Genomic DNA, 72,089 nt, shown 5'->3' on the forward strand with positions numbered 1-72,089 from the left:
AATTACAAATTTATAGAGGTGGAACAAGGATCTAGAATACTGTATGTGATTCAGATGGAGATCTAGAATCATGTAGATGGAGATCTGGAATGATCTAGAAACTAAGAGCGGTGTAGAAAGATCTAGAATCCTAGAGAACTAGAAAAATATGATCTAGAAGGATCTAGAATCCTGCTTGAATTTGACTTTACACTTAACATCTCCCAATAGAACAAGCTGGAAGAATTCACTGTCATCATGGACAAGGCCACTGGAAAATCCGTAACCTAGCAAGGGCACTGGAAAATACAAAGGTTACGGATTCGTTACATTTATGCACATGGAAGATGCCGAGAAAGCCCTAAAGGAGCCCAGCAAGAAAATCGATAGCAAGATGATTGCTTGACAGATGGCGTCTGTTGGCCTAATGCCAGTGAACCCCACACCAAGAACACAGGGTGGAAAATCTATGTGAGCAATGTTCTGGCCGATATTCCAGTGGAGAAATTGCTAAACATTTTTTTGAAATATGACGAAGTCGATGAAGGGCTGTTAGGTTTTGATAAACAGATGGGAAAGTCCAAAGGTTTTGCGCTTTTCATTTACAAGACTGTTGAGGGTGCTAAGAAGGCTTTGGAGCAGCCGAACAAAAGTATAGAAGGTCATTCCATGAACTGCAAGCGGGCAGCAGAGGGTAGCATGTAGAGGAACACGCATACCCTTGTTAGCAGCACTCTGCACCCCAATGACCTTTTGCTGACCCACGACGCGGGTTCAATATTGGCATCTGTCGGGGCAGCAAACGGTGTTCTTAGCAGCTCATTGCCTTTTAATCAGGACCATGCTCCCAGGATCAGTCAGGCATTTAATGCTATTTTGGCCAGTCAAAACTAGAAAATTCCTGGGTTGAATCACTTTCTTTTAACGTCCGCTAATCATGCATTGGCAGCTTCACTCAATCCATCTTCAGTGTCACAGGCGCCTGCGTTTTCACCATTTGTTCAGAACTCGCTTAGATCAGTAGGGTCATATGGAGTGCACCCGAGCTTGGGGGGTTATCGGTCTCAGCGTGGCAGTGCTGGCAGTGTTAATCCCAGTGTTCTTCGGGTTTATGGGTCCCAGGCAGCTGCTCTACAAGGATTGAATGCATATCAGAGTTCCCAACTCGGGCAGTCTCCATTGCCTAGAACGTTGCATTCAGGCGCTGGTTCTCTGGGTGGAATGCCTCCATATTTACCTCGTTAGATGTATTTTGAAAGGATGGCACTGATAGAATGTTGAAGATATATTTTGTATGGGCTAATTTGCCTGCGATTCATTGAAATTGGGAAGTGCCATTGATATTGGCCAGTCTTCAGCTTTGTTTATTAGGTTTTTCTTAACAAACTCTTGATTTTTTCAAGTAGCTGGTGGTGAACTTCATCAGAGGTGTTTTCAGTGTTCATCTACGTCTCCTAATAGTAACAAGAATTTTGCCCCTCTTTTTAATATAGCTTCATCGATGAATATATATATAGATAGATATATATAGATATATATTAAAGTGCAATAGACATGGTACATTTTTTTAAATATGTATTCGTATTGAGGTGGGAATTGGAAGTTTCCACGTCTCTTTAGTGTTTTTTTAACACTCTTAGAAGGTTATTACAAAATTCATTTCATTGATTAGACACTAATGGTATTGCAAATGTATCTTTTGGTTTTGTTGTTTTCGTGTTTTACATTAGGTTATAATTTGGGTTATGTATATGGATAGTTTTGTAGTGTTTGAGATGACATTTTATATAGTGTATATTTATTTTAATTTTGGATTTATCAAATTAGAGTGAAAAGAAAAATGATTTCTTTCGGCTACAATGAGGAGTTAAGTGGATTCAAGATGGTACTTTCCAATTTGATTTCGTTTATAATATTTTGTAATCTCCAATTTGAATTCAAATATAACATGTATTATTTTTCTCATGAAAAATCGTAGTTTTATTCAAAAGGAAATGAACAAAATTACATATAGTAGATGCTCAAGGCATTTGCCTAATAGCATATCTTGTTTACTAAGATCAATAAGAACTCATCGAGGAGTTAACCTATTCTTTCACACCTTTCTTTGTTTCAACTTTTCTCCAACCACTAGAGTTGGGTGTGGATGATACAATATACCTTTGTGAGTCATTTATATTTGTTGGTATTTCTTTGTGTGAGTCCGAGCTAGGTAGGAAAAGGTAGGGATCTTGAAAATCAAATTCTTGACACTATTGATGGGTAATAATCAAGATACATGTTTTCTATTTCTCAATATGCGAGATTTTACCAAAAATTATTGATAGGAAAAAACATTGCAAGGGTTAATAAAACCATCTGCCAACCATTGGTTGGACAATCAGATAGGAACACTCTTAACGAGGATAGTGCAAAAAGTGTTAGTTGCATTCTCAACACATTGAACAACACTTCAAACACACACACAAAACATGATGTGGGGAGGTTAGTTAACATCCAATATAACTCGATAATGAATCATGTTTTAATAACATACATGATGAAGATTGAGGAAGACACATTGCACTTCAAATCGGGCTCCCTCATTGAGATTAGAATGGAGTAGGCTAGTGTAAGCAAGTTCATGGAAGACAGTCTAAGCACCAATGAGACAGCTCAAAAATATGACAAGAATAAGGGCTCTCATAGCACAACTCTCAACCACCTAAGAAAGGAAAAACCACCTAGGAACGACCTATGAAAAGGTCAATTACTCACTCTCAATAGCCAAAGAAACAATGAGGGTATTGTTATTCTAAAATTTTAAAAATGAGTAACCACCATTGTGATAAAAAAAGAGGATTATGTCATAGAAATGAGGGACCACTTATACAATAGTGGCAGTTACAAAAAAAATTAAAGACAACCCTATTTCCTGGATTCACAAGGAATTTAAAAGAGCCATCAAGGATTCCAATCTTTACAAAAGGTTCAAGAAGCGCCTTTTACCTAATAATGAGATTGCCCCTAGGATTTATGAAGCTCCCAAAAATCAAAAGAATGGTACTCCTGTAAGATCTATAGTAAACATAATTGGACTTCGCACATATGCATTATAAAAATATGTAGCCAACTCCTTTGCCCCTCTTGGAAAAAATGACTCCTACATTAAAGACTCAAACCACTATATGGAGCTCATCAAAGGAAAAAGGTTGGATCCAAAAGACAAGATTGTGAGCTTTTATTAACTCAACTATTCGTAAAGATACCATTAGAAGAAGCTATTTGAGTAGTTATGGAGGTTACGGACATTGAGACAACTAAAATTACTGAGGATTGTCTTCATTCTACGTTCTTCACCTTGCAAGGTGAGTACTTCGAACATACAATAGGGGTGTCTATGGGGTCTCCATTATCCCCTAGAGTATCCAATATTTTAATGGAGAAATTTGAAAAGAGTCTTGGAAACCTACCCTCTTAAACTCAAATATTGGATAAGGTTCATTTATGACACTAGTGTGAATTGGCTGCATGGGGACTCTGAGCCAAACAACTTCCTAAACCACCTCAACATTATTTTAGGACATTAAATTCACAATGGAGGTGAAGGAAAATATTTTCATTCCATTCCTTGATATTCTTCTAATAAGAAAAAGAGATGGATTGTTGGGTCACAAGGTATACAGAAAGAAGGCTCATGCAAATAGCTACCTCCATTTCGATTCACATCACCATATGGCCCCCTTCATCCAGCTCTTGTAGAGTTAATTTAAATGTTTAAATTCATTAACATAAATGGTCAACCCAGGGGTCCGTGGACTTGAAAGGGACAGAAGCACCATATGTGCTAGAGATCAATTTCCAATTTTGAAAGAGAAATCTTAATATATTAAATGAAAAATTACAATTGACATAAAAATAAATCTATTCTAGAAATAAGTAAATAACACCACACAGTTTCAAAAATAAAAATCATTTGCGAGGATTCAAAGCACACATTTTCATAAATGAAATAACTAATCTAAGCACTCTTGCAGAAATTGAAAACTAAATCACTCTTGCAATAAATTGAAATCATTAATCTATGCACACTTTGCAAAAATTGAAACACACTTTCATGAATTGGAATGCTATGCTAAAAAAACTTGCAGAATGGAAAAGCACACTCTATTGAAAATGAAAGGAACACCAGGACTTATATAAATTCACACATTACATCAAAAAGAAGAATCTACAACTATCGACTCAAACTCTATGTCACAAGACTATAAATAACCTATCTTGCTACATCCTCACATTACATCTCCTTCTATGATTCTAAACCTCTCCAATATTACAAGTTTCACATTACAAATTCTTTCTCCTCCTTACGAAATGACAATGTTCTCTTATTTATACAAAATTAAATAACTACCTCATTAATGGTGATCCATCATTCTCCCCTTAGATCCATACAAGTCTCAACCAATTAGACACATATCCATTATTTTCCTCAATGAAATATGTTTGATTTTTATTCCAAATCTCCTTCCAATCTTGAAGAGAATTCGAAATTGAACTTTGAAGGCCACATAATAGTGTTTTGGAAGCTTCCAAATCTCTTACACATGTCACCAAACTCATTCCACCTTTGGGTATAAGTAAATACATGTTATTTTTCTAACCTTTAATCATAAATTCACTTTAAATACTTGAAATTAATAACTTTGGAAAATACAAATATGAACCCATATGGTAATGAAAATGGAGGCTAATGAAAACATTGGTTTAGGCTTTGATCTCTAGAGAACAAAGGAAGATGGGAGCAAGGGTTTTGAATAGGGAGTAGATGGTGCAAGTTGGTAACAATGGACGGGCAAGGAGGGGGGAGTTCCACTCCCTCCTATAGTCAGGTAGTAGTGGACAGAAACAAGAAAGCAGGTCTGAATCGATTCAAAAAGCCAATGGAGGCAAGAATGGGGAAAATAAGTAAAAAAATGCCGGAAAGCAGCAAACATCATGAATAGGAGGAGGGTAATGAGGAATTCAGAGAAGATAAGAAGATAGGCAATAGTAGCCAGAGAATTAAGCAAAATATTGTGACTAGGCCCTATAAACCTAGGTCAACTATGAAACCCCGGGTTGTCCTAAGTGATCCAGCGCTACAGGCACATAGAGATCACATGGCGACATATGTGGTCATTTGCAAATTGATGGGGTTATGGACAACGAAGAAGGCTTTGTACACTTGGATAAGGAATTATTAGAAGCCAAAGGGATACATAACCCTTCATCTTGGGTCTAAAGGTTTCTTCACAGTGGTTTTCACAAACCTAGTAGATAAAGATAGAGTGTTCGAAGGGGGACCATAGTTCTATGATGTTGCAGGACTTTACATGCGACCATGGGTGATGAGTTTTGTCCCGGAGCGAGAAAAATTCACCTCGGTACTGGTATGGATTAGACCCTACTCCCTACCTTTAGATTATTGGCTACCTGAATCCTTAAAATCCATAGGCAATAAATTAGGTCATTTTTTAAAAATATCAGACGTGACTCTGTGAAGCAAATATACCTCCTTCACAGGCATATGTGTGGAAATGGATCTATTAGGATCACTTCCAGATGAAATTATTCTAGAAGTAGATGATGAAGAATGGGTGCAAGTGGTGGACTATGAAGATGTCCCATTCAGATGCTGCAAATGTCATGAACATGGGCACCTCTTCAAAGACTGCCCACTTAACAAGTTGGAGGAAAATATGAAACCTAACACAGTAAAAGATCCTGAAGGCTTCACAAGGGTGGGAGGCAGAGCGAGAGGAGGGGGAAAAAGTACCAAAAGAAACCTAGTGAAGGTAAGCAACCAAGTCATAACAGTTTTAAGGTTTTAGAAGAAGAAGGTGGGGATAATGGAATGGACATGGCACCAAAGGATAATACCACAAAGAAGGAAAAAGATGAAAGCATGGAGGTCACACATGAGGACAAAAAACTAAGAGAGGATCTGCCAAGCTCTATGGAGCTGGGTAGGGACTAGGAAATGACCCCAAGTGAAGTTGGGATGGAGGACCATGAACTACAGGAGATTCTTGAGAGGGAGAATCTGGATCTAGAGAAGTTCCTGGAGCAGGGAAGCAACAAAGGTGTTGATTCTCTACCACAAGAAGAGTTTGACAGAGTACAACAACTCTTCCTCTGGAGAACTCAGGCAAGGACTGCTAGAATCAAGAGGAACCATGAGAACCAAGAAAATAGAGGGATAAAACCGATGGAGATAACATTAGAACACCCTACCAAGACCCCAGGTTGAAAAAGTGGAAGGAATGGACAGAATGAGCTACTAACAAAGTGTGGGAAACTCATGATTAACTCAGGCAAGATAAAAGATCTCACTAGTTACTCATTTACAAACCTTTCATAATGAAACTCACAACGTAGAACATTAGGGGACTAGGAAGTAAAAGAAAACAAAGAAATCTCAGCAATAGAATAAAAGAAGAAAAACCAAATATGGTGTTTGTACAAGAAAAAAAATGTTCAATAGAAAAAATAAGAGAGATACATAGGAAATGGCTTATTAAGTACTAGTATCTAGAAGTGAAAGCAAGCAACACAATAGGAGGGATTCTCACTCTTTGGAATCCAAAAAAGTTTGGAATCCTGGATGCTGAAGCATCCAAGAATTATCGTTAAATGGTTATCCAACCTTTGGGTGACAAGGAACTCTATATGATCACAAATGTCTATGATCCTCAAAAACTTGAAGACAAACTCAAGCTTCTCAACTCACTGGAAGAGCTAAGAGAGAGACATCTTGTGATGCCCTGGATTCGGGGAGGGGACTTTAGCATGATCAAATCACTTACAGAGGAAAAAGGTGGGACTAGAATACTAGCCAGAGACTCCATTGCCTTCTATAACTTCTTAAACAACATGATGTTAGTGGAGACGGAGACAATAAATGACACCTTCACAAGGAACAATAAGAGGGGAGGGGATTCTCAGGTTGCCTCTAAACTAGACACATTCATTATCTCAGAAGAGCTATTTCTCACTGGCCTTGACTTGACTACTGTAATCCTTCCTTTTGGAGGCCTAGATCACTAGCCTATCCAGCTTGAAGCTACTTTCATAGGCACTCCGAGGAAAAGACTTGTCAGGTTTGAAAATGTCTGGCTCACTCACCCTGACTTCATCACCAACATTGGAAAATGGTGGGTGGAAGACGTACCCATGCAAGGCACAAAGATGCTCCTACTGCAATAGAGACTGAAACACATCAAACTTAGGCTTAAAGAATGGAACAAAAATGAGTTTGGAAATATTTTCAAAGAGAATAGAGAAATTGAACAAAAACTTCAAAGAATGTTAGATTTTAAGCTTCTGTGGTAGTTTTTTGCAGTGGCATGATCCAGATTATCCACAGTTTTGTGTTCATTCTGTCGACGTTTCAAACCCCAAAGGGGGTCCATCATCAGGACTTAAATTAGATAGAATATGAATGAAAGTTCTTTGAGAGAAGAGTCTTTCGGCCTGAGTATAAATAAACCTAGATCCCTAATTTTTATAAAGAAGCCGACACTTATATATGACTTATTGAAAAAGAAATTAACTCAGACAAATATATAAAAAAACACACATAAAAACCAGAGACAAAATATTGGCGGAAAAAGGCTCCAGCCTCAGGTATTTTCTCACATTTTCATTCTACAAATAATTGAATATAGTGTTACAAATAAATAGATGAGACACAGTGTTCTGAAGATAGTGCATGCTATCTTAGACACTTTTGGTTGAGATAATTTCTCCTTTGGTTGAGATAATTTCTCACCAGACACACACCAATATAGGAGTTACCTAAACTAACTCCTATCTTAGAGGAACAACCCAAGAGTTAGGCACAAATTCCTAAATTGTAATATTTAATTAATTTATTTATTTTTGGATTTATTATTGTTTTATGAGAGAGGCTACCATTCCCCCTTCAATGATAAATCCAAAATAATAACGAGGAACCATCTTCCAAGTTCTCATGTTGATCCTCAAAAACATTGCCTGAAAAAAACCGCCAATTCTGGATGCTGAAGAAACTGCAATATGAAGAGACTGAGTCAGCTGCATGACTGATTCATCTCAGAGGGACGCTTGACAACTCCATCATGTGCCAAGCCGCAAAAGGATCCAATTGTCCTTTGCTTGAAAACAGCATCTGGTGTCCACTGACACAATTTGATGAACACCCATTGGCTGAAGATGTCGAAAACCAACTCAATGTTGCTTTTGCTATGATGAAAGCTGCTCACTGCTGCTTTGGCTGTTGATTGCCCACTGGCGAATTTGCTGATGCTCACTGCTGATGACAAATGCCCACTAGATGCTTCGCTGATGTTGTCGAGACTTTCAGTCTGACAACCACTTGTCAATTTCATTGACATTTTTCCCCCTTTGTCAGCTGAAAGGAGAGACAATCTTCTCCAAAATATATTTGAACTCCCCCCCTTAGGTGTAGGAGAGTTTCACTGTTGTACTCCCTCGTTCAACTGCATGAGAGTACCAACATCGGTTCACTGCTGGTTGCACTATGTGTGATTGTAGTCGGTTGTAGAACTGAGATAATCGTTTGACTGTGGATGACCATTCCCAAGGATCGATCCATTCATAATGTATCTTCAATCTAGCTGATTTTTGTTGAGTGCGACATTTTTCTGAGGAATGATTGGGCTTGCCACAATGGCAACAAGGATGGAGATCAAAACACTGATCTTGCATATGACCGGTTCTTTGACAATGAGAACATTTCAGTTGGACTTCAACTTCAGGTTGCGTGCAATTCTGTTTGTCTACAACTTTCTCAGAACCTACTGAGGAGTGTTGTGCAAGAAATCTTGCACGAACGAACTTAATTGGCTTGGAATAATCTGGGATATGTAAGTTGGTGTCATCAGTGACATATCCTAAGCCTCGTTGATTCTTGTTATTTTGAATCTCTTCCCAGGGCTTGATGATGGGTTTGGAAGAAATTTGAATTTTATCATGAACAACTTCGACACTTGAAGTTGTTTGGATGAGTGATTAGGAATCAACATCCTTATCTTCATCTGTATGGTTGAATGACTTGGAAGAAGCACTCTTTTGTTGCATCCCATCTCTTTGTAGTTGCGACTCTAGTTGAAGAAACTCAATGGTTTCACGTGTTTGTTGTAGATGCTGTGAAATATCAGCAAGAGTTTCTTTGCTAATGTGCACCATGTCTTCATCATTGGAGATGATCAAACTGTGAAGAATGTTTAACAACTGAATATGTGAGACACAGTGTTCTCAAGATAGTGCGTGCTATCATAGACACTTTTGGTTGAGATAATTTCTCCTTTGGTTGAGATAATTTCTCACCAGACACACACCAATATAGGAGTTACCTAAACTAACTCCTATCTTAGAGGAACAACCCAAGAGTTAGGCACAAATTCCTAACTTGTAATATTTAATTAATTAATTTATTTTTGCATTTATTATTGTTTTATGAGAGAGGCTAACATGATTTCTTATTTATTTTTATTTTTATTATTTTTATTTTTATTTATTATTATTTTATTTTTATAATAATAATTTTTTTTAATAATTTCTAATTTAGTTTATTAATTATTTAATCCAGATTATTTAGCTTTAATTATTCCAATTGTTTCACCTAGTACCTAAAAATATTTTAATTGATATACTTAATTCATAAATTAGTTTAATTAATTAATTAATTTTATAATTCTTTCTATTGTTTTTATTTTTATTTAATTAATTAATTTAACTTTAATGGATGAAATTTAAAAAATCCATAATTCTTTTTTATTTTATTATTGTTAGTTGCCATTTTTTATTGTTAATCTTATTTAGCCCTAATTGTCAAATTAATCAATCAATTAATAAATTTATAATCTTTATTTTATTTATTTATTTAGTTATTTTTTATCAAATGTTAATTTTTGGTTATTATTAATTATTTTAGTTTAATTAATTGACTAATTTTAATTATTTTTTATTTTATTTAATTGACTAATTTTAATTATTTTTTATTTTTATTTTTAATTACAACTAATTAGAATTAACTAAATTAATATAATTAATTAATTAAATTAAATTAAAATTGAATTAAATCAATTAATTTTTATTTTTTTTAATTTTTAATTTTTTTTTAATTTGATTTAATTAATCTAATTAAATTTAATTAGAATTAATTAATTAATTAATTTTATTAATATGAAAACCTTTGATACTATGCTTCTAAAGGCCTGGAGGGGTTTATTTGTCTGATCAGGGGAAGCCAATTTCCACTAATTTCACTACCATTGTACTTGTTGAGGTTTTGGGGAAATTTCATAATTTCGATGGCCACTCTGATTTTTCTTTTTGATAATTATTCTCTCTTGCAATAACCTTAGCGTCTTCCAAACACACATGATGTTTTGTTTTCAACGAGTTTTCTGCAAGGGCTGATGTACAGGATCTCTCATTCTTTATATCAGCCCCGTGCTCTTTAAGTCTTATTTTCAGAGACCAACCTGTTTCCCCAATATAACTCTTGCCACAAGAGCAATCAATCTTGTACACACCCTTGAGTTGTTGACGATCAATGTTATCCTTTACTGACCTCATCATTTGCCTTATTGTTCCACATGTTGTAAATTGAGTGTTTATGTTATTCTTTCTTAAAAATTTTGCAATCTTATCTGTAATCCCTTGGATGAATGGAAGGTAAACTTTTCCATAATTTTCTTTCTTGTTTTTAGGAGGATGCTTAGAGAGGACCTTATCCTGAGCTCTTCTTATAGCTTTCTTGATACTCAACTCTCTGTATCCTAGGTTTTTGAAGACAGAGGTTAAGTGTTCAATTTCTTCTTTTAGGTGATCAGGGTCAGAAATCCTGAGAGCCCTAACAGCTAGAGTGTTTAAGACGCCAGATTTTTGGGAAGGATGATGGTATGGGTCAGCATGAACATAACTATCAGTATGCGTTTCCTTTCTATAGACCTGGTGTCCCAAAGTACCATCCTTTTTTCTACTGATCAGTACATCTAGAAGGAGGATCTTACTGTTCTCTTCAAGCTCCATAGTAAACTTGATTTCGAAAGATATAGAGTTAAGATGATTGAAAAACTTCTCTAGTTCAGCCTTGCCATGAGTCCATTTCAGTGATGGCTTTACCAAGGAAAGCAAAATTAAAGCTAACTCTCTTCAACAAGAATGGGAGAACAAATGCTAGCAAGAGGAGATCTTTTGGACATAGAAATTGAGAATGTAATGGATTAAATAAGGGGAAAGAAATACAAAGTTTTTTCACAAGTCAACCATGGATCACAGGGCTCATAACAGGATTGTAAAACTCAAAGATACTCAAGGGAAAGAGCTAAGCACCCACAAAGAAATGGAGTTTGTTATGGTACAACATTTTCAAAGTATAGCTAAGGAGACTGTCTTAGACAGATTACAATTTATCAATAGCTTCACTCAGCACATTCCAAAACTAGTAGCTAGGGAAGACAATTACAATCTCAACAGGCCAGTGACTGAAGACGAGGTCAATGAAGTCATCAAAGAGATGTAGAATGGGAAATCCCCAGGCCCGGATGGGTTCAATGTAGACTTCTTCAAAACATGCTGGGAAATAGTCAAACAAGACATCCTCAATGTTGTGGAGGATTCTAGAAACTCCAAAATAGTTTTAAGAGTGCTCAATTCATCTTTCATAGCCTTAATCCCAAAGCAGGAAAAATATATGACACCTGACAGATACAGACCCATATATTTATGCAATGTGATGTACAAAATCATTTCTAAAGTGATTGAAAATAGACTCAAACCCCTTCTTCCAACTCTTGTGTCTGAGGAGCAAACTGGATATGTGGAAGCAAGGAAAATTATCAATAACATCGTTCAATCTCACGAGGTGGTTCATTCTCTCAAGAGTAATAAGCATGTCGGTATGATCATGCAGCTTGACCTAGAGAAAGCTTATGATAAGCTAATTTGGTCGTACATCAGGGAGGTACTAAATGCTTATGGCTTCAACCACAACTGGATAATATGGGTAATGGCCCTTGTTACCACAGCTAGTTTTTCTATTCTTCTGAATAGCTCTCCATCCAAAACTTTCAGGCCTTCAAGAGGCCTTAGATAAGGATATTCACTTCTCCCTTCCTTTTTATTATCATGATGGAAGGTTTGGGTAAAGTGATCAAATCACCCAAAGCAAAAGGTAGAATCCAAGGTCTCAAACTAACCCTGAATGGGGACACCTTGACTCATCAACAATTTGTAGATGACACCATGTTGTAGGGTACACCCACGGTCAAGGAAGCTAAAGCTTTCAAATAGATCCTAAACGATTTTCACTGGTTGCTGGTACAAAGGGAAGCCTCAAAAAATCAAAATTTTTCTTTTTAATACTGATATTTCGATTCATAGAAGTCTCACTAGAATTCTCGGGTTTCAAAGAGATCAATTACCCTCCAAATATCTGGGAATACCTCTTACAAACAAACCTCTGAGCAAGGAAGTTTGGGAGCTAGTGATAAATAAATTGTAGGACAAAATCAGAAAATGGACAAGTAGATCCTTAAACTTAGCTAGAAGGCTAGTGCTGACAAAATCTGTCCTACAAACCATACCCATCTACATGTTTTCTGCTCTACCTGCACCAAAAGGAGTTTTACAACACATCAGGAACATCGAAAGAGATTTTATTTGGGGCAAAGGGAAAGAGAAAAAGAAATGGGCTCTAGTAGCTTGGGAAAAGCTCTGGAAACCCACAAACCATGGTGGTTTGGGACTTCATCACCCGGAAACCCTAAGCAAAGTTTTAGGGGAAAAACTTTGGCGGAGATGGTTAAAGGAAACAAGAACCCCTTGGGCTAAGCTCTAGAAGCATAAGTATGCAAATAACTGGCAAGAAAGGGACGATATCAGAATGATAGGGCTCATCAAGGGCTCCCATATTTGGAACAATGCTGGGAGAACAAAGCTATTGTGCATAAGCATAGTTTTTGGGAGATCACAAATGGTAACCTAGCCTAGTTTTGGGAGGATAACTGGCAGCAGGAGCCTAACCAATGCAGAGAAGGACTAGACTTTCTCAAAAATGACACTGACAATAAAGGGCTTCTTAGGGTTAGTGATTTTTGGGATTGGACTAGGGACAATGGCAAATGGAGAACTTAGGAGGACCTAGTATATAGTGATGAAACCCCTTTGAAACACCAGGCTAAAGCTCTTACAGTGATCCTGAAACAAAGAAATATTTTTATTTCAACTTCATTTGACCAACTAAGATGGGGAAAAAACAGCGAAGGCAACTTCAACCTCAAAGAAGCCAAAAGAATTTCCACTGGACTTGACCTTTCAAACCCTGATAAGATATGGGGAGACCTATGGAAGAGCCTGCAGTGAATAAAAATAAAGCTATTCACGTGGTTGGTACAGCAAAAAAAAGTTCTAACTTGAGAAAATCTAAGAAAAAAGGCTTTGCTAGTCCATCTAGATGTCAATTATGTGGCCTGTAAGAAGAAATGATGGATCACTTACTTAACCTCTGCACTTTCACCTCTACCTTATGGAGTTGGGTAGCTTCAATGTTTAGGCAAAACGATAGGGATGGAAGCAACATCATTGGAACTCTGAAGAATTGGAGGAAAGACTTCTCAGAAAATGAAATAGTTAACAGAGCATGGACTCTGATCCCAGGTTTTTTGGTCTGGGATGTTTGGAAGGAAATAAACAAAATAATTTTCAAGAACAAAATGGGCTCAACCCAGAGCATCATATCTTAGATTTTAAGACAACTCAAAGAAACTGTAAGCACCCTTATAAAGCAACCCCTTGAGAGCCCTCCTTGTAAACATTCTAATCACATTATTTTGAATTTGGGCCTCTAGTCACATGTACCTCAGGGCATAACGAAGATAGTAAAACATACAATAGCGAGGAAAGAATTCTAGCAACCGCCCCACCATGGCTTTTTGAAATTTAATATAGATGGAGCCTCCAAGGGAAACCCTAGGGTTGCTGGGTATGGAAGATTCATAAGAGACGAATAGGGAAGCATAAAAATTTTCTTTCATAGTCATTTGGGGAATGCCACAAACAATATGGCGGAGCTCATGGCCCTAGAGCAATGCCTAGAAATCTTGATTGAGTACAATTTACACAATACAATCATAGAGGCAGACTTTGAATTGATAATCAATTCGGGCAAAAATATAGGCAATGGCTCGGCACCAGAAAAAGTATCCAAACATTGGCGGTTATTACAGGTTTATCAACGCATTCAACTCCACCTGAGGGCCCTAAGAACACTCAGATTTGTACATGTACGCAGAAATGCCAATAGATTAGCAGATCAACTAGTGAATGAGGGTGTGCTGTGTACAAGAGATAACAAGGTGCTATGAGTGGGAGGTGACTCCCTCAGGGAAACTACACAAGGACTGTCACAGACAGGCAACCGCAGATAGGGAATATCTTCAAAGCATGAAAGACAGGCAATAATTCGACCTATGGAGACAACAAATAGTGCACCAATGTTAGGAAAGAGGAAAGGAGTAAAGAGTGAGTAGGTGGATGGGAAAATGACCTTTGATGGCAACGAGCGCCAACATCCAATGGATATCGGGTGGAAAGTTGCATGGAGGATAGCCCAGAAAATGGACCCGAAATTTTATAGAGCGGCGGTTAATGCCACCCATCGGGTCTGTTTGGAATTTTAATGAGTGTGCATGTTGTGGGCCTGAAATTGCTTCAGAATCGTCGGATCGGAGAGGTCCAGATCACATGGGAGTCAGGCAGTTAAACTAATCGAAAGTTAATATAGAAAACGGACCCGAAATTTCATAGAAAGAAATTTTGTTTTCATTTCGGGTCCGATTGAGTTTTAAGTGGTGGGCATGTTGGTGCATCCGAAATAGATCATAGTCGTCAGATCCTCGAGGGCTGACAAGAAACTCTATGCTTTGTGGGCCATTGGTTTTTTGGGTGGGCCCTCCTCATTAAGGAGTGAAGGGCTCTTTGTGGCGCGGGACTTCTGAAGTCTAGCAGACCCGTCAACGCTTTGGAACTTTGCATTTTTCTTTCAGGTTAAGAAGGAAAGAAGGTTTTCTAGTGCAATTGTTGATGTTTAAATAGTGCATTGGTGGTGTATGCACTGGTTTTGTGGTTTTGTTTGTGTCAGATGTTGCTAATTTTTGGCACTATCTCGCAAAATGTACATTATGTAATATTTTTTCTTGATTAATGGAAGGAACTACTCTTATTGGATCAAAAAAGGAAAAGAAAATGGAAGCTAATATAATGACAAGGTGATAAAATGTGGCAATAAAATGGGAATGGAGGTGAAAGTGCATGCCATTGTGAAGGGATTTTGTAGGCCCACTGAAGTTATTGCATGTCCTCATGCAATCTATTACATTGATCATGATATGATCTTTTGAATTGTCTTGCTTCTATATGAACTTTGGCTGATGTTGATTATTATTCCTAATGAAATAGTAGTTGTTTGGAAAAGTATGTTGGCTAGGATGACATGTGATATAAAAGGTGATGAAATATGAATGTGATATGTATCGTGAAATGTGAACATGAGGTATGAACATCAATTGGTATCTCTCACCCTAACTAAAGGTATTTTTAGTTTTTCTGAAATGAGAAAGGAAATATGGTGAAGCATTTTCCAAAAATTATAATTTTAGTATTAAAGGAATTATATGATAAAAATCTAGGAAAGAACATACCTTCACTTAGCTAAGAAGTGGATAAAATGTGCATATGTAGAAACGTTGTGGCTGTTGCTGGATAATGGAATAGAATGTAGAATTTATTCTTCTTCTTGGTTTCATAGATGATGGATAAAGTCATCAAAGTGGAATCTTTATTTCTACTACTAAATCTATTGTATCCACTACAAAATGTTGAAGGGACATAGTCTTCAATTGCTACAAAACCTGATGGTACAATTCTAGTCATGCTAATAGATATGTTGTTGTCGAGCATGAAGAGAAGTCATTGGATTACCATCCATTAATGAATTCCGTTAACCAATGAAAGGAAAACTCACCATAAATGTCAATGATTTCCAGGGTACCTAAGTACATCTCGCAAAATGTGTATAGATGAGCTGATGTCGAGACACTTGCAAGATCCAATGATTAATGGACACTAATGTATTCCCATGATTGTTAGCGAGAGAACTTGTCATTAAGGCATACAAGCCTCAAGGTACTAATAAGGACTCTAGCCTTGAACCTAGATAATATGTTGATGTCGATAGGCCAATACTTGTTAGAAGGGAGGCCTTAAGGAATCCACCATCATCTAACGTGAGCTTAAAACAATAATTTTGAAGGATTATGGATGGAAAAATTTGTAGTGGACCAAGGTTTATTTGAAAAAATGAAAAGGGAAATAGAATCAATCATATTTGTAGGGGATCTTCATGGTTTTATTACTGGGTTATATGCTAATGAAGGGGAGGCAAGAAAGTATAATGACTATTGAAGGAAAATGAGATGAAGATTTTATTGGTTGAATGTGTAGGAATGCGATGGTAAAACTGGTATCTGATAGTTTTTAAAATGGTATGATGGATCTGATTTGAGATTCTTTATCCAAAATCACGTGCTCATGCTTGGATATGTCATCTTTGATGTTACTTTAATCATTTTATCTTTGAAAGAAATGTGGTCTTTAAGAGACATTGTTTTGCTTATGGTCATTTGTTTATCTTCCTCAAACTTAGAAAAAAACTTAGTACCTTTTCTACAATGAAATATAATATTATCACAAGAGAGAGGCAATAAATCTCTCTATTTATGACATTTACACACAAAAACCTTAGAATTAGTACTAATAAAATAGATTCACGAAAGAAAATCGAATGAATTTTTACCTATTTAGAAACTACTGCCTCGGTTTACCTGTCATGTCTTGTTGGAAATTTATTCATCTTTTTACTATTTCATATTCTCATGAAATATTTCTCATTGTGTATATCTCATTGAGATATTTTCATTGACATTTTAATTGGCCAAAACCAATGTTGTATGAGAAAGCTACGATTATTTGAATTTTTTGTCAAATACTGAAAATAGTCACGTGTGAGTGTGACAGGGAAACATGATGCCGATGTGAAAGATGAAGTAGATAGATGACGTGTTGACCATGAGTTTCTGATTAGAATGCATTGTTGACATATAGATCATTGAGTTGAATACAAAGCTACATAATTGTTTTTTAGCTGTAGAATGTGAATAGTTTTTGTAGCTAAAATCATGAATAGACAATTAAGTACACACAACTATGCATTTTCATTATGAACAAAAAATCAGTCCAATCTTCAAATTAAATATTACCTCTTTTAGAAAACTAGAAAATACCCTACTGGTTTTATTGATTATTTATTGGAAAATGAAAAAGAGAAAACTTTTATTAAAATGGAATGGAATTTATGATCTGCTTATTTACCTGTAAAACCTTCAATGGTTGAAAAATGGTAGTGAGATTTGTTTGTTGTACCATTGCTTCATGTATAGATTCTCTATCAACTTCTCTTATACTGGATCACCCACTAAAAATGAGTGAGACTCTCCATGACTCTTTGTTCCAGAAGCATCGTTTTTCTGCGCACCTCTAATCAAAATCAATGCAACTGCAAGCTTTGTTGTGAATAGGCCATGTATTTGTGGTTTGCAAGATTATATTTTTTCCTTCACTAGATTGTCTTTGAAGAGCACCCGAAATTGTTTAAATTGCCCAATTATTTCCTCTAAGATGTCAATTTCTCATTAGTCCTCTTTATGTGATTTGCAAGCAACACATCAAATCATTTTTGTACAAGGATCATCATTTTGCAAAAAAATGTCAGTTATAATAACATCATCACCATCTTTCATAAAATCGACAAGATCATTTTTCAAGCACATAACAGTGTACTGAATCATCAAGAGCTTGTATATTTTCATGGATTTTATATCTTTGATAATCATGACGTTGGTTTCCTTACAATGTTTTCTGTTGCTAATTATGGAAAGGTATGTGCTTGCATTTGATTCTCGTTCTCCTTCAAGCACCAAATCGAATCATAAAGTTCCTTCAAAGCTGAGTATTAGCATGAAGTCTAATTAGATCATTGACATTGAGATGAATTCTCCTTGATGGGTGTGTTCCCACTACATTTTTGTGCTTCAAGCACCACACCCTGAGCCAAGAAAGTTGCATCATAAAAATTTGGCAAGTTGCTACTATCTCGGCTAGCTTCTAGATCCGATTTTGGCCAGCGATGGACATGAACATTTTCCTCTAATGTCCAACTCACTAGTCCCAAGAGCATTGACTTATATTCATGACCTCGTGATATAGATCCCATACTCGACCTGAACAAAGTGATTTACCATTCTTTTATCGAAATCTTCACCTCCAAAGTGAGTATCTCTCGCAATGGCCTTCACTTTAAATATTTCCTCTTTAATCATCAGAACTGCAACATGAAACATTCTTCCTCCCAAATCAAATATGAGCACATTATTTTCTTGAGTTAAAGTGCCTTTCTTATTGAGGCCTTAAGTAGTGGCAACAGTTGTGGGGTCATCAATGATCCTCAACATATTTAAGCTAGCGATGAGACCAACATCCTTGGTCACCTATGAGTCATTGAAATTGTAGAAATTTCTCTATAGATCAACTACCTCTGATACGATGTAGAAATTCTCACTATAGATCACCTGATAATGCAATGTACTAAAGCAAAATAATTGATCTACTTCTACTATCAAACTTTGCCGAAGCTTAATCAATTTGAGCAAGATCAATCGAAACACATATAACAGAGAAGAAGAAATCATACACGTGAAACACAGAAGAATACTCTGGCGAAAGGGTCAGCTAAAAACCTCGCTATCTGTATTATCATACAAGCAGAAATATCTCAGGATTACACAAAGCTTTAGCTCACAAGCTATCCAGCTCTCAGTACAATCCCTCACTACTACTCATACACAGAATAGACAACACCTATGCCTTCCTTCAATCCTCCAACCCTCCTATTTCCTTGCGCAGTTTCTCCTGGGTCCTCCAACTACAACCTGTGCGATTCTCACATCACACACAACACTAACCTTTCAATTAACTGCACAATCCTAAAGAAGTTAATTCCTTTTGGATGGATGAGCTTCCTTTATAGCAAAATTCCTCCAACTGATAGTACAATGTCCCTATCTTTAATCTCAACTGGGTCTTTCTTTGAACTGACATGCATTGGTTATTTATGAGAGAATATTTAGATATCTGGAGAACATTAGTTGCATTCATACATGCATTAACTGACTGAACTCACAATTAGTTCCACAAACTGTTTGGAAGTAATTTAACTTGACTTAACTTAGTTAACTGAGCTAACTAATTACAACTTAAATACAACTCATCCTTATCTCCTTAATTATAGGATAACTTCCTCAATCATAGGGATAATTGTTGCATGTCTTCACAAAGACTTCATGTTTTAATTTCTCCAACTAATTAACTCAAGATGAATTAATTAATTATTTTTCAAATAACTAGTGAGACTAAATTAGAATTTGAGTTCTCCATTTTGATTCAAGGACAAACCAAAATTGGAATATATAACGAAATGTTGTTTATAGCAATGTTATTTTTTAGCATTTTTATTTTTTTCTATTTCCAATGGAGTTGGAGTATATCCTAAAATGCTATTTATAGCAATTTTATTTTTAGCATTCATATCTTTAGCATTTCTTGTTGCTATTTTCAACACTCCCTCTCGACAAGAAAGGAATTCAACTTGATCCTGATCCTGAACCTTTGGAATGTTCTGCATGCAACACTTCTCTCAAGTGTTGCTACTCCAGCAACTCCATAAACAAAAAAAATATACAACGTGAATCAGTATGATGCATTTGTCATCAAATTCTTTGACTACTATTACCTCTGTCGACTGAAAACTCTGCACCTTTTCGCTCTTGAGTATCTAACTGCTCTAGTCTTTGTCACTTTAATCTCTTACTGCATTAATCACACCGATTCCTCCTGCTGCACCCATGCTGTTGTTGGTCTTATCTCCAAACACTGCATCTGCACTGCACCTCCTCTCATCATGTTGCATCATGTTTCCCACTGATGCACTGCAACTCAGTGACTGAGAAGTAAGTAATTGACCTCCCAAATGACCTCCCTATTGGGCTAGAAACACCCTCTGATGTTGAAGCTTGCTCAACCACTCCATCCGCATCTATCTCTACCCCCTCAACGAATCTTGCTACTCCTCATCGGGGCTCCTGTAACAAGGTCTAATCAAAGAGGCTATGTACCTCAAGGATCTTGCCCCTATTTCCACCCTCTTGGGATTATCACTTCACATCGCCCCACCTCCCACCTAGAGGTATCACTGCATGTGATCCCTCTACCCACTTGGCTCAAAATTTCCCAGTACTGGATGTCTTTGCATGAGTGGATGCCTCCACTCGATCTCCTCTCAGCTTCTCCAATTGTGGTTGCTCCACAACCTCCTGAAGTTGCTTCACCAATTGTGGCTCCTACACAATTGTCTGAGACTTCTTCTAACGCTACATGTTGAGAGTTAATGTACTCTCCCTCTCAACCACCAAGTCTCCAAAATTTTCCTTTCTCCTCAAGGCTTTGCATACATCTTGAACCTCAAGAGCATATAGGTTCTTGACTCATGAACCGATCTGCTTCACTTGTCTCATGGTGATGTGTCTAAGGAAAACATTTCCCTTACTGAAGACTACATCATAGCCTTTGTCCTCAATCATCACGATCGATACCAAGTTCTTATTTTTCAATCTAGGCACATACTTTACATCTGTCAAGGCAATGAGAGCTCCATGCTCCCTCTGAAAAGCAACCTTGCCCACTCCTGAAACACTATACTTTTCATCATTACCCATCACTATGTGCATTTGGAGGTCTTTCTCATCCAAGGTACTAAACAAACTCTTATTGCCAGTCATGTGGAATGAGGCTCAAATGTCAAGAAACCAACCACAACCCATCATCGATTAAACCATGCATGCGATGAGGGTAAAATCCAATTCTAACTAAGAGGCTAGGGCCTCACCTTCAGATCCTTCTGAGGATCCCTTCTTGGATTTCTTCAATGAAAAATTAGTTGCATAATGGCCCACCTCATGAAAATTAAAGCATCGCACTTTAGATTTGTCAATGTTCTTCCCACCATGTGAAGAACTCGATTTGGAATGAGAATCCTTCTCCTTCACTTTCCTTGCCTGACTGGCTAAGGCTATATTTTCTTCATCCTCCTTGGATGAAGAACCATCTCTAGTGCTTCTCTTGATCTCCTCCTACATTAGATCTGACCATATTCATTCCCAATCTGGCAGTTTCTCTCTTCCATTCACTGAGTCTTGGTAGCTATGCCAGCTCTTAGGAAGATGGAGGAGAGCAAGACTCACCATGTCATCATCATATTTCAAGACTCCTACACTTCCAATCTCATCTCTTCAGGTGGTGAGATTCTTCAGATATGTAGAGATCGTATCACCCTTTTCACACTTGATTTTTCGAAGCTTGTCCTTTGGTGCCAACTTCCTCTGGTTGTTGTTGTTCTGATATAAATCCTTCAATTTGTTCCACATTGAAAATGGTGTCTACTTCCCATGGAGGCTTGAGACAATATGGTCTCAAACTCCCTCCAGAAGAATCCTCGTCGCTCTCGCCACACATTTCTTCCATTCTGCCAATTCTTGGGCATTAGCTACTGCTGGCTTGGGGACATCTTGATCAATGAAGTCCTTGAAACTGTTGTCTTATAATACCACTTCCATGTGATCCTTCCAGGCTATGTAATTCGAGCTGCCATCCAGGGCATACTTGAGTATCAAGTCATTGAATGCCACTCGCGAACTTTGAGATGTGATAAGAAATCGATTTTGTACCTACAATCAAGAACTCCAAAACTTCGAACTTCAAACTTCTTTGTATATTTTCCTTCACTTTGATCACCTTTGCTCTAATAAACTAGGTTCTGATACCATGTAGAAATTTCTGTATAGATCAACTAGGTCTGGTACCATGTAGAATTTCTCATTGTAGATCACCTGATAATGCAATGCATTAAAGAAAAATACTTGATCTACTTCTACTATCAAACTTTGTGGAAGCTTAATCAATTTGAGCAAGATCAATCAAAACACATATAACAGAGAAGAAGAAATCATACACATGAAACACAAAAGAATACTCTGGGGAAAGCCTCAGCTAAAAACCTCACTATTTGTATTATCATACAAGTTGAAATATCTCAGGATTACACAAAGCTTTAGCTGAGAAGCTATCCAGCTCTCAATACAATCCCTCATTGCTGCTCATAGACATAATAGACAACACATATGCCTTCGTTCAGTCCCCCAAGCCTCCTATTTCCTTGTGCAGTTTCTCCTGGGTCCTCCAGTTGCAACCTGTGTGATTCTCACCTCACACACAACACTGACCTCTGAATTAATTGCGTAATGCTGAAGGAGTTAATTCATTCTACATGGATGAGTTTCCTTTATAGGAAAATTCCTCCAATTGATAGTACGATGGCCCTGTCTTTAATCTCAACTGGGTCTTTCTCTGAACTGACATGAATTAGTTATTTATGAGATAATATTCAGTTTTCTAGAGAACACTAATTGCATGCATGCATGCATTAACTGACTTAACTCACAATTAGTTCCACAAACTTTTTGGAACTAATTTAACTAGACTTAACTCAATTAACTGAGCTAACTAATTACAACTCAAATACAAGTCATCCTTATCTCCTTAATTAAGGGATAAGTTCCTCAATCAAAGAGATAATTGTTGCATGTCTTCACAAAGACTTCATGTTTGAATTTCTCCAACTAATTAACTCAAGATGAATTTATTAATTATTTTTCAAATAGCTAGTGAGACTAAATTCAAAATTTTAATTCTCAATTTTGATTCAAGGACAAATCAAAATTGGAATATATCCCGAAATGCTATTTACAGCAATGCTATTTTTTAGCATTTCTATTTTTTTCTATTTCCAATAGAGTTGGAGTATATCCTGAAATGCTATTTATAGCAATGTTATTTTTAGCATTTCTTGTTGCTATTTTCAACAGAAATAGGCAAGAACAGTAACAACATTATTTACAGTCTGGACAAGAAAAGCTTGTGAATTCTCGTTAGTCTTGGTAATGATCATAGAATAAATTTATTCAGGAGATAATTGCTTCTTCTCATCCTTATAGTTGACCTCAATCATCGGCTTATTCTGAGGGCCAAATAATACCATAAAGGGCCAGAGCTTCAGGGCACTTTTCCTAGAGGCATCGTTGAAGCACCTGGTTATCAATATTATAGCATCAAAGGTCATGTTACGGGGATTCACGGCCACCTGATTCTTGGCGATGTCCCCGATTAGATGATCTGTATCAGTAAAAGAAACATAAGAAGGAGTTGTTTCATTACCTTGGTTATTGAGAATTATTTCTACTATGTCATGATTCTAGATACCCAGGAAACTGTAGGTTGGCCCTGGATCAATTCTAATCGCCTTCCCCTGGGTACTAGTCATTGTTAGAACGTGTGATTGCATCTATGACCGGTATCTGACATTGAGCAGGTATTTCGAATATGGGATTAAAAGGAAGTGATATGTATCTATGATTGGTGCATTCTACTCTATCTCTTGTCTTGCTTCACCACACTCCACCAGTGATATTTTCTCCTCATCCGAAGTAATCTGCTATGAATCAATGGCGCCCGAGACTACAGTTGGGATTACAACGGGAAGAAGCCCTCTCGAAAGTGGCTCAATACAGTGAAATCGGGATTCTGATCTTGATGGAGAATATCTTGGCATGGTCTTTCCAATCTAAAACATGGCATCGATCTCAATTTTCATGATTTTTGAGGATTTTAGAACTCTTTCAATAGTAAGGATCAGGATCACGATTATCTCTTGCATTTAATTCCATGAAAGAATTCTCTGAGAATTTCCTTGTAAATTATTAAAAAATGGGGTGGCACATACAACACCACTGAAAAAGAAAAAATTTGTCAACATTGATTTCTATTTTGTCAAAATCTAATACAAAAATTAATTCTAGGCAACAATTTTTTTTTTAATGAAAAATGAAGGATTAATTATGTATGAAATTGAATTTCAATTGTGCAAAATGAAAACTAAAAATACATGAAAAGGAAATGAAATTTTAGGAAAAGTGAAATTGAATTTGAGAGAGAAAAAAAAATGACATTCTAAATTGAAAACTAATCCCTATGTATACCTCCCTGACAATGACGCCGAAATGCATAGGTAATTTAATTGTTTAAATTACTTAACATAAATTCTCAACCCGGGGTCTGTGAAGCACACATTTGTAGAAATGAAATAATTAATCTAAGCACTCTTGCAAAAATTGAAATCTAAAGCACTCTTGTAGGAAATTGAAATCATTAATCTATGCACAATTTGCGAAAATTGAAACACACTTTCATGAATTGAAATTCTATGCTAAAACAAACTTGCAGAATGGAAAGCCACACTCTATTGAAAATCAAAGGAACATCATGTATCCTATAAATTCACAAATTACATCAAAAATAAGAATCTACAACTATCATCTCAAACTCTATGTTACAAACCTATAAATAACCTATCTCTTTTCATCCTCACATTACATCTCCTTCCATGATTCTAAACCTCTCCAATATTACAAGTTTCACATTACAAATTCTTTCTCCTTCTTATGAGAGAATGTTCTCTTATTTATAAAAAATTAAACAACTACCTCATTAATGGTGATCCACCATTCTCTCCTTGGATCCATAAAAGTCTCAACCAATTAGAGACATATCAATGATTTTCCTCCATGAAATATGTTTGACTCCTATTCCAAATCTCCTTCCAATCTTGAAGAGAATTTGGAATTGAACTTGGAGGCCACATAATAGTGTTTTGGAAGCTTCCAAATCTCCTACACATGTCACCAAACTCAGTCCACCTTTAGGTATAAGTAAATACATGTTATTTTTCTAAATTTTAATCATAAATTCACTTTAAATACTTGAAACTAGTAACTTTGGAAAATACAAATATGAACCCATATGGTAATGAAAATGGAGGCTAATCTAAAGACAAGGCGATGAAATGAGGAAATAAAGTCGGAATGAAGGTGAAGGTGTATGACCTTGTGAAGCATTTTTGAGGCCCAAAAACTCCCAAACCCTAAATGGAAAGGCGTATCTCCCTTACATTTAAGGTGTTACTGATAAATTCACTGGGGTACTAAGAAAGAAAGGCATACTAACCTTGTTCAAACCCTTAAATACTATCCAATAGAAGATGAGATCCGTAAAATATGGCATGGATCAATTCCAACAGAAAGGTGTTTACAAAGTCAAGTTTTCATGGGTAAATGTTACATTGGACGGACATGGAGGTCCTTCAAAATTAGACTTAAGGAACATGGAGCAGACATTAGGAAAGGGAGAAGTAGACACTCATCTATTGCTTATCATTATTCTAAGACTAGTCACCATGTATGCCTAGAAGACATTGAAATAATCTTTAAGGAAAACCATTATACAAAAGAAAGATGCACGGGTTTTGGAAATCATGAAGAATCCCAACAATATCAACAAAGATGAAATGATTGAGGTTAGCATAAGTTGGATCTCCCTACTCACGTAAAGTCGTAATCTCCAAATCAACCATAACTAATCCTCCTTCCTTGACCTTAGCCTACTATGCCTCGCCCTCTTCTATTCCTTAAGTAATATAATTAATTATTAGTGATATTAATTAAGGAATACGATAATTTAAGGAACAATAATTACTTGATTACATTAATTAAATTAATTTAACTTAATTAACTTAAATTAACTTAATTTTCCTTACTATCGCCCTATTATATTCCTTAATTGATAACTTAACTTTTAACAAACCTGAATAAAAATAAAATTATAAAAATTATTTTTAATATATCCATTTGATACAAAAATAATAACTATAAACATTAAAGATGACATTTAAAAATTTATAATAATAAAATATACTAATTATTTATTCAAATTATATTAATATTTATTAATTTTCTCTTAAATAGTCAATCATTTTTCCATGCTCTGTATCTAGTTTATACTATCTGTTATGCAATCTCTTCTACTCGAATTTTGTCCTTAAAATGGGTCTTGGTTTAGACTCGAAACATCAAAGATAAAAATATTTAGACTCTAAACATCGACGATAAATATATTATATATATAATATACATTACGGACATTGAAATATTTTACTTAAAATAAGCATTTGATTTCATTTATTTTACATTTATCTCTTTATATATCAAATTATTTAAAATTTATTTTTTGTTATTAGTATACTTTATTAGTATATAGTCTCCTGTGTGACCTCCAAACCTTCTTGAGTAGTCACTCTAATCCAACATGCACCTTCATATAAGCATATATAGTGTTTAGTTTATTGTAAGTCGATGCATTGAGATATTTGGTGCCCCATTCTTGTATAAGGTTTATAGTCATATGAGATAGCTTTAAAATCCCGATATTCTCATGCCAATAATTTTGGATTTCACATAAAGAGGACACCAATTTATTCAATGTGATCATTTCAGCATAAAACTAATTCATTATGTCTTCTAATTGTCTAAGTTTGTCAAGTATCGTAGCCTACAAACCCCCTTTGTTGGAAAAGATGGAAGACACCCTTCCATTAGGATTTACTTGTTATTTGTTGTTGCATCATCTAGTAACTTATTCAACTGTTCAACCTTGAGAGTGAGAGAGTGAATTTTCTTTTAAATGGCTATTGCAAAGGTTGCACCTTTTGAAGCGATTTCTTTTCAATTGTTCTTTGCACTTGAGACAATTTCTCTTTCTGTATTGATAGATATTGGTTGATATGGATCGTTCAAAGAATATTTCCTTCTTTATTCAATGACTTTTCTCTTGAGATGTTTCACTATAAAATTGGAGATATCAAATATTTTGTATTCTCCTTGAGGTGGGATGCCCATTTTACTAAGAGGAAGATGCACACCTGTTAGAGGAGTTGGAGGCTAGATATTTAGAGCATCTACAATGGCTCAGTTTCCTTTGATTGATTCTCCTCTACTTTCTCATCATCTACCTCATGGGTTTTTAGTTATTCTTCTAATTTATTTGCTAATTTTTCTTCTTCTTGTTTCTTCCTCCTCTCTTCTTCAAGCTACAACCTTCTTTTTTCTTCCTCACCTTTTTGCTTCTTCAGGGTTTCATCCTCTTGTTTCTTCAAAGCTTCCTATTCTCACTTTTTCTTCAATTCTTCTTTTATCTTCCCCATGGCCTCTTATTTGAGATTTTCTTTTCCTTCGTTTTTACTTTCTTATTCCTCTTATCTCTTGCTTTTATCTTTTTTGTACTCCTTCCTCTTCTTTTCCTCTTGAACTACACCTTTAGTATCTTTATTAGGTTTATAATTTTTACTTATTCCTTGTACGACCTCCTACTTATGTTTTCTTTTCATTTTAGGATTGTCTTCGACATTTATCACCTCATGGTTCCCTCCCTCTGTCACATCTAGAAGATTTTCTTGGTTTGAAGGACCTGATTCTCCATTTGTTCCAACTACTCTATGGGCATTATATTTATTCTTAGTTTTCTCGTCATCTTTCTAGGAGCCTCAGGCATATTACCACATATACCTTATCTTGGCACAATGTTGTGAAACTATGCCTTTGGGATCATACCAGTGATATCACATCTCACTGAACTTCAGGCGCTTCATTTCTACAATTTCCTCTTTTGTTTCCTTCAATCTCTTGAGGATGTATGATCTTATTCACAAAGTGAATATGGGCGATGGAGATTTCGTGGACCTCTGTAATGATCTAGACTATACTCTGGAAAGTTGATAGTTGACGTCTTGAATAATAACCTTATATGTCATAAAAAAGTCTTGATATTTTGATTGTTATATGCTCCAAGACTGTAATAAATTTTCCCTGAAGTGATGCAAACATGTTTGTAATGTTTGTCGGAGCTTCCCTTGCTTGATCTGTTATGCATTGTTCCTTGCTTCCAAATATCAACTGATATAATATTGATTTAAATATTTTAGTTATCCTCGCATACACTACCTTATAACTAGTTTCCCAAAGTACCTTGCAATATACATGCACTAGAGGTATCCCTTTAGCATAAGCACATCACCAATCCAAACCTAGGAATTCATTCATCGCACATATACTGTCTAGTAGATATGAAAAAATGTAGAATTTTGGTTGTTTTCCTTCTAATACATTTTGTGCTTTTGTAACTGACTTTCACAATGATTTCACAATTGTATTGAACCAACAAAAAAAATTCCCTTAGTAGCGCATGGGTGTAGCATATAAACTTCTTTTTCCTCAAAGAACTCGACAATCTTCTCACATCCATATAGTCTACAACACGTGACCATTAAGTATTGGTACAATTTCTTTAGCATCTTGGTTTTGTAAATACCATTAATATTTTGATGAAATTTACTTCGCTCTTGCCACTAAGTTTTGAGGATATCCTTTGTAAATTTTCTAAAACCGGCAATAAATCTCATATTAAGGTATTCTTCTATATTTGGGAACTTGCAATAAATATGAATATCACGGGCTGGATATGTGGCTAGTACTCCTTTCTGGTTTCTCACGATCATGTTCTGAGGGTCAATGTGTGGTATAATCCACCCAATTGTCTCTACACAAGGTAGCATTTGATAGTGGCAAGTGATCCCGTGAAACCTAGAATGCTTAATGTTATGATAAACCTTTATGTATTATTCATCTTCTTGGCTCACTTTTTGGGCAAAGTCTTTGGATATTTTTGGCTAGGAAAAATGATCTGAACTAAAATAGGAATGCAACAAGTTACATATATATCTATAAACACATAAATGCAACAAAAATAACACTTCACTTCATTAATATCATCATATTGAAATATGCTTACAAACAAAATGGAAATATAATAGATCGGGTGACGATAGTTTATCTATGAAAAGAGATGTGGCAACTACATGCCTCTAAACTGTGTTACAATGAGCCTCCAAGGCCTATTTGTTATTGAGAAATAATGGAAAACCCTAAACATACAGAAACCTAACCCTAGGAGATGAAGCGCCAAAATTGTGGGCCCTGTTTGGGAAAATTGGTACATCAATTTATCGAGGTCGTAACTTTGGCATATGATTCCTGATTGGTACTTTTCTAGTCCCTTGTTTTCCCTAAAAACGTTGTTTAGGGCCTCAAAAAAGATCCAGAAGTTCAAGAGCCGAAAAATTAAGGAAACTGAAAGACTGAAAGAAACAGTTTTAGGGGTCCAAGTGGAATACGATAGTGGCCACTAATATCCACTTGGATCAACAAATTCATATACTTATCGATGAAGCATGTCATATCCTTGAATATTGGTACTTTTGGCTTCAAACTATAGACTACACCATTGATGTTTCTCCCAACTGTCTCTTTTATGGGCCATTTTCTTCTAACCAGAGGCAAGGTTTCTATTGAGGATGATAAACTCATACAATGAAGATATTTTATACCTGGAAACTCAATCATTCATGGTAAGACACAGAGTTATTTCTAGAAAAATCTTATTGTATATATTTTCTTGTGTGTAACTATTGTTGTAGAAATATAATGCGTTAGGCTTGGCATCGACACATAGGAAGAGACCAAGGTACTCCATATCAAGGACTAGAGATGCATAGTGTGATCGTACTAGGTAGAGAGTGAACATAATGTGAGGGCATAGGTTAGAGGTAAGGGTTGGTTGATCTAAAGACTAGAAGTGCACAATGCACTACCATAAGGTTGAAAGAATATATACTTAGTGCAAGTGTGGTTTGTGACAATAGAGGAATTTGGACTAGATCTAGATGATGCAAAAGCACAACCCAAAGAATGCAAACTCAAGGCACCATGTTGTTTTTCTTTCCACAACTAGGTTTTTTGGCTGAGCTTAATTTTAACACTGGTGCATTGAGTCATAAGGAGGGTTGGCATGGGCATAATCACATATTCTAGAGGCAAGGTGTGTAAGGTTAGGTTTCTATGTTATGTAAGCATCCCACTTGAAGATATGAGCATGTGTTTAAGTGCTAGTGGGGTCTACAAAGAAAGGAAATGATGTTAAAGTGTTAACACACGTCGGTGTGATAAGAATTCCGAAATTTGACTAAGGATGGGAAGATATAGATACTAAGAGAGTGTGAGGAAATCAATTAAAAATAACTCTTTTACACACACACACACACATGTGTGATGGGCTACTAGATTGTCACTATGAATTGTGTTAAGTGCTAGGAAGAGAAATTTCATTGGGCTACTAACAAAAAGTGTGTTGGCCTTGTGACTAGCAAGTGCACCTTAACTTAGAAATTTTCAAGAAAACCACTAATGACTTGAAACACTTAGGGCAATGTGAGGACATGATGTTTCAAGAGGTTCATAGGGGTTCCAAAATGAGATGAACTCAAAAATTTTGGAGGGTGGTTATAACGACTACAATAGAAACACTTTTTCATGTTTTTTACTTTTAGATATGTTTGCAAGTTGAAAGACTAGATCCCTCTCTTAGGGCTTCATAGGTCCTAGGTTAAAATTAATATATTGGTTTTGTATTTAATTTTCTTTAGTGAGTCATAATTTTAGGTAATTAATATTATAACTTTTTAAATCTAACAATATAGAAAAAATATAATATATTTCATAATGGAATAAAATTATCTATCCATTCAATATAATAAATTTTCCCCAAGAGAAAAAAATTGTAAAATTATTTATGAAAATAATATACATCCATACTTGTAATATTATTTATGAAATAATATACATCCATATGTGCTTGTAGCATTCAAAATGGATTTTACAACCCAAAAAGTATGCTTCAAAATAAATCATCGTGACTATTATTTTATATAAAATAATTGTATCAATAACCATAGAAACAATATATAATAAAAAATATACACAAAGAGTAGTCTTGGAAATGTAATTGTCTTAAGAAAGAAAGTATGTGCCAAATTTTCCACCTGCATGTACATAAGCAAAAATCTATGTGTATCCATATGAGCTCCAAATTTAGTTATTTCCAAAATGTAACAAGAGATTCAATGGATTGGTCCTCCTTATCTTCAATAAGTTTTTTTTTCCTTTATTCATTTCCAATCCACTCCTTGAGAGGTCATTAGGCCTTTGATTTCTATCCCTATAGATATGTTCAAAAATGATATGTCAGAATTGTAGAAGGATTGAAAGAATATTTTGATGTAAAGGAAATAGAGAGTAGTTCCTTAGCCGAGAAGAACAGGTCATCCAATCTATAACAACTTTTGAGTCCTCATAAAAATGCAAAGAGGTGAGGATTTTTTATTTTTCAATTTTTATAGAGTGTCAAAAGAAAATAATTCAACATAATTATTTGAGGTTGGTCCAATATTTCCATAGAGTGAAAAGAATTTGGAATTGTCAATAAATATTTGACCCCTAATCCCTGCTTTTGAGGGATAATATTATGCATCACCATTGAAAAAAGCACAACAATTTTCATTTATGATCCTTGTATCAATGCTTGGGAGTAAAGAAGCTTCATTTTCTCCTAATTTCCATTATTTTCATAAATAAAATGCCAATTAATGCCATTTTTCCTTTCCAAATCCTTTGCCATTTCCTTTTTCAATTTCCTTTAACCATAATAATCAAAATGAACACCCACTAGGATGTTTTTCCAACCATTCAACTTGGAGTATGTGTCCCATTACCATCATCTGATATATTTTTACATGGATTTTTAACTAGGGTTGTTACAATGACCCTAAACAAAATGATTTGTTGTCTACATTTCACACGTAAGGAACACGTGATGCCCATAATTTTTTCAAATACAAATAAGCATTGGACTTGATATGAGTTTGAGGAGAAGTGGTATACAACATGTAGGTATCCAACGAATGGGCCTTTAACTAGACAAAGAATCATATGAAGGAAGGATTTGAAAAGTGAAAGGGTAGTACTAAAGAATTTATCAAATTAATAAGACACAAAACTTGTTCTATTGAAGATGAAGCAACATCACTAGCGATGGAAGAAGAAAAAAATTTCAAGTTCTTGAGCAAAATGCCTTGGAAGATGAGAGAAACCTCTTTGATATATTGTATGATCAACTTCTCTAATTGAAGTTGTGATAAGACAGTTATTAATGATGCCATATAAGGTTTCTATCATGCATTAGTTCTATGGACATTATTGAGTGTTCAGATAAAGAAGTCAAATTAGTGATTTTAGTACCAGATAAAGCATTATATACTCTTAAATATGTATGGAGAAAAGACTCAAAAACTATACTGGAACGTAAGATCAAAAAGCCTTTCAAAAAAGATATGGAACAACTTTGAAAAGATGTAGGAGCAGGAGTATAAAAAATTGTAAGTTATCTTTTGATACCATTGTTGCTACAATAATTTTGGAATTCACTAGACATGGATTCTCCTCCATTATTTGTCCTAAGAGTGCCAATCTTCTCTTCAACTTTATTCTCAGCAATTTGGCAAAACGTTTTAAACTTTTCAAATGCTTCTGACTTTTTCTTGAAAAAATAAACCCAAGTCATTCTACTAAAATCATCAATGAAAAGTAAAAGGTATCTGTAACCTCCTAGAGAATTTTGTAGAGGTCCACAAATGTCACTATGAACCAATTGAAAATAGATGTTTGCATGCCACTAACTTGTTCGAAAGTTTTCTCGACTTTGTTTCCCATAAATGAAAGCTTCACATTTTATATTTTCTTTTCTGAAATTTGGAAGTCCTATAACCATTCCCTTCTTTTGAAATTGAGTGATATTTTCAAAGTTTAAATTCCCATACTTGTTGCACCCGCGAAATCAAAATTCCGTGGAATGACTATTCCTTTCATCCTTACAAGTTTTCCATATTCATATCATGTCATGACTGTATTCATATTTTCTTTTATTGAGTTGATTTTTACTAAGCTATCCTCCATAAAAACTTGATGTCCTGCTTGTCGAATCGTGAGTAAAGACAACAAATTCTTCTTAAAAGCTAGTACATACGATACATTTGAATTTTTTTTCTCCAATGCCAGGAAGAGAAACTTTTACTACACGTTTTCCACAAGGAGTGTGTCTTTTATCATCTGAAGGAATTATCGAATTGACATGTTATTGTTGAAACTTTGGAATTTTGTTAAGAGAAGTTTGAGAATATTTAGCATAATGACCAACTCTATTACACCTTCTACAAACAATTTGAGAGAAATCTCTACCTCTACCTTGACTCTGTCCTGTACCTCTCCTTTATCCTCTACTTTGATTTCATCATATGCCTTGACTTTGTCCTCTGCCTTGATTGTTTCATCTACCTTGATTGTTTCCTCTACCTTGAATGTTGCCTCTACTAGAACTATTGCCTCTACTCAAGTTGTTCGCTCTACCTTAACTTCTACCATGACCTTGTCCTTTATGTGCTCCTGGATTTTGATTGATGTTCCCTCTCCGTCTACTTCCAGAACTATCAGTTGAATATTTACTAGTGCTATCTTATGTGAAGAAGACATCTTCTACAATATGTTTCTTCTTCCCAAAAGTTTTGTCATGTTGAGCTAGCATTTCACTTAATTCATAAAATTTTAACTATTCTAGCTTTCCAGTTACTTGTAAACTTTCCAAGAAATGTGTATAGGAAGAATGAAAACCAACAATCAACATAATAGTCATGAAACTATCATCTACTGCTTGAAATCCAACATTTGTTATTTCCTGCTTAATGCACCAATACACAATGGCTAATTAGTTATGAAAACAATGACTAAGATTTGCTTACAAATGACCATTTTTCAGTCAGTGACCTGTAGTAGCTAATTTACAGTATCTTATAATATGACAAGGTTTTAGTCATTTCTAGCTTAGTCATTTTTAGCCACAATTAATGACCAAATATACAACAAAATATATGACTATATGGTTACTCAAGAAAACCAACTAATGACCAAATAAATATGACCAAAATGTTGGTTGTGTTATAAGATACTGTAAATTAGCTACTAATAGTCATATATATGCAAATTTTATTCATCGTTTGAAAGCAATTAATGGCCAAAGAAATATGACTCAATTTTAGTCATGTTATCAGATACTGTAAATTAGCTACTAATACCCGTACATACGCAAAATTTAGTTGTCATTTGTCACAAATTTATCATTTGTAGTAGTCATTTATCCTTTTTTGGTAGTTTCATATTAATTATATAAATGATTAATTGAATAATTTATATTCATTTATTTTCATTAAAAATGACTAATTTAGTCATATATCCATTTTATTGTGTTGATCATTAATCAATATAAACTAGTAATTTAGTCATTTTAGATTGATTTTATGTGTTCATTATTAATCAACATAAATTTAAAAAAATGTCATATAATGTGCATTGGTTCATCTAATATGAATATGCAAAGTTATATATGTTAATTACAATACTAAACAATATCAAGTGAAGCTATAAATAATTTCAACCACATAAATTATATTATATGAAATGTCAAGAATTAAAATATGAATTCCCAACTTAATATTGGTTGGACTACAATTTACACATGAAATGTTGTTTCATCACTAGAAAACATTATCATTGTGTTGCAAGGCATCACATGTGAATTCACTAACTCTGAAGACTTGACCATCAATATCTACATGTGTTCCTTATGTGGGATATTGGATTTATAAATTGCATCACTAAAATGGTTTTCTTCTCTCTCTCTTTGCATTTGTTGCTCCAGTTTTATTGTTCTCCTCTTTCTTCAAATCATGCTTCTTACCATCAATACTAAGTTCCTTCTCTAAAAAATAAAATAAGATACACTACAGAGTGTAAGATATATAAGATGGTGAACACTAGAATATAAACTAAAGTAGCCTATAAAGGATTTATATGGCATACACCTCAACATCACCAATGTCAAACCCATTTCCCTCCATAAAAGTAAGAAGCCCTTGAAACATGTTTTCTTCAATTGAATGATAGTGGCCACTATGTGGCTAGATGGCCTGTATAAAAAAAAAGAAAATAAAACGTCACCATTGAAAAGAACACCTTAGTAACTTAGTATTCAACCTTTAAGGAAATCTTAGGCACAATCATGCCAACTAACTTACATGCTAAAATGTTCAAGTTGTGAATAACTTGTGAAAAAAAAAATAATCTTAGGTGTCATGTGTAATCCTTGTTGTTTTATTCGAAACAACATTTCATTCTCTAACACATGAAGCTTTCCAAGCATATAAACAACACGTGATCAAATAACAACACTAAACTAAACTTTTCTAATAGTCATGAAAATATTTCAACGCAAAACTGTTAAAGGATTTCAATCAATATCGTGTAATACTAATTTCATCTTCAAGCTTTGGTTGTTTTTTAAATGGACATGAACCAAGTATTTTCAATTTCATAATTAAAATACAAATCAAAATCAAATGAAACATTCAAAATACAATCGAATAATAGAGAGAGGATATCATGGAATGGACATTACAATTATAAAAAAATTCTTGACCTATCCATCAATGTCTTGCCAAACATTGATGGACAACCCATGCTCAAATAAATTTTAATTTTTTCGCTTAAAAATTAATTGAAAGAAGATATAACAATGATCTCAAAAAACTTACAAACAAATCCTCAGTGGCACAAACTATCCCAGTATCAGTATCAGGGATTAGAATAATCTTGTATACTCCTTTCAAAACTATTTTTTATATGCCACTTGTCTTTGGTAAACTTCAACAACATGTTACACACTTTAACTGGCAAACCGGATACAGATTCAAAAAACATACTAAAAATTTGAGTGAAATGCATATAGACACTAATACTATTCAATAGACGATATGCTACCAATAAGAACATTGTTTTTAATAACTTAAAAGATGAAAAATGACCAACCTAAGTATGATTTAAGAGCCTCTTGAACATTACCGTACTTCTTTCCTGCAGTCTCTTTCAGCATGCATTCGAAATATTCGGTAATAAAGTTACTTGTAGCTCCAACCATTGAATTAAAATAAGCAAATGTTATTTTCAACCTCTTTCTCTTGGAAGTGTTGTTTTTACATTGCCCCTATTCCTGAGTGTGTCGTCCCATCATCCAACCTACACATGGAAAACAAATATATTCAGTTGTTCACTATAGTGGAAATCAAATGTAAAACCCACACAACTCTGTCTTTACATGACATAGGAATAATGAACTATTACAATAGAAGCATGCTAACTTAGAAACAATAGATGATAAAAAAGAACAATGGAACATCATTTCCTACCACAAAATTTTGTTTGGCCACAACAATTGGAAGGATGTCATCTATCAACATATTCTCCTCATCGGTACATGCATTTCCTTATTCCATGATATTTTTCATTTCTGCTCCCCTCTTACCGGAGATGACCCTCGATCCTAGAGCTCAAGGGCATTGAGAATCAAGCTTTTGCAGGCATGCATGCAGGTTCATATTCATGGACAAACTAGTGAGCATGGTAATTCCATTGGGATCTCTCATTCTTTGTTAACATTGTTTTCCTACATAATTGAGAAATTGTTTTGTTCTAGGGCTCTTTGGTAATGACATTGGGATTTCTCATTCTTGGCTAACCCTATTTTCCTAGAACAATGTTCTAGGTACCTAGGATTTCTCATTCTCATTATTGGTACTTGTTTCTTGCATTGGTCATCATAGACAACTTTATGTCATAAATTCAAATAGAGATCAAAATTTAACTATAACTCCTATAGTCAAATATTAAGGTACATCTTACATAATTCATTTTAAGGAATTTCTGACCATATGCCACAATTAAATAAATATATTACCATGTTTCAATGGTAATTTTCCAATTTAAGATCCTAATATCATCACATTTAATCAATATGACTAGCCCCACATCTTGCATCACAAAAATAATTATCCTTATATAATGACCCAAATTTAAAATTAAAATCATAACCTTGAATGTTGCCAATTACAACTATCACTCATTAGCCTCAAATGAGGGCATGTATATTATGGCTTTAAATGACAACTATAATGTAATTGAAAGATACAATTTATGAAGAATGCATAAAAATTTGAATACGTAATGAATGTGAAGTATGTAATTTACACAACATATTTTAAAATTTAAAGATAAAAAATAAGTAAATATCTAATTTATGACACATGTTTTAAAATTTAAAGATAAGAAATAAGTAAAAATAATGCAAATTGAAATTTAAAAGTTTTACATCAAAAACTATTGTTTTTACCCAAAACCTTATACATTTATAAAATCTCAAACATCAATCCACCGAAAATCCACCCCCACCACAGAGATCAGGATCAATGCAACCATCACAAAAATAGTGCCAAGTTGTGAAAAAATGGCAATTATAAAGGAAGGAAAGTGCAGTAGGAACGTATATTTTAATATAACAAGTAAAGAGTTCTTATTTATATAAGAAGTTTGAGTGTAGCTATTGAGGGAGTGGATGCCTAAAGAGAGTGAGCAAGAAGTCGAGTGGCTTGTTAACTTTTTATTAAAATATAATCCCATAAATTGTATTTTATTAATAGCCAACATATATCTATATTAAATACAAGTCTAACATGAGCTGACAGGGATCCAATTTCTTCACATACAATTTTTTTTATGATGCAACATTATTTAAAAGTTTTGTATACTTATTTTTTTTAATTTTCTTTTTAGATTTTTTAAAATTTTTATTTTTACCCACATGATCAAAATGTCAACTTTGATGATGGATAGACATTATTAATTTACTAGCTACATATTTGGTTAATCCATAACTTGGGTAACCAATTGTATTCACAATAGGCCTTAAGCGAACTCGATGTTTATGGTTCTTAGGAAGATCATAGATTCTATTCGCTATTTTAGTTATTGGGAGGAGCTTACTTTTTATCTTATCATAAATATTGGAGTCTTGGATTGCTTTCTTGACCTCTTTAAAGACTTTTGAGATAGGTTTTTGATCTAGCCTTATGTAGCTGCCACAATTAATGTGCTATTTCATTTTCTCAATGTGGCTATCCTCATTAAGGATTACAATTGCACCTCCCTTATTTTCCTTGAGAATTATAATGTTATCATTATTTCTTAATTTGTTTAGAGATGATATTTCATTTCTATACAAGTTATTTCTTATTGGTTTGACCCTTTTGGGTATTAATTCACAATCCTATCTTATAGCTTTTTTTTCATCCTCATTTTTAAGGTGTTGTATGCTCTCTTCAATACAACAAATAATGTTTTCCATTAGGATGCATTTAGCGACAATGGAAAATTTGAGCCATTTACTAAGAACATTAGTTTTAATATAAGTTAATTATATTATCAATTATTAATTAGAGCTCCAATAACCTTGTGTTTCCATATAACACAACGCTTAGTGGAAGGACTCATTACTTGATAACATTCTTAAAGAAAAACATGGCAGTTTATTTTCTTATAAAATGCAACTTCATTGGAATAACGATTACATACTTGGGAAATTAGTCAGAAATTACCATAATCCCCCTTTTGAAACAAAAATTTGAGTAATGAAGCCCATAGATACACTTTGTGAGGGTCTCTCTAACACTAACAAAGGCTATACTCGACTAGCCTACATTCTAGTGTCTACAATGGCTTAGAGGCATAAAATACAAGCCTATATGTTTTCTTCCGCACTTTGACTCATATGTTCATAGCAATAACATCAAATTAACAATACTATTTCCCTCGGATGACCGAGGTAGCTTACCAAAAGAAAATATTGACACTCCATCTAGAGTTGCATGTAAAGGATGAATGAACTAGGCACATAAATGCAACCACCAATGTACCCAAATTATCCATATTAAACATTCTTATGTTATTCTTTTTCACATATTTCATGATATTCAAAGAAATAATAGACTTTCCTCTCTTGCAAGTCTATGGATACTTTCACTTGACTAGCCATGTTTACTAACAACTCATCCTCCTTCATGGTTGCATGTTGTGCTTTCCTATGGCATGGTCAGGATAATTTTCTTCCATGATCCTAACCATGCCATTGATTGGTATCTAAACCAAGTGGAATTGGAGAAGAATTTCGTATACAACTAAGTTTCATTCTTGACAAGAATATTAGTTTCCTAATATTATAGCCATATTGCATGCAACGGTCTACTACGTCCATAACGGTCATGAGCAAGAGGCATGAGAGCTAGCAGATAACATGTTAGAAGTGTTATATTTTTTATATAGCTTTTATGTTACATAGAAATTCATACATAACAAGGAGGGAAAATTAATACCTATGTTTTCACCCTAGATTATACATACATACATACATACATACATACATACATACATACATATATATATATATATATATATATATATATATATATATACATATGAATATACATATATATATGTATCTATATATATATATATATATATACATATATATATATACATATATATATACATATACATACACATATATATATATATATATATATATATATATATATATATATATATATATATATATATATATATATATATATATATATATATATATATATATATATTGATTAATTAAAAATAAGATTAAATATATTTATGGTAAGAAAAAAGTATGAAATTAAATATTGATGATTCACCATGTGGGTAACGATTCCCATAGTATATTTTTGTTTTGGAAATATAAGGTAAAAAACACCCAAAGGTTTCCATGGAAGAAGAAATAAATAGGGATATGAAGCCATGAGAGAAGAATAAAAGAGGAGTAAGGGGATAGAAGATAATAGTATAAAAAAAAGTTTCCACATTTAATCATTTTTTTAATCTTAATTTATGGTTACTAATTTCTCACCAAACCTGATTTTGGTTTTCCAAAATGGGAAGGTATGTGTGATTATTATTTAAGCATGTGATCATGTCCTAAAATACACCATAAAGTTTATAAATTTATATATGAAAGTCATTTAGATATGAAAAATGGTATATTTGTGTGCTTCCCCTCCATACTATGGAAATTCGTAAATTCAACCTCAGAGGAAACTTGGCTTAGTCATTTCTTCACCATTTGCATACAAATAGAATTTATCAAATTCGACTTATTACACGTTCATTCATCTAGCCTCATTTGGTAAATTCCCCTATCCTCAAGTATCCCATAAGTCCCCTGAGGTATGCTAAGGATAAGGATAAAGAGATAGACATAAAATGACAAACTTGGTAGAAGGAACAAATAGGTGGGTGGAATGGTATAACTGGATTGGATGGGTTATCATGTCTTAACGTGAACCATAAAGTTTATAAATTTAGAAATAAGCCATTATTATCCCTTTATCCACTCTTCCCTCCTTCTTGAGTATTTCTTACCTTACTTCCATGAAAATGGTGAAAGGCAAGTCATTATTATTCATAGTCTATACTTCTTACCAAACATAGCAAAATAGAATGCCAACATATTTTTTTCTTTTTTCTACGTTATTTTACTTCAAAAGAAAATCCAAATTACAATACCATGTAATTTTGATTTTGTCTTTGCATTGTATTTACTCTTCTACCACACTACAAATTTAAAACCTTCGACTGCATACATCTTTTTAACATTTCTTGTGATATAATTTCTAACAATTATGTTAATAAATGGTGTATCTTTGGTAACTAGGATCTAACTACAAAAAAAAATAAAAAAATAGAGTAATAAAAATAACAGATCCAAGATGTTTGTCAAGTTGATGCAGTGATAAAGAAAATGGAGGAATTTGCAGCTGAGGATTTTCGTAATAAGGATGCTTAATATTTGTAATGGTTTGAAAGAAATATAGGTAATTGAAACAATAGACATGTCATTTGAACCTTGCTTCACTCTTGGATAAAACCTAATAGATATGGGTTTGTGAAAACCCTAATTATAGAAAAAGGTTTTTGACTTCTAACAAAAGAAATTGTATTGAAAACTGAAAGAATTATTTCAAAAACAATATCCTCTGCATAATTAGGAGCTTCACCAATTTAGTGCAAAGAATATTTAGGTTGATAAATCCTAAAATATATTGGTTTTTGGAACCCTAATTTTAAGATTTTTAGTTTTCGATAGAAAATAATTGCACTGAAAACTTTGTTTTTGGGAAAACAACTCACCAATTTTGTACGAAAAAATACTTTGGGGCTGTAGCCCCTTCACTGTAACATGTAGTAGTACACAGTGAAAACAAGAAACAAGATACAAATTAATAGATAGCGTGAGCCATTTGACTCAAGGACAGACATAAGGAGGACAAAATATTGGATTGAGTGTTTATTTTTCAATCTTGGAATATCTAGAACCTTCATACAAATTCTAATTAAATGTTAAAAGAAGAACTAATTAAATTTTTTATGAGAAACCAAATTCTGAAACCATTTAAAACCCTAAAATGGTTGCATGAGAACTTCAAAAGAAAAACGTGTTAAAAAAATCATGAAAAACCTAACTCCTTAGGTGCTTTATCACGCATGATGGTGAGATTCCCTATATGGGTGAGCAGTGGGGGAGAGAGGTAGGTGTTTGAATTATGCCAAGTCCTTGGATGGAGGTAGGTGGTTGGTATTCTCAACGTTAAAGATTCAGGTGACGGTGAAGAATTTTGGACAGTTCTGACCTGTCAATCGCTCGTCATATAATACCTCCATTCCATAACTCGATATTGATGAAGGATACACCCTTTCTATCTATTTCGAGCAATCCAAAGATATATCTAGATTGTTATTCAGGAAATAATCATAGGATTGAAGGCCACTTTTGCGCCTTATTATAATAGTAGGGTTGTGATTTCGAGTATCGAGATGCCAAAGTCACATCCCTTTATTCAAGATCTATGCTTCTTTACCTAGATCACCCTTCTCACACCTCGATATCCTACCACTATTAGATACGTATTGAAAACTATTAAAAGGAACAACCAAAACATCCTATCCCACCCTACTACGATTCCAAACCTCAAACCAATCTAGACAATGTCATGCCCACTCTTCGGTACAATCAACCCATTGCATCTTACACTAACATGAGCCCTAGCGTTTTCGAAAATTCCACTTGACTTAGATCATGAATAGTAAAATTGTTAGCAACAGTTTCAATGTACTTACCCACTATAAGGATGAGGAATGCATAGTGTGGTTTCATTCTATAGTGCCTTGCCCCTGAGGAAAATAATAGTCTTCGAGCCACTAAATTGATAAAAAAATTATCGTCACCCAATCTAATATGTTCTTCTAGCAGTAATTCCTCCTCAATAGGGAAGTTAGTTACTAGATAGCCATGATAAGTAGCACAAGCATGAATCCAGTAGCCAAGCCTTAGTCTAGATAAGGCTCCCTCCATGTCGGTTCGTTGGCTAGGGTGGGCACCTTTGGAGTGAAATCAAAGGGGCTCCTAATGGGACCTGACGATGGGAGTTATAAGGGGGATAAACCACTATGTCTAGAGGATTAGATCAATTGAAAGAAAGACCTTGTTCCTCAGCCTATCGGTCAAGTGTATAAATACCCTCACATTCTAGAAGTTAAGTGAATAAAAGATCGCATGGTCCTAGTTCCCTGAGTTACTCAGGCATGTGAGGGTAGCAGTAGAAGTCCTCCCGCCTAGATGAATGAACAAGATAGAGAGATTATTCTAAATTATCTTTATTGTTCTCATTTCATGTAATATTACTGAGGGTGAATGAAATTAGTTTGGCTCGATGGAGACACCTACCCATTGAATGGATGGTTCAAAATAGAGTCTTTAGCTATCTTTATTTTGGATTGGGTTTGATTCTTCTTGATTTCCTGGTGAAGATGCATGCATTAATTTTACTTCCTAAGGGTGCCAGTAAGAACTCACTTTCCCCAAGTTTGACCAGCTCATTCCTACCTGAGTGAAGAACCAATATGATGCTTTGGTCCAAGAGATATTCCTACCCTCCCTCCCTAAAGTTGGAACTAGATTAGAGAACCAAAAACTAAAAACCAAAAAGGAAAAAAATGATAAAGGTGTGCGCAATCATAAGAGGAATAAAAAACCACTAACTTTGACTGCTCCTTCGAAGAAGAGTAGAACACAATGGATAATAACATAGTTTGTAGTACCATATGAGAAAATGGAAAGCCCCTAGACCAATAAAAACATACAACATGCATCTCAATTGCATTTTGTTATTGATTCCACTGTTCAGCCTTCGGATGTGTCGTTGAAGACTTGGATCCCCTCTTTGCGGCTCTAGAATCTTTCTTAATAATGTCCTTCTTCTTGCTTTGCACCTGAGACCGTCTTCCCCTCGTTTCTTTAAAAAGATACTCCAAAAAGGTGAAAAAACAAACTAATACAAAGAAAAAAAACAAAAGGCAATCAAACTTCAAGTCCATACCTATCAACATTTTATTGGTGAAGAAAAATCTGAAAACCCTAGTTGATGCCCATATAAAATATTTAATGCCAAATCCTCTATGTAAACAAAACACAAACAACAGAAAATCTGAATTCATTTAAATCATAAAATATATGAATAAAAATACACAAATAAAAATAGTTCTAAAGCAAGACCAGAGAAAATAAAATCTAGGCAGACCTACCAAAAACATTGCCCCACCATAGAGATCTGGATCGATGCTACCATCACAAAAATAGTGCCAAGTTATCAAACAGTGTCAATCATCAAAAAAGGATCTATGATCTATAACCCTTAAACATCGGGGCTTACCACCAAAGAACCCAAAACCCCAAGTTTACAACCTCTACAGTTTAATCATTTTTCCCCTAGTGAACGATACAATTACAGTCCACATAGTGATACCATGGCCGTAAATACTTCTCAATGAGATATGAAATTCCGATGAGAAAATAAAAGTAGAGAAAGAACTCAAAAATAAAACAAGAAAATTGAATCTCGCAAAAGAGAAAAACACAAAGAGTGAAAAATGCCTTTGAATCTCAAACATTTGAAGTACATACATAGAAGATCTGGTCAGGTGTGGGAAGATGGCCGAAGGATGGCTGGAAAAATTATGTAAATGGGAAGGAAGGATGGTTGGAAAAATATGTAAATGGAAGACTCTTATTGATCTCACATGCATTGTTCATTGCTTTCCATAATTCAAATGCCGATTTTTACAAGTAGCATCCTACCTATGATAATTTAGTGAAATGTTTTTTATACTCTTCTCACTTGCAAAATAATTTTATCTCACATGCATTTTTCATTTCTTTCCATAATCCAAATGCCCATTTTTATGAATAGCATCCTACCTATGAAAATTTGGTGAAATATTTTTTATACTCTTCTCACTTGCAAAATAATTTTATTTCAACCCACTTCGGCACATACTGAACCTAAATAGTTTACCATTGTTATGCCGAGTGGATTATAATAAATGATTTACATAACATTTCACACACTAGATTTTATTTTTTTAACTCTTTTCACATTAAAATTTATTTTACCAAGTTTACTCACATTAGATATTAAAATTGATTTTCAAATAAAATAAATGGTTATATTTTCTAATATTAAAAGTTTGTTTTAATTTACTTCATGATGTAGATGAGTTAATGATAGAATGGTTTTTTAAGGCATTTCTTATGATGTTATTGGTTTAAACTTCGATTAGATCAGTGTGCCACATATGAGGCAATGTCAGTACACACTAGGTTGAATTTGGTAGTGGATAGAATCAATCCCCTATCACCCTATCACGTAAGTACATTCTCGCTATAGTTGTCAACTCTGCCATATACAAAAAATAACAATAATAATAATAATCTTATTTTATTTTATTTTATTGAATTAAATATTTATCAAAATTATATGTTATTAAAGGCACATGATTTTATTGGAGGTAGTTTTGATGGCAATAAGGGAAAGTAATTTTCTTGTAAGTATCTTCTAAATTGTGTCACCACTCAAACACTCTCATAGAAAAGAAAAGTCTTAATACCACCCAGAATGCCTAAAAGGAAACTCTCAAGCAAGCCACCCAATGCCACCTTGTTGGCCTTCTCTAACTCTTTAGACTACACTGAAGGATATACTTGTCAAATGGAGAATCCTTAAAGATCAAGCTAAGCTAGGTCATTGAGTAATGAAGGGAAGTTATTTAACAAAGACTAATGTTTTGACACTACTCACTCTCAAATTAAAAGGCCAGGGATAAGTGTGCGAATAGTCAAACAAACCATGAATTAAGAACAAATTTTGAATGATTTTAATTAGAAAACTATGCTTATTCATGCAATGAAATTATACTTTAAAAATGAAAGATAAAACTTTCTCAATTAACCATATAACATGAGATGTTAGTGAAGCATATATATAATGGCACAATAAAAATATAAAATGAATCATAAATTGTGTCCATAAAAGTATGGCATTAGATGTTCATCGTACTCATGAGCATTGGAGATTAAGAGATCGTTATCATCATCAAGAGACCAATCCACAATTTAGATATCATACACCAATAGTATTAACTATGTTTGAGACGACAAAGAGTTATGTGTTTGTGATGATAAATAAAGGAAATATCCAAACTTGTCATTGCTACTAAGGACAATGAAAACCACAAAATTGAATGTGGACCACTTAAGCATTTCTAACATTCAAATGTTATCCATTTATCATTAATTTATCACCATTTATAGTTGGGTAGTTTGTAACCATAGAATTTTTACCCAAACGATATATTTGTAGCATTCCAAAGTGTGTAATTACAACTAATGAAGCATGAGAAATACCATTATTGTGTGAGAACATTAAATTAAATTTATTTAGAACAAATTATCATTAAGAGTAGAGATCAATATATCTTTTAAAATGCCCCTAAACAATAAGAAATTCCCTGTGTCCACATCAAATATATTTATGAATTCTCTGCATTGTCTAAGTTGTGTGCAAAGTGGAACTTCAAATTAGAAAGTGATAATACATCTACAAAAAGAAAAGCAGGAAAACTGTGAAGACAATATTAAAAATAGTGAATCATTAGCCTTATGAACCAAGTCATTTCACGTTCACATGCATTGATTTATGTAAGGGTGTTGTTAAAATGTCAAATGTGTTAAACAAATGTAAGAAATAAATATATTAAGAACAAATTTTAACCATGATGCAAATTTGTAAATGCTTTCCACAACTATTAAAGAGCTTAAATATCAAGGTTTTTCATGCATTCATGTACTCATGTGAAGCTTAAGAGTCTTTAGTATGCCATAAATATGTTACCTAGATATGTCAAATCCAACATGAAAAGTACAAATATGATATTGTGTCCTTACAAGTAAAGCGTTAATCATTTTTTATTTTGTCACTTATTATCCAGTCATGTATTTTAGTCCTATACTAAATTAGTCATTTATGTTTGTCTCTTTTAGTTGAGTCATTTACTCTATAGTCATATATTTTATCCCTAGAATAAATTAGTCGTTCATATTAGTCATTTTTAGATCGGTCACTTAAAATTGCTCAAATTTAGTAGTAATTCACTTGAAATAATTGTGGTGACTGATTTTTTTAGTCGTGTAGTCACTAATCTCTCATTTTGCACTAGTGATGTTCTTAAGTCTAGAAATATATTCAAGTACATCTCCCCCTTCAGTCAGTTCATTTTGGAGCAACTTCAATTGAAGATGAACTTTCTTAGATCCAGGTTGTGTATCAAACAAATATTCAAATGTTCTCAAGGCATAACGTACATTAGAATCATTTTCAATGTGAATATACATTTCATCATCAACTAAAGATTTGATTAATGTTAATGCTTTGGCATTTTTGATCTCCCATTTAGCTAGTAAAGTTGCATTTGTAGGTTTACTTGGTTTAACGTCACCATCACATGCATCTTGTCAAACTTCATTGTAAATCAAAGTTATTTCTATGAGCGATTTCCATGTTTTGTATGTCTCTGAGCCTTAAAGTTTGTTAGAATCATAAAATAACTTCACATCTTGGACATTGTAAAATTAAATGTATGCATTAAGATGGATCATTCACCAGAAAAAGAAGATGAGCAACACACCATGCACATCACCACACAAAAAAATGTTCTATCTAGGTTTGGCCTTGACCATTGTATAGTCGTTAGAGGAGAAAAGTGACTGAGTTTTGCATTTGGCTCTAGTCAAATTTTCTAATATTTTTACATAGAAACTTTTGAAATTTGACCTTTTACAATTTTGTTGCAATTTTTCCTCAAAAATTTCTTTAAACCCCCCTCAAAGTGGAAATTACTTTGAGTTACAACTTTATGACCCAAAAAAATAAATAAAAGTAAAAATACACCTTTTTACAAAATTTTACACCTTATTACTCCAAAAAATTACAACTTTCAAGCACAACTTATTAAAACACTATAAAAAAATTGACTCCAAAAGAATTACTAACTAAATCATATCAACTGATTGGAAAATAATATCCCTTCACCCCACGCTCGAAATTCATTGGTACTTGTGTTAATTATCACTACAAATTAGTGGCAAAAACAAATTTAGGATGGAGAGCTCTTGAAGAAAAATGATGAATTCAAATTTGAAGTTGATGGTTGTGAGTCCAAAAATTTTGTCTACATTGCAACATATGAAATTATTTTCTGAACGTGAAAATCATCTCAATAAATAAAAAGACAACATTCATTCACCTAAAAACAAAATCGCTACAATATTACCACCCTCCTTCCATTACCCACAATAAAAGTTCTTTGATCATAACGGAATTAGTAAGAGCCTCTAGAGAAGTCATCATAGGACGTCTCTGATAGAATTGATAGATTTTTTGAGATCAGATAAGTCAACGCAGGCAATCAAATTATTTAGAGTTATTGAAGTAGAGCTACAAGGTTTTGTGCATGCAACAACATGACACATGGAGCGAATTTGACTTGAAATCACTTCAATCTAATCTTAAGGACTCTCTGTCAGATGATAATTGAAAATGTACTAATGATATGTCTAATGTAATATGAAGGATGCAATGGTTTCTTTTCGCATCCTCAACAACTACACAACCAATATTGACACCTTGGGTACTTCATGCATTTTGCACTTTTCTTCTTACTACAGATCTAGTTCCATAACTATGATTCCCAATAGGATGAAATACTTCTCTTTTCATTTAATTTTCATTCAAAACATATGTGCCATCTTCGTAGAATTTAGATCTCTCCAATGCACCCATAAATGGTGGTATTTCAAGTGGGCTTTTCCTTCGTACACCAGAGAATTCACTAGAAAAGAAGAGGAAAAATAAATATGTTTCTGAACCCGAAACTTTATAATGGTCTATTGAGCATTTGAAGAATAGATCATAGGTCAATCTTGCATGGAGGGACCAAATTCAATTTGCAGAGTGTTCCAATGCATTTTGTGCAACATTTTTTAGAAAATCAATCGAATTCTTTTAAATGCAATTATTTTATGGTCACCATATCAAAGCTCAAGGACTCAGATAAAATTAAGGATACAACTATAGTAGAATGTCGATTTGGTGACACTCAGCTGTGCCTTTTTGACTCAGGGGGATACTAAAAAAATATTGATAATAAAAAAATTATATTTCTTTATTTAAAAAAAAATAAAATCTTAAAAGCCTATAGAGCTGTAATATCCTCTTCACATATCTTCTACATGAGTGAGCTCTGATACCACAATAATAGCAGAAGTGTCCTCAGACACACAAATTTTATAAAATGGAAAAGAAAATTACATAATATTCGCAAGAGTTTACACACAATCACTCAACACTCTTGCAAGAGGATAAACAAGCTTTAAATAAGCTAATGTGATAACCTAATTTTATTATGGATCACTTATTTCATTTACAAGTGTCAATTTACATTTAATGCCCTCATAACAACACTCCTAACTATTTTTCTAATTTAGTTCGTAAGAAACGACACCTTTCTAGATGTACTGCACAATCTTTATAATGACGAAAACTCAAGGGAGTGTGCGATCAGGTATAGATTAGTTTATTTCCTACTGTATATGCCTTGTTTTTTTATTGTTTATATTATTTACGCATCATTCGTGGACATGTAATTAGTTTTTGCATGACCCAGAAATTTCATGATTTCATCTCTTATGTAGATTAGCAAAGGCAACATTCATATTTAGATTTGCTATCTGGAGAGCATAACGACATCATTCATTTTTTTAATTCAATTAATGATGAGTTTTTTTCATTGTTATATTTATTTAGTTGTATATATTTTATCTTATTTGGATTTGAATATATAATTTCCAATGTGAAACATGTATTTTGTCTATTAATGGAATACATGGAATCTCTAATTTTCATTGACCATTTTTGGATGTTATGGAATAAAGGCACATCATCTTCGATGTTTAAACATTTATATGAATTTTAAAGTTAAATAATTTTTTAAATTGAAAAGTATTATTACTATTTGTATGTAGGAGATGTTGTAATGTCATATAAACAATTTGACTCAATCAAAATTACATAACAATAAAATTAAATTAATTCTAATTAGGATTTCTTAGGCTCAATTTTATGTTAAAAAAATAGTAATTTATGTAAAGTTCATCAACAAAAATCTTAGAAGTGTGATCTATTTGTAACTACAGAATCTCGATTCCGATCATGAGATTTTGTATCTACAATTTCTGACCAAGAAACTTGATTTAGCTTCCCTTACTCTAACGAGTCAACATAATTCCATTTGGGTTGTGCGCCATCCTATCACTGAAGAGACTACTCTGACCAATCTCCATCACTCACCATGGGCAATCCGTCTTCATCTCCCAAATACTATGTTTGCCTCACCACTAACACGATATGACGTCTTTTACTGGTTGTCTATTCCGTTGAGGTCTCTGCTCTTGACTCTGTTTTTTGACTCCCATCCGTCATCATCCATACCATGCTATGATCCATCTAATTCAATTTCAAATTTAAAATTTAAAATAGTGGAAGGATCTCATCATTTTTCATGGGTTCATTTATTTAGATTCTTTTATAACCCAAAAAATTTTATCGTGAAAATTCTTGTTACAAGAAGACCAGCTTCCATGAAATTTCATGGAAGTCAATGCAAAGATAAGTTACCAACTTAGAGTTCAGGGGGTTTGTCAATGGTTACACGGTTGATTTGGTTCAATATTGTAATGTAACAAGGTTGCACTGAAATTTTGGTTGTACTGATGATTGTAAAATAGATATTGGAATGAAGAATGCTTGTGATTGAGGCGAAGTGGGAGGAAAGTGAAGATTTGAATGAGGAATCCCCTATGAATGAAGAATTATTATTATATCACAATTATAATGGTCAATTGTAGGATGAGTTTTGTGGAGTAGTAAGAAGTAGGTTCAAGACTCTATATTTTAGGCTGGTATGGTACTTCTCCCAAGTCCCTAAAGTTACAAATTTCATACAAAAAGAACCCCATAATGCTCACACTCAAATGCAAACTATCACATGCCAGTAGAAAAGGATTGGATATTATTAGAAAGTGTATGGAGAGGCTGAGTTCCTTGGTTAAAAATAGCCAATATTTTTGTGATGCAAAAGAATATAAATCACACAGTCAAATATATAATGTCATACCTATACCAGTAAGAATGTGTTGGATCTGATTAAAAGTATATGCAGGGGCTAACTTACTTGGTTAAAACTTAAAAGAGATAAATATTTTCAATGAAAAATAATATAAATCCCATGGTTATATTGCTACTACTATTAGAATTATCTGGAAGTTCTGAGACAAACATCCTAGTTCAAGCATTTAGAAAACACCCAGCCTCAATATTATTTCCTTGTTTGGAAGAGCATGTGACCTGTATTTTACTGTAAATTTACAGGTGTTAAAAGAATAAAACTTGAATGACAAGAATAAATAAAAGATAAAAAGATTGCAATATGGAGCCTCCACCAAAATGAGAGTCTCAATACTTTTATGGGATAGAGAAAAAGGAAATTCGTTAACATTGCCCTTAAATTTTCAATAGAAAAAATTGTAACCTATTTAAGTATGATGACTTGTTTAAAAAAAAAAATTAGCTCAATCTTTCAACAACCTTTTGTGAATAGTGAAATTCACTTTCACCTATTTAAGTATGATGACTTGTTTAAAAAAAAAGTAGCCCAATATTTCAACAACCTTTTGTGAATAGTGAAATTCATTTTGGAAGGCATTTGGAACGACTCATCAGTGAAGATAAAAGGAAAATCTTGAAATAATAATATTTGGATGAAAAATATATTTGAGATTCTCATACAGAAAGAGCCATAAAAATAATTAAATTTATGTTAGCAACTCTCTACAATATTAGTACGGAAATATTTAACTAATTAGAGCGCTAGATTATGAAGACTAGTGATTATAGAAAACCGTAGAAATATCATTCATACCTTTGGAAAGGGAAACTTTGTGTTTAAGATTAACCTGCCCATAATATCATGCAAGAAGAGACAAGGGGAGGAATGAAAGACTACTTTCACAGAGGCAAACCATTTAAAATCTTTGATGAATAAAATATTTTGTACTTTATGAGAGGAAAGAATATTTCCTTACAGTCTTGCAAGCAAAGAGGCAATAATAGAACAATTACAATGGTACATAGGCATTGCATTGTCCTTGCAGACATTTTTTCAAGAGAAATCTTCATTTTTCCTAAGACCTCAATAGTGGAATTAGCTACCCCAAGCATTGTTGTAGCCTTTTTGAACATCATAGAATCTGGATGTCTCCGTGTAGGTACCTAATACTTTTGGAGCTCTCAGATTATTCAATCCATCAACTACCTAGATATTCCAGAAGTAACTAGCTTTTATGAATCCTTCATTTTGGAAATGACGATTGCACATATAAGAGGAGGTGTGTTCCCCATATGGCTTAGAGCCAACAACTTCATCACTCCATTCAATCATGTTGGCATTGTTTGCTAAGTAGGAAAAGAAAGGTGTTGAGTCGTATCGTAAAACATTGTAATTTTAAATTACATCCGCTAGTTCCCCTTTTCTAGATCTTGCGAGTTCAAAACAAAATTTGCATGTTAATAAATTGTCAATAATATGTTCAAGGAGGAATAATTTCATGATAATAAATAAGACTACAACTTAGTTTTGTTTTCATTGCCACTTAGCTTTGTTATCATACCTTCCAAATAAGGATGCTTATATCATATTGGGATCCCTTGTAGTTTGACACAGGATATATGGTGGTGCCAATTGCAATATCATTGCGTACTTGTAAGAATCCAAAGGAGAGAAAGTCGAAACATCCAGTAGCTTGATAACCATCACTCTGAACAAGCAACAATTGGACCGTTAATGTAAATATTTTGTCAAAGTAATTGTTATCAACATCTCTCCCAATGGTATACATCTGTCTAGAGATTTATAGTTGCAGCAAATCTCTGAACAAAAACATAGTGGGTCCTCTAAAAACCTTGTTACATTGCATAGCCTTTCTATGTTGTTGTTCAAAGAGTTCTCGTAACATAGTTATAGTTGTTTGTTGTTGAAACTACATTGTGACTACTCAGTGGTGGCAAGTCTCTCGTACTTTGTGGAAACTCCTATGTAGTTTCTTTTAACGTTGTTGTTAAAATAAAGTTATTATACATGAAAATTAATATTTATAAAATCTCTTTATAATAGATGTATAAAAAGTATTTGTGCATCATTCCAACTACCTACTTGCATTTTCCTCTGCTTGAAAATATTTCAGTTTGAAAAAAATTTGTCATTTTACTTTAGCAAGTGTTACGTGTCAAAATAACAACATCAATGTCGGATCCAAGAAGCATCTCTACAATTATGTTGTGTTCATTGTTATATGTGTTGGACTAGAGTGAACCATGACAAATCAATAAGAAAAACAAGAATTATTCATAGAGGCCTGAATGAAAATGGGAAAAGTCTCCCAATTCCAATTGACCTAATCAAGATGATGGTTTAACTCCTCTTACAAGGATTTATTATTATTATTATTATAAATATTCATTTATCTACCAATAATCTTGAAGTGAAGTCCATGAATGTAGATGTAAATGGCCACTTCTCTTCTCCTTGTTCCAAACAAGGATCTTTGTAATGTTTTGCCTTATTTTATGACAATAGTGAACACTTTATTAATGTCGCACTTTTATTATTAGCATATCTAAAATCTAGTTATCCACATATCCTAAGGGTCTATGGAAGTTACTTGGAGTCTTATCACTGAGCTTTGCATGAGTGTTTATTAGATTGATTTTAGGTTTGATAAGTTCCTAATTGGCATTACATTTTGAGTTCACAGTCTGAACTAAATTTTCTTCTTTGTTCATTTTATACATAGATCCCATATTTATACAGATTAATGTGATACTGCTCAATTCTTCACAATAATTTTTTATGAGTAATCGCATATACATTCTATTCAGATGTTGTTTGACTATTATCACAAGCTTTATGAACTTACGTCTCGAATTTTTTTTTCACTATTGGGTGTCCTCCCCACTACAAATTTGACTGTGATATATGTATAAATGTTTTTGAGTATTCTTGATATCAGTAGGTTAGAGTGGGCATTTAATCTGCTAGTTTTATTTGTTTTATGACAAATGTTTGTGTCTTGCAAAATCTTAAGTGTTCACATTTATATTTTAAGTGAAACTTAAAATTTAATCATTACAATTTTATTAAAAACTGAATATGTTTAAGATGTTAAGAGAAATGTACTCCTTAGTGGATAAACAAATATGTAAATACCATCAAACCCCTCATCGCAACCAATTCCTTCATAAAAACCCTCACTTGATACCCTCATGACCATAATCTTCTTCCATCATAAAAACTCAAGAGGAATAAATTGGGTTAGACCGTGGAAGCAAAAGGCAGGGGATTCCTCCTACACATAGTCAATTTCCTCCCACATCGCCTCACTCACAAGCATTCTTTAGTCCAATGCATGTTTTATAGTCATCGATACAACAAAATTTTCATCACAACCTTGTTACATTACAATATCGAACAAATTAAACCCTATAAATATTGACAAAACTCCTCACCATCGATCTGGTAACGTATCTTTTCATTGACCACCATCAAAATTTCATGGACGTTGGTCTTCGCATAACAAGAACTCCACCTTGAAAATGGTTTGGGTTAAAAGAATTTAAAAAAATGATCCCACAATGAATGACGAGATCCTGCCACTACTTAAAATTTCAATTTCAAATTGGATTCCATGGATCATGGCATTGTATGGATGATAGCGAAGGAAATGAGTCGGGGAGCGGAGAACTCAATGGAATAGGAAGTTGGTAGAAGACATCTTGTCATGCTCTACAAGGTTTAAATGCATAGCAAATTTCTGAGCTAGAACAGTCTCCATTGCCTAGAACGTCGCAATCGAGCATAGGTTCTTTTGGTGGAATGCCTCCTTATTTACCACATTAGATGGATTTCCAAAGGATGGTGCTCATACAATGTTGAAGATGTATTTTGTATGGGCTCATCTGCATGGGATTCATTGAAATTGGTAATCATCATTCATATTAGCTAGTGTTAATCTTTGTTTATTATGTTTTTCTTAAGAATTTTCGGGATTTTCCTTGATTTCCTAGTCAATTTCCTGAATTTTTGTTAGTCTAAAAAATTTCCTTGATTTTTAGTCAATTTTTGAATTAAAGATATAGTTAATTTTTTCTGTTTAATGAAAATATCCATTTACCCTACAAAAATATTATAAATTTTTAAATTTATTTAGTTACTATAATAATAATAATATTTATGGCTATTAAATCTTATTCTTCATAACTTTGAGTTGTCCTTACAACTAAAATTTTCTCAAACCCTTTCCATATGTCGTCGTTACATGAGCATGGTATAAGTATGGTCGCAATATAATTTTTCCTACCTAGCCGAGATCCATCTGAACCCTAGATCTGTCAAGTGCCAAGCGGGTTCAAATCTCTCGAGGTGCAAACCTATTTTTGAGTTTAAAACTTGAGGAAAGGCTTGCACCTCAAGAGATTTGATCACTCTCTGCACTTGATAGATTTGTGGTTACGATGGATCTAGGTTTGTTATATTATACTCTATAATATCTATATTTGTATCTATGTGTCTCTTTCTTATTCCCTCTCTCTATCTCACCCTCTAAACATACACACTCTCTCTCCATATCTATTTCTCTCTCCCCCCTTTCTCTCTCTCTCTCTCTCACACACACACACACACACACTCTCTCTCTCTCTCTCTCTCTCCATCATACTCTCCTCTCCCTCTTCCCTCTCCCTCTTCTCTCTCCCTCACTCTCTCTCCATGTCTCCCTTATGAGTCCCCCTCCCTCTCCACCATTATCTCTCTCTCTCTCTCTCTCTCTCTATTGAGTCCTATCTCTCTCCCTTCAAATCTCTGTCATTCTCTCCCACCTCCTTCTATCTCTCTGTCGCCCCCATCATTCTCTCTCTCTCTTTATTCCATTCCCTCTCTATCATTCTCTCCCACCTCCCTCTGTCTCTCCGGCCCCCCATCATTCTCTCTCTCTCTCTCCCTCTCTTCTTCTCTCTCTCCACTCCTCTTTGTCTTCCTTGGTTGTAAAATATTAAACCTATATTTGGATCAATCATATACAAAAAAAATACAATAACGAAAAATTTAAAACAATCATGCATTATTTTTCCTCTGTTATTGTTAGTCAATTTGTTGGCTCTCATTGCTAGGAACCCTAGTTAAGATGGATCTATGCTCGTTCTCAGTAATATTATTTATGGTATATATATTTCACATATTTATATATAAAGACCTCTCTTTCTTTATTTTATTGAAACCTTGATTTTATTTATGCAAGGGCCTTTTTAGTAGTCTTGGGGATAGAGGGTTTAGATATATCTTAAAAAGAATGATAATCTTTTTCTTTTTAGATTTAATAAAAAAACGCTATTAAATTAAATTAAAATAAAATATTTATAAAATATTTTGAGTTATGTATTTTGAGCATGTGGTATTGATAACCCATGGTATTGGCTCATGGTTAATAATATTCACGGTAAAGTGAGAGTGAACATCCATGGCTAAAAATCATATTGTTATCAAATATTTTAATTGTGAAATAAGTTATGGTTTTTGGGCATGTGGTATTGATAAGCCATGGTATTGGCCCATGGTATGACAAAAAATCAAAATATAACAAATTAACTTTAACATTACATTTTTATTATCAGTTGAGCTAATATTAATTAATTTTGTTTGGCCCACATAAGCCAACGGTAGCAGCGAAGCCGAAGTCGACGAAGACGAAGAAGATATAGCGGTGGCAAAAGAAGATGAAGAAAGTGGAAACTCCGAAGCCGATGGCAGCAGCGCAGCCGAAGTCGAGGAAGACGAAGAAGACTTGAAGAAGCTGCTGGAGCCTTTCAGCAAGGACCAGCTGATGTACATCATCTCTGAGAAAACTAAGAAAAACCCGCAGCTTCTAGAAGATATTCGAAAACTTGCTGACAAGGATCCGGCGCACAGAAAAATCTTCGTCCATGGCCTCGGCTGGGAAACTACGTCGGAGGCTTTGAAGTCCGTTTTCTCCCAATACGGCGAGCTGGAAGAATGCAATGTCATCATCGACAAGGGCACTGGCAAATCCAAAGGTTACGGATTCGTGACATTTATGCACATGGAAGGTGCGCAGAAAGCCCTAAAGGAGCCCAGCAAGAAAATAGATAGCAGGATGATTGCTTGCCAGATGGCGTCCGTTGGCCCGGCACCAGCGCACCCTCCCACTGAGACCACAGGGCGGAAAATCTATGTGAGCAATGTTTCGGCCGATATTCCCGCGGAGAAACTGCTGAACTTTTTTTCGAAATACGGCGAAGTCGAGGAAGGACCGTTAGGGTTTGATAAACAGACGGGAATGTCCAGAGGTTTTGCGCTTTTCATTTACAAGACTGTTGAGGGTGCTATGAAGGCTTTGGAGGAGGCAAACAAATGTATAGAAGGTCATTCCATGAACTGCAAGCTGGCAGCAGAGGGTAGCAAGAAGAGGAAGAGGCATACCCCTGTTACTTGCACTCTGCACCCCAATGACCTCTGACCCACGGCGCGGGTTCGATACTGGCATCGGCCGGGGCAGCGCACGGTGTTCTTGGCAGCTCATTGCCTTTTAATGAGGGCGGTGCTCCCGGGTTCAGTCAGGTGTTTAATGCTATTTTGGCCGGTCAGAACCAGAGCTTTCCTGGGCTGAATCACTCGCTTTTAACGTCCGCTAATCCTGCATTGGCATCTTCATTCAATCCATCTTCGATGTCGCAGGCGCCTGCGTTTTCGCCATCTGTTCAGAACTCGCTTGGATCCGTAGGGTCGTATGGAGGGCACCCGAGCTTTGGGGGTTATGGGTATGAGCATGGCGGTGCTGGCAGTGTTAATCCCGGTGTTCTTGGGGTTTATGGGTCCCAGGCAGCTGCTCTACAAGGATTGAAACGCATATCAGAGTTCCCAGCTCGGGCAGTCTCCATTGCCTAGAGTGTCGCATTCGGGCGCTGGTTCTTTGGGTGGAATGCCTCCCTTTTTACCTCGTTAGATGTATTTCCAAAGGATGGCGCTGATACAATGTTGAAGATATATTTTGTATGGGCTCATTTGCCTGCGATTCATTGAAATTGGGAAGCGTCATTGATATTGGCCACTCTTCATCTTTGTTTATTAGGTTTTGCTTAACAAACTCTTGACATTTTCAAGTAGCTGGTGGTGAACTTCGTCGGAGGTGTTTTCAGTGTTCATCTACGTTTACTAATCGTAACAACAATTTTGATTTTTTGTTTTTTAGCAGTTGTCTATAATGCGATTTTTTGGAAGTTTTTCTGGTGGGTTTTTGTAGTCAAAATCTCGCAGCAATTTATTGGAATCGCAAGTTTGATAGCTAGTTTCTGCACAATCAAAGCGTCCCACGGGTTTTCCAGGGTGCTGAATAGAAATATGCAGTTAAAAAACCATTTTAACTACAACAAATCAAAATTTAACCTCAATTTCTTCCGCAGATTCCGTCACCAGAATCTCCAAAAAATCGCATTATAAACAACTCTTTTTTTAATATAACTTCATCGATGAATATATGTACATATTAAACAGCAATATACATGGTACAATTACATTACTGTGCGTAACCCGAATATATATATATATATATATATATATATATATATATATATAAAACTGCAATATACATGGTACATTTTTTTTAATATGTATTCGTATTCAAGTGGGAATTGTAAGTTTCCGCGTCTCTTTAGTGTTTTTCTTAACACTTAGAAGGTTATTACAAAATTCATTTCATTGATTAAACGCTAATGGTATTGCAAATGTACCTTTTGGTTTTGTTGTTTTCGTGGCTTACATTAGGTTATAATTTAGGTTAATGTATATTGATAGTTTTGTAGTGTTTGAGATGAAATTGTATACGGTGTATATTTATTTTAATTTATTTTAATTTTGGCTTTGTAAAATTAGGGTGAAAAAAAGATTGATCTCTTTCTCTTACAATGAAGAGTTAAGTGGATCCAAAATGATATTTACTTTTTTCAATTTGATTTTATTTATAATATTTTGGCATATGTCTAATAGTAATCTTGTTGACCAAGATCCATAAGAACTCATTATAGAGTTAATATTTGTGAGTCGGCCTACATCTACTTTTATGTAACCTTACCCATATTGGAATTTTGGAAACCAACATGGTATTTTCATCAAAATCTGGAAGTAATGGTGTTATCAAGAGGCTTGAATTACCCCAAAAATTATGGTCATACTCCCTATCTTTTGCAGTGTGGAATTTGACGATAAAGAAAACCTTCGAGCATAAGTGGATGTAACAATTTTTTTTCCATGTGGAAATGATCCATTGATGGAGGGTTCTAATTTGGGCTAGAACCCATTGAATCTTTATAAGTAGTTGGACCCCTATCAAAGTTGGCACCTGGGTCATCTGTTCTACAATGTAGAGGCCGGTAGAAGTGTTATGTTGTCAAAGTTGCTTCTCAGGCTCCATTTTCCCTTTGTTTGCATCTTTAAAAGTAGTTGGACCTTTGGAGCTTATCCCTAGACATCCTTAGTGTTAAGGAAAATAGTTGAATCACGCCCAATGTTATAATCTTGTAACTTGTGTTCCTCTTGTAATATTTTTCCTACATAAATCAAATACTGAAAATTGACTGGTATAACCATCTTGTCTTCAATAAGTTGTTTGAGAAACTTTATCCCCTCCCCACACCCAATCTTTAAAGATAATGATTTCCCTTCCAGTGATATGATAAAAAGATGTATTGATGCTCCTTCAGGAAGATTTGATATCGGGTTTTCAAGATCCAAACTTGAAGTGTTCATTGCTGGACAGTTTTTTCGACTTGTCTTTATTTCTTGTTGTAGGTTGATGACACATTTATCTCTGATTTGCATCTCCTTTTGTTGTATTCTATTTGTGACTCCAAGGTGATTTTCCTACATTTGATGTCGAGGAAGGTGTAGTATCTGTAACCTCCTAGGAAAGTTTGTAGAGGTCCACAAATGTCACTGTGAACTAATTGAAAACACATGTTTGCATGCCACTAACTTGTTGGAAAATTTTCTCGACTTTTTTTGCCATAAATGAGAGCTTCACATTTTTTATTTTCCTTCTCGAAATTTGGAAGTCCTATAACCATTCCCTTCTTTTGAAGTTGAGAGATATTTTCAATGTTTAAAATCCCATATCTAACATGTCATGACTGTATTCATATTCTATTTGATTGAGTTGATTTTTACTAAGCCATCCTCCATAACAACTTGATGTCCTTCTTGTCATATCGTGAGTAAAGACAACAAATTCTTCTTAATGGAGAATATCTTGGCGCGGTCTCTCCAATCTGAAACATGTCATCAATCTCGATTTTCATGATTTTTCAGGATTTTAGAACTCTTTCAATAGCAAGGATCAGGATCAGGATTATCTCTTTCATTTAATTCCATGAAAGCATTCTCTAAGAATTTCCTTGCAAATTATTAAAAAATGGGGTGGCTCGTACAACACCACCAAAAGATAAAAATTTTGAAAACGAAAAATTTGTCAACATTGATTTTTATTTTGTCAAAATCTAATACTAAAACTAATTCTATGCAGCAAAATAATTTTTTTAATGAAAAATGAAGAATTAATTATGTATGAAATTGCATTTTAATTGTGCAAAATGAAAACTAAAATCGCATGAAAAAAATGAAATTTTAGGAAAAGTGAAATTGAACTTGAGAGAGAAAAAAATGGCATTCTAAATTGAAAACTAATCCCTGTGTATGCCTCCCAGGCAATGACGCCAAAATGCATAGGTAATTTAATTGTTTAAATTTCTTAACATAAATTCTCAACCTGGGGGTCTGTGAAGCACACATTTGCATAAATGATATAACTAATCTAAGAACTCTTGCAAAAATTGAAATCTAAAGCACTCTTGCAGGAAATTGAAATCATTAATCTACACACAGTTTGTGGAAATTGAAACACACTTTCATGAATTAAAACTCTATGCTAAAATAAACTTGCAGAATGGAAAACCACAATATTGAAAATCAAAGGAACATCATGTATTCTATAAATTCACAAATTACATCAAAAGTAAGAATCTACAACTATCAACTCAAACTCTATGCTACAAGCCTATAAATAACCTATCTCTTTACATCCTAACATTACATCTCCTTCCATGATTCTAAACCTCTCCAATATTAGAAGTTTCACATTACAAATTCTTTCTCCTCCTTATGAAAGGAGAATGTTCTCTTATTTATTCAAAATTAAAAAACTACCTCATTAATGGTGATATACCGTTCTCTCCTTAGATCCATAAAAGTCTCAACCAATTAGACACATATTAATGATTTTCCTCCATGAAATATGTTTGACTCCTATTCCAAATCTCCTTCCAACCTTGAAGAGAATTTGAAATTGAACTTTGGAGGCCACATAAGAGTGTTTTGGAAGCTTCCAAATCTCCTACACATGTCACCAAACTCAGTCCACCTTTAGGTATAAGTAAATACATGTTATTTTTCTAACTTTTAATAATAAATTCACTTTAAATACTTGAAACTAATAACTTTGGAAAATACAAATATGAACCCATATGATAATGAAATTGGAGGTTAATGTAATGACAAGGTGATGAAATGAGGCAATAAAGTGTGAATGAAGGTGAAAGTGTATGACATTGTGAAGACATTAGTGATAAATTAGTTGGGGTACTAACAAAGAAATGCATACTATCCTTGTTCAAACCCTTAAATACTATCCAATACAATATGAGATCTGTAAAATATGGCATGGATCTGTTCCAACAGAAAGGTGTTTACAAAGTCAAGTTTTCATGTGGTAAATGTTACATTGGAGGGACATGAAGGTCCGTCAAAATTAGAATTAAGGAACATGGAGTAGACATTAGGAAAGGGAGAAGTAGACACTCATCTATTGCTTATCATTATTCTAAGACTAGTCACCATGTATGCCTAGAAGACATTGGAATAATCTCAAAGGAAAACCATTATACAAAAGAAAGATGCACGGGGTTTTGGAAATCATGAAGAATCCCAACAATATCAACAAAGACGAAATGATTGAGGTTACCATAAGTTGGATCTCCCTACACACGTAAAGTCGTAATCTCCAAATCAACCATAACTAATCCTCCTTCCTTGACCTTAGCCTACTATACCTCGCCCTCTTCTATTCCTTAATTAATATAATTAATTATTAGTGATATTAATTAAGGAATACGATAATTTAAGGAATAATAATTACTTGATTACATTAATTAAATTAATTTAACTTAATTAACTTAAATTAACTTAATTTTCCTTACTATCGCCCTATTATATTCCTTAATTGATAACTTAACTTTTAACAAACCTGAATAAAATTAAAATTATAAAAATTATTTTTAATATATCCATTTGATACAAAAATTATAACTATAAACATTAAAGATGACATTTAAAAATTTATAATAATAAAATATACTAATTATTTATTCAAATTATATTAATATTTATTAATTTTCTCTTAAATAGTCAATCATTTTTCCATGCTCTGTATCTAGTTTATACTATCTGTTATGCAATCTCTTCTACTCGAATTTTGTCCTTAAAATGGGTCTTGGTTTAGACTCGAAACATCGAAGATAAAAATATTTAGACTCTAAACATCGACGATAAATATATTATATATATAATATACATTACGGACATTGAAATATTTTACTTCAAATAAGCATTTGATTTCATTTATTTTACATTTATCTCTTTATATATATCAAATTATTTAAAATTTATTTTTTGTTATTAGTATACTTTATTAGTATATAGTCTCCTATGTGACCTCCAAACCTTCTTGAGTAGTCACTCTAATCCAACATGCACCTTCATATAAGCATATATAGTGTTTAGTTTATTGTAAGTCGATGCATTGAGATATTTGGTGCCCCATTCTTGTATAAGGTTTATATTCATATGAGATAGCTTTACAATCTCGATATTCTCATGCCAATAATTTTGGATTTCACTAGCCACCATGTATGACTAGAAGACATTGAAATAATCTCTAAGGAAAACCATTATTACAAAAGAAAGATGCACGAGGTTCTAGAAATCATGAAGAATCCCAACAATATCAACAAAGACGAAAGGATTGAGGTTAGCATAAGTTGGATCTCCCTACTCACATAAAGTCGTAATCTCCAAATCAACCATAACTAATCCTCCTTCCTTGACCTTAGCATACTACACCTCGCCCTCTTCTATTCCTTAATTAATATAATCAATTATCAGTGATATTAACTAAGGAAAAGGATAATTTAAGGAATAATAATTACTTGATTACATTAATTAAATTAATTTAACTTAATTAACTTAAATTAACTTAATTTTCTTTACTATCACCCTATTATATTCCTTAATTGATAACTTAACTATTAACAAACCTGAATAAAATTAAAATTATAAAAATTATTTTTAATATATCCATTTGATACAAAATTATAACTATAAATATTAAAGATGACATTCAAATTATATTAATATTTATTAATTTTCTTTTAAATAGTCAATCATTTTTGCATGCTTTGTATCTAGTTTATACTATCCGTTATGCAATCTCTTCTACTCGACTTTTGTCCTTACAATGGGTCTTGGTTTAGACTCGAAACATCGAAGATAAAAATATTTAGACTCTAAACAGTGACGATAAATATATTTTACTTAAAATAAGCATTTGATTTCATTTATTTTACATTTATCTCTTTATATATCAAATTATTTTAAATTCCTTTTTTGTTATTAGTATACTTTATTATTACGCAGTCTCCTGTGTGACCTCCAAACCTTCTTGAGTAGTCACTCTAATCCAACATGCACCTTCATATAAGCATATATAGTGTTTAGTTTATTGTAAATCGATGCATTGAGATATTTGGTGCCCCATTCTTGTATAAGGTTTATAGTCATATAAGATGGCTTTACAATCCCGATATTCTCATGCAAATAATTTTGGATTTCACATAAAGAGGACACCAATTTATTCAATGTGATCATTTCATCATAAAATTTATTCATAATGTCTTCTAATTGTCTAAGTTTGTCAAGTATCATAGCCTACAAACCCCCTTGGATGGAAAATATGGAAGACACCCTTCCATTAGGATTTACTTGTTATTTGTCATTGCACCTTTCAAAGAGATTTATTTTTTATTTTTCTTTGCATTTGAGACAATTTCTCTTTCTATATTAATAGATATTGGTTGATATGGATCATTCAAAGAATATTTCCTTCTTTCTTCAATGACTTTTCTCTTGAGATGATTAAGTATAAAATTGGAGATATCAAAGATTTTGTGTTCTCCTTGAGGTGGAATTCCCATTTCACTAAGAGGAAGATGCCCACCTGTTAGAGGAGCTGGAGGTTGGATATTTAGAGCGTCTACAATCGGCTCAGTTTCCTTTGATTGATTCTCCTCTACTTTCTCATTATCTATCTCATGGGTTATTCGTTCTTCTTCTAATTTATTTGCTAATTTTTCTTCTTCTTATTTCTTCCTCCTCTTTTCTTCAAGCTACAACCTTTTTTTTTTCTTCCTCACCTTTCTGCTTCTTGAGGGTTTCATCTTCTTGTTTCTTCAAAGCTTCCTATTCTCACTTTTTCTTCAATCCTTATTTTATCTTCCCCATGGCCTCTTGTTTGAGCTTTTCTTTTCCTTTGTTTTTACTTTCTTCTTCCTCTTATCTCCTCCTTTTATCTTTTCTGTACTCCTTCCTCTTCTTTTCCTCCTCAACTGCACCTTTAGTATCTTTATCAGATTTATAATTTTTACTTATTCCTTGTGTAACCTCCTACTTATGTTTTCTTTTCATTATAGGATTGTCTTGGACATTTATCACCTCATGGATCCCTCCCTCTGCCACATCTAGAATATTTTCTTGGTTTGAAGGACCTGACTCTCCATTTGTTCCAACTACTCTAGGGGCATTATAGTTATTCTTAATTTCCTCCTCATCTTTCTAGGAGCCTCAGGTATATTACCACATATACCTTATCTTGGCACACTGTTGTGAATCTATGCCTTTGGGATCACATCCGTGATATCACATCTCACCAAACTTCAAGCAATTCATTTATGCAATTTCCTCTTTTGTTTCCTTCAAGCTCTTGAGGATATATGATCTTATTCACGAAGTAAATATGGGCGATGGAGATTTCGTGGACCTCTGTAATGATCTAGACAATACTGTGGAAAGTTGATAGCTGACATGTTAAATAATAACCTTATATGTCATAAAATAGTCTTGATATTTTGATTTTTATATGCTCCAAGACTCTAATAAATGTTCCTTGAGGTGATGCAAACATGTTTGTAATGTTTGTTAGAGCTTCCCTTGGTTGATCTATTTTGCATGGTTCCTTGGTTCCAAATATCATCTGATATAATATTGATTTAAAGATTTCAGTTATCCTCACAGACACTACCCTATAACTAGTTTCCCAAAGTACCTTGCAATATACATGCACCAGAGGTATCCCTTTAGCATAAGCCAATCACCCCAAACCTAGGAATTCATTCATCGCACATATATTGTCTAGTAATATGAAAAAATGTAAAATTTAGGTTGTTTTCCTTCTAATACATTGTGTGCTTTTGAAACTGACTTTTGCAATTATTACACAATTATATTGAACCAACAAACAAATTCCCTTTGTAGCGCATGGGTGTAGCATATAAACTTCTTTTTCCTCAAAGAACTCGACAATCTTCTCACATCAATATAGTCTACAACGCATGGCCCTTAAGTATTGGTACAATTTATTTAGCATCTTGGTTTTGTAAATACCATTAAAATTTTGATGAAATTTACTTTGCTCTTGCCACTAAGTTTTGAGGATATCGTTTGTAGATTTTCTAAAACTAGTAATAAATCCCGTATTAAAGTATTCTTCTAGATTTGGGAACTTGCAGTAAATATGAATATCACGAGCTGGATATGTGGCTAGTAATCTTTTTTAGTTTCTCATGATCATATTTTGAGGGTCAATGTGCGGTATAATCCTCCCAATTGTCTCTACACAAGGTAGCATTTGATAGTGGCAAGTGATCCCGAGGAACCTAGAATGCTTAATGTTATGACAAACCTTTATGTATTATTCATCTTCTTGACTCACTTTTTGGGCAAAGTCTTTGGATATTTTTGGCTAGGAAAAATGATCTAAACTAAAATAGGAATGCAACAAATTACATATATAACCATAAACACAGAAATGCAACAAAAATAACACTTCATTTCATTAATATCATAATATTGAAATATGCTTACAAACAGAATGGAAATAAAATAGATCGGGTGATGATAGCTTATCTCTGAAAAGAGATGTGGCGGCTACATGCCTCTGAACTATGTTACAATGAGGCTCTAAGGCCTATTTATTATTGAGAAACAATGGAAAACCTTAAACATCAATAAACCTAACCCTAGGAGATGAAGCACCAAAATTGTGGGCCCTGTTTGGGTAAATTGGTACATCAATTTCTCAAGGTCGTAACTTTGGCATATGATTCCTGATTGGTAAGTTTCCAATCTCTTGTTTTCATTAGAAATTTTTTTTAGGGCCTAAAAAAAAATCCAAAACTTCAAGACCCAAAAAATTAAGGAAACTGAAAGACTGAAAGAAACATATTTAGGGGTCCAAGTGGAATAGGATAGTGGCCACTAATATCCACTTGGATCGACAAATTCATATACTTATTGATGAAGCATGCCATGTCCTTGAATATTGGTACTTTTGGCTTCAGACTATAGACTACACCATTGATGTTTCTCCCAACTGTCTCTTTTATGGGCCATTTTCTTCTAATCAGAGGCAAGGTTTCTATTGAGGATGATAAACTAATACAACGAAGATATTTTATACCTGAAAACTCAATCATTCATGGTAAGATACAAAGTTATTTCTAGAAAAATATTATTGTATATATTTTCTTGTGTGTAACTATTGTTGTAGAAATATAATGCATTAGGCTTGGCATTGGCACATAGGAAGAGAGAAAGGTACTCCATATCAAGGACTAGAGATGCATAGTGTGATCGTACTAGGTAGAGAGTGAACATAATGTGAGTGCATAGGTTAGAGGTAAGGGTTGGTTGATCTAAAGACTAGAAGTGCACAATGCAATACCATAAGGTTGAAATAATATATATTTAGTGCAAGTGTGGTTTGTGACAACAGAGGAATTTGGACTAGATCTAGATGTTGCATAAGCACAACCCAAAGAATGCAAACTCAAGGCAGAGTGTTGTTGTTCTTTCCATGACTAGGTTTTTTGGCTGAGCTTAATTTTAACACTGGTGCATCGAGTCATAAGGAGGGTTGGCATGGGCACAATCACATATTCTAGAGGCAAGGTGTGTAAGGTTAGGTTTCTATGTTATGCAAGCACCCCACTTGAAGATATGAGCATATGTTTAAGCACTAGTGGGGTCTACAAAGAAAGGAAAGGGATGTTAAAGTGTTAACACACATCGGTGTGATAAGAATTCCAAAATTTGACTAAGGATGGGAAGATATAGATACTAAGAGAGTGTGAGGAAATCAATTAAAAATAAATCTTTTACAGACACACACACATATGTGCGATGGGCTGCTAGATTGTCACTATGAAGTGTGTTAAGTGTTGCGAAGAGAAATTTCATTGGGCTACTAACAAAAAGTGTGTTGGGCTTGTGAGTAGCAAGTGCACCTTAACATAGAAATTTTCAAGAAAACCACTAGTGACTTGAAACACTTAGGCCAATGTGAGGACATGATGTTTCGAGAGGTTCATAGGGGTTCCAAAATGAGATAAACTCAAAAATTTTCGAGGGTGGTTATAGCGGCTACAATAGAAACACTTTTTCAAGTTTTTTACTTTTAGATATATTTGCAACTTGAAAGACTAGATCCCTCTCTCAGGGCTTCATAGGTCCTAGTTTAAAATGAATATATATTGGTTTTGTATTTAATTTTCTTTAGTGAGTCATAATATATTGAATTTTAGGTAATTAATAGCATAACTTGTTTAAATCTAACAATATATAAAAAATATAATATATTTGATAATGGAATAAAATTATCTATCCATTCAATATAATAAACTTTTCCCTGAGAGAAAAAAATTGTAATATTATTTATGAAAATAATATACATCCATACTTGTAATATTATTGATGAAATAATATACATCCATATGTGCTTGTAGCATTCAAAAAGGATGTTACAAGCCAAAAAGTATGCTTCAAAATAAATCATCATGACTATTATTTTATATAAAATAATTGTATCAATAACCATAGAAACAATATTTAATAAAAAATATACACAAAGAGTAGTCTTGGAAATGTAATTGTCTTAAAAAAGAAAGTATGTGCCAAATTTTCCACCTGTGTGTGCATAAGCAAAAATATGTGTATCCATATGAGCTCCAAATTTATTTATTTCCAAAATGTAACAAGATATTCAATGGATTGATCCTCCTTATCTTCAATAAGTTTTGTTGTTACTTTATTCATTTCCAATCCACTCCTTGAGAGGTCATTAGGCCTTTGATTTCTATCCCTATAAATATGTTCAAAAGTGATATGTGAGAACTGTAGAAGGATTGAGAGGATATTTTGATATAATGTCAATAGAGTGTAGTTCATTAGCTGAGAAGAACAAGTCATCCAATCTATAACAAATTTTGAGTCCTCATAAACATGCAAAGAGGTGAGGATTTGTTCTTTTTCAATTTTTAAAGAGTGTCAAAAGAAAATATTTCAGCATAATTATTTGATGTTGGTCAAATATTTCCATAGAGTGAAAAGAATTTGGAATTGTCAATAAATATTTGACCAACAATCCCTACTTTTTAGGGATAATATTATGCATCACCATTGAGAAAAGCACAACAATTTTCATTTATGATCCTTGTATCAATGCTTGGAAGTAAAGAAGCTTCATTTTCTCCTAATTTCGATTATTTTCATAAATAAAATGCCAATTAATGCCATTTTTCCTTTCCAAAGCCTTTGCCATTTCCTTTGCCAATTTCCTTTAACCATAATAATTAAAATGAGCACCCACTAGGATGTTTTTCCCACCGTTCAGCTTGGAATATGTGTCCCATGACCATGGTCTTATATATTTTTACATGGATTTTAAACTAGGGTTGTTACAATGACCCCAAACAAAATGATTTGCTCTCTACATTTCACACATAAGGAACAAGACATGTCCATAATTTTTTCAAATACAAAGAAGCATTGGACATCATATTAATTTAAGGAGAATTGGTATACAACCTGTGTATATCCAATGAATGAGCCTTTAACCAGACAGAGAATCATATCAAGGAAGGATTTGAAAAGCGAAAGGGTAGTACTAAAGAATTTCAAATTAATAAGACACAAAACATGTTCTATTGAAGATGAAGCAACATCACTAGTGATGGAAGAAGAAAAACATTTCAAGTTCTTGAGAAAAATGCCTTGAAAGATGAGAACAACCTCTTTGATATATTGTATGATCAACTTCTATAATAGAAGTTGTGATAAGTGGTGAGCTCTAGTATTGCAGCAATAATGTTGCAACTCCTAGGGCTCCCTTCTTTACTTTTATCAACCCGATAGTTCGTAACAAACTTGGAAGCGACAGTGCTGTATGCACAGGTACTAGCTCTTATTGCAGGTTGTCACTTGATCAGCTGGCACAAGTTCGCTATGAGCTTAAGCCAACTTCTATGAGTTCTCAGAAGAAGCTTTTAGCTGTGATGGAAGAAAGCTAACTCAAAGGAGGCTATTCTACTTGCAGAAAGAAGATGAAAACTAAAAGGAAATGCAAACCCTAGTTTTACCCACTAACCCTACTTTTTTCCAGAAAAAGAGCTGAAACTACTAAAATGGATGCCATGGACTACTGTCAAGGTAAAATTCATGTAATTAAGTTACTTCTAAAGGAAAATGTGGAAGACCCATCTTTTTGTACTTTTGAGCAATGTTATCCAGAATTATTATGCTTGTGTTTTAACTATTTGTGACCGTGCAGAGGTTTGGTGGCGAAGGGAGATGAAGTTGGCTTTTGTAGATGACGAGGAAGGTGTGGAGTGACCTAAGGAGTCCTTAGCACCCTTTTGGAGATTTCCATTGCGATCAGACTTTGAAAAATTGCTCGCATGAACTTCTACAGGAAGTCTACAGGGGATCTACAGGAATTTCTACAGGAGCAGGCCGAATGTGATTTTTGAAGGTTTGGAGGAGGAAAAATGGTGGAAAAAAGAAAATGAAGGTTGGATGAGGCTGTTAGAGGATCCAGGACTCTGTCAGTGAAGATTAAACATGAAGGAGATTGTTGGATTGGCTCAAAGGATAAGAAAGCAATTTTGCATAAGAATGTAGAAATTAAGGCAGTTTGGGGAAGTATGGCGAATGAGTGGAGGAAACCTTGAGAGAGGGACTAGAGCAGGTTGGGTGGCGAAAGGAGGATAAGCTAGAATGGTATTTGAGTGAGCTACACATCTGCTTCTAAAAACTTATTCAAGGAGAATTAAAAAAATAGAGTTTTACCTATTTTAACCTAATTATGCCCTAAAAACCAGAAAAGTGTTGAACAAAACTTTATGGACAAGAAATGATGCAAGAAAGCCATAGAAATTGAACAAGAACATATCTAATCATGTAAATACAACTAACATTAATTTCTACAACTCAAAATCTCTCACTAGCAATTGCATTGGAAAGAAAACACAGTGTTTTGGTGGCAGCAAGAGTGCCTTGGTTTCAATTCATGATCCCATAGAGGGAGAAAGGAGATCAAGGCCTTCTTGGTGGCCTTTTGTGAATATTCTTCTATTATTTCAACAAACTATCTAATCAATCTTAAAACTAGAACAACTATTCTAATCATAAAAAACAACCTTAGTAACAAAGCAAGATTGAATCTAAACAACAGAAATTATTTCATGAATGCAAGAAAAACACATATAAATACAAGAAGGAGGTATTGGGCACTTGGGTTGGGCCCAAACCCAAGAGCTACAGCCCCCTTAGAAAGATCAGTGCTTGTTCAAGGCTGGATTCATATTCATTGATCAAAAAATTAATAGTCACATCACAAAACCATCTACAGAAAGAGCTCTAAAATGAGATGAATGCAGGGCTGCAGTAAAGTGCGAAAATAGATTGTTCAATAGCTAAGCTACTGAGGCCTTAGGCCTTCTTATTTATACAAGTGAGGGCTCCCAACGGTCCTCCTACACTTTAGGAACTCGGCTACCAAAACTGTAGAAAAAAGAAACTTCATTGGACCTGCTCGGCTGCCCCTTGAAATCATCATTTTTGGCTGTTGTACTCTGAGCTGTTGATGGAGAACTTGAGGAAGGGGTTATTTAATGTAGGAGACACCCCTCCTATAAGTCCTCAGCCCTATTTCTTCGAATTTGGCTGCCAATCTGCTCATAAATGTCTGGTCTTGGTCCAAAAATGTCCAAAAATCTGCAATAAACACTCATTAGACTTCGTGGTAAAGTGACCATCCCCATTCACTCAATTGACATAAATATATTAAAAAACATGCACAAAACTATGGAGAATGGTGGATTAAATGGAAACAATAGGAAAAATGAGCCCATATAGTTACCCATTTCTGGGGCTCATCATCACCCCCTGTTGAATGGGTTGCTCATCCTCTAAGCAACTAATCAAGTTCTTCATCCTTGATGACTTTAATAGCTTCCCTGAAATCCCATGCTTCTGAGGTGATGTCTTCTTCCCTGTCATGAAAACCTACCTTTCTGTCCACTTCCTCCCACTGCTTTTGTTCTTCTTCTTCCTTAACCCCTTCTAGTAGTCCCAAGAGTAGAGTAGGACTGAACTTAAGGCCAATCCAATTGGCTTTCACGTTTTGCATTGATTTTTTGTATAAGGGCAATCTTGCCAAAGCCTCCCTCATTCTAGTTGGGGAGTGATACTCCCTGATATTCAAGCTATATGACAAGGTATTCCATCTCCTCATGCAAGCATGAAGGCAATCCTAACCAAATAGTCTTTCCATATCTTCAAAATGGGCAATAGCTTGCACTTGCCTTTCAACATAATCTGGGAGAACTTGAGGGTTGCTTGCAAGGTGTTGATGAGCATATATGAGAGTTGAGGGGTGTTTTATTAGTAGGGGCTCATTCAGTTCTTTTGCCATGATCTGTTGAACTTCTACTGCTCTTTTTTCCTCATGGCTCATCCAAGAAGCCATAGCCATGAGATATACGTCTCCCAGTGCCACATTCAGCAAAAGTTCATATCAGGGAGTGACATATTGTGTAAGTAGAATTCTGCTAATTTGGCCTTATCCTCAACTAAACTATTAGCACACAAATGCATAAACTGACCATAATGTTGGAAAGGGATTATGCCCCTTTGGGCCAATGTTTTGATTTGGAACTAGAGCCATTGGTCTTTAAGATACAATGCATAAGATCTGGCAAGTCA

The 72,089-nt window shown here is 34.1% G+C and overlaps 2 pseudogenes; both read left to right on the forward strand.

Moving 5' to 3' along the window:
• Positions 1 to 1,224, forward strand: part of LOC149259940 (UBP1-associated protein 2B-like) — a 1,665-nt pseudogene extending 441 nt beyond the window's left edge.
• Positions 1,225 to 3,253: 2,029 nt separating this feature from the next.
• On the forward strand, positions 3,254 to 57,615 carry LOC149259941 (UBP1-associated protein 2B-like; annotated as a pseudogene).
• Positions 57,616 to 72,089: the final 14,474 nt, after the last annotated feature.

This window comes from Pinus tabuliformis, chromosome 6 (assembly GCF_031772625.1).
Source record: "Pinus tabuliformis cultivar Carrire ecotype Pingquan chromosome 6, CPIR1, whole genome shotgun sequence".
Lineage (NCBI taxonomy): Eukaryota > Viridiplantae > Streptophyta > Pinopsida > Pinales > Pinaceae > Pinus > Pinus tabuliformis.